Source organism: Eubalaena glacialis, chromosome 10, assembly GCF_028564815.1.
Source record: "Eubalaena glacialis isolate mEubGla1 chromosome 10, mEubGla1.1.hap2.+ XY, whole genome shotgun sequence".
Taxonomy (NCBI): Eukaryota; Metazoa; Chordata; class Mammalia; order Artiodactyla; family Balaenidae; genus Eubalaena; species Eubalaena glacialis.
Window position 1 is genome coordinate 113,586,539 of NC_083725.1, and position 69,792 is coordinate 113,656,330.

The 69,792-nt window shown below is 49.7% G+C and overlaps 2 protein-coding genes across 4 annotated transcripts; both read right to left on the minus strand.

Moving 5' to 3' along the window:
• Positions 1-395: 395 nt before the first annotated feature.
• Positions 396-8,054, minus strand: LOC133099710 (solute carrier family 22 member 6). Its single transcript, XM_061203524.1, has 10 exons — positions 7,412-8,054; positions 6,970-7,073; positions 6,560-6,714; positions 5,156-5,324; positions 4,610-4,733; positions 4,352-4,467; positions 3,087-3,301; positions 2,868-2,976; positions 987-1,190; positions 396-676 (listed from the first exon to the last, which is right to left on the minus strand). Exons 1-10 carry the CDS (start codon positions 7,778-7,780, stop codon positions 589-591), a joined length of 1,653 nt encoding a protein of 550 aa, XP_061059507.1. The 5' UTR covers positions 7,781-8,054; the 3' UTR covers positions 396-588.
• A 7,383-nt stretch (positions 8,055-15,437) lies between these two features.
• On the minus strand, positions 15,438-35,432 carry SLC22A8 (solute carrier family 22 member 8). Of its 3 annotated transcripts, none has more exons than XM_061203527.1 (11): positions 35,305-35,432; positions 34,248-34,335; positions 22,274-22,377; positions 21,575-21,729; positions 20,914-21,082; positions 18,654-18,777; positions 18,327-18,442; positions 17,155-17,369; positions 16,335-16,443; positions 15,991-16,194; positions 15,438-15,912 (listed from the first exon to the last, which is right to left on the minus strand). In XM_061203527.1, the coding sequence occupies exons 3-11, from the start codon at positions 22,339-22,341 to the stop codon at positions 15,813-15,815; spliced, it is 1,260 nt and encodes a 419-aa protein (XP_061059510.1). In that variant the 5' UTR covers positions 22,342-22,377; positions 34,248-34,335; positions 35,305-35,432; the 3' UTR covers positions 15,438-15,812. The 3 variants fall into 3 exon arrangements, with proteins under 3 accessions (XP_061059510.1, XP_061059508.1, XP_061059509.1); XM_061203525.1 differs by having other exon boundaries at positions 34,248-34,607; positions 35,305-35,383; XM_061203526.1 differs by having other exon boundaries at positions 34,248-34,469; positions 35,305-35,378.
• Between the last annotated feature and the right edge of the window lie 34,360 nt (positions 35,433-69,792).

Consider the following 69,792-nt stretch of genomic DNA (forward strand, 5'->3'; position numbering starts at 1 on the left):
CTGACGTCACAGCTGCTCTCTTTTTTCTCCTCCTTTGCTGCCAGAAGTTCCCGGGAGCTTTCACAGAGAGGGAGGATCCTGAAACAAAGCCTCTGATTGGCTGCTTTCATTTTAGGCCCTTGTCAGTTTCCAGCCTGATAGGGAAGGGGTGGAGTGTAAGGGATTTAAAACTCAGAAATAGCAGTATTTAGATAGGTTAGAGAAGGAAGGAGAGAAGAGGGAGGAAAGCAGGGACAGGGGAGGGGGCCGAGGTAAGAGGTTCTCCTCCAGCTGCCTGGGATGGTTTGTAAAGTCCTGGGGATTGAGGGCGGGGACTGGATTGTACGCTCTTTTGGCCTGGAAGCTGGCTGAAGCGGAGTGGCTGTTACTTTTGAGACAGGAGAGACAAAGGGAGATGCTGCGCACAAACCTTTTAATATGCGGTCTTCGTGGCGTCTATTCAGAGAGGGGGGGCCCCTGGGGAGTGCTCCCTGAACCATAGCCCCGACACTTGGGCCACCATTCCCCCTTCCCCCTTCTCCTGTGAGCGACCCAGGACCTGTAGGACCCTGTCTTCCTTCAGGGCTCCGTAAGGCTCCTTTTCAGCCCTCAGAGTCCGTCCTTCGCTTGTGCTGAGGCCTGGAGCGGGACCATCTGCTTTTGCTCCTGTCGCTGCTGCCTCCTCTTCCCTCTCCTCCTGTGGCAGGTCGGGGTGGGTGGGTGGGCAGGAGAGTGGTGCCCTCGGTATGCAGCCTCCAGGCCAGCCTGGGGCTCCCAGCGGGCTCTCCATTCAGCTGTGCCCAGCTACCAGCTCTCTGCCCCAAACATCTACCACTCCCTGGAGCCGCGAGCCCCAGGAAGGACTCCAGGAGACTCTCAGCCAACTGGGGACACAGGGACAAAGAGCCCTGGCCTAGAAGAGGAGGCCTGGGTTTGAGTCTTAATGCCGCCCCAGCCTGGATGTGTGACCCGGGGAGAGTCCCTGCTGTCTCTGGGTGGAGGCCCACCTGTTTTCCACGTCCTGCACCGTGTCTGGCAGTGGCTGGCCCAGGGTCTCCGGCAGGAGGGCAGTGGCAGCGCTGGCAGCCACGGGGACAGCGCCATAGATAAAGAGAGGCACGGAGGGGTAGATCTCGGCGGTCATGCTCACCAGTGGGCTCACAATGCTGCCCACTCGGGCCAGAGTGCTGCCCATTCCCAAGCCTGTCTGCCTGCGGGACGCAGGGGGGTGGGTGCCGGTTAGTGTTCTGGCATGAATGCTGAGGTTCTGGCTGAATTTGGGGCCAGGGCAGCTCGGGCCCAGCCCCAGGAGACCCCCTGGTGCCTGCTCTGTTCCCCATTTGATTAGCTAACCAATTTGGCATTTATTTTGGAGATTAAAAAAAAAACCAAAACAGGTTGGGAAAGGCTCTGGGCAGAGAATCAGGAGATTGAATTTTGCCTCTGCCTTTAACTTGCTATGTGACCTTGGGCAAGTCTCTTGCCCTCTCTGGACAGTTTCCTGTAACTGTTAAGTTAGCTTAGTTCGGCCAGTTGTTCAGATCACCTGAGGGATTTGATTTACAGTTGCCCCAGCTCCACACAGACCTGTTGGATTAGAATCCCCAGGGGAAGGGACCTGGACTCTGCATGTTAAGAATATGTTAAGAACATTCTCTATGAGAGCAGAGGTTAAAAACTTTGACTAGGGAGATAAACTGCTTGGGTTCAAATCTAAGCTTCCTGACTTATAAGCTGTGTGACCTTGGGCAAGGCACTTAACCTCTCTGTGGCTCAGTTTTCTCATTTGGAAAATGGGAATTATCATAGTACCTACCTCATAAGCTTGTTATGAGGACCAAAAGGGTTGATATTTGTAAACAGTTTGACAGCGCCTGGCACATAGTGCTACTTTATACTATTGTTCTTTCAGCTGAAATCCTTTGAAGGTACAGGGTAGTAACCATGACCCCTTGGGGTTCTCATTCCAAGTAGCCTAGGGAAGCCTGGCATTTCTTTGACATCTCATATGAATTTTGCACCCCATTCTATTTTTTGTTGTTGTTGTTGCTTTGCATCCCATTCGTAAAATAGATATGTGTTTCTGGTGGCTTAATGCAAAAATCCCCCCTCCTTGCAACCTTGGCACTCAAAAAAGCAGTGCTGTATTTATCCATACAACTCCCAGAACCACCGTTATTAAGTGGTTGCTCTGTGACAAAAAATTACTTTCATGTTTGTGGTCTTTGGTTTCAGACATACTACTTGGTTAAAGATGGAATTTAGGGCTTCCCTGGTGGCGCAGTGGTTGAGAATCTGCCTGTCAATGCAGGGGACACGGGTTCGAGCCCTGGTCCGGGAGGATCCCACATGCCGCGGAGCAACTGGGCCCGTGAGCCACAACTACTGAGCCTGCGCGTCTGGAGCCTGTGCTCCGCAACAGGAGAGGCCGCGACAGTGAGAGGCCCGCGCACCGCGATGAAGAGTGGCCCCTGCTGACCGCAACTGGAGAAAGCCCTCGCACAGAAACGAAGACCCAACACAGCCAAAAATAAATAAATAAATAAATAAATAAATTTATAAAAAAAAAAAAAAAGATGGAATTTAGATTTTGTGGCAGCTTCTAACTTGTGCTTTGGAGATCAAGGGGGGACTTCAATTAACTGCCTCTGAGATGTGTCTTCTTGGCTTCCAACCCTGTCCCAGTTGGTGGCTCAAATCTTCCCCTCAGGTCAGGTAAGAGCTTAGTGGGCAGCCTAAGCGTGTACTGAGCGGCTGATATAGACCTTTCACTGTTAGGTGCTGGGAGGGGGGCCTTGGGCTGGGGCATACTGGCCTGTGCTCTGGGTCTGACCTGTGTGCGGGGGAATGTCTTGCCCCAAAGCCCCTCCCATTAAGCTCCCACTCACCGGATCACTGTGGGGTACAGCTCCCCAGTGTACAGGAAGATGCAGTTGAAGGAGGTAGCCAGGCAGCCCTTCCCCAGCACAGCCAGGGAGGTTCGGACAATGGACTGATCTAGAGAGAAGAGAGGGGGTCAGCAGATCTCGGGAGTGCGGGCTGAGAAGTTGGGTCATGTCTGGGGGTGTGGCCAAGGATGAGGGACCAAGATGTGCATGGGTGCTCACCCTGGGGTACCACCCCATTGATCAGGATGCAGATGCCTGCCAGCAGCAGTGAGGCCATCTGGGCAGGCCGGCGGCCCATAGAGTTGATGACAAGGAAGCCCACAAGCTTGGCAGGCAGGTCCACAGCACCAAAGATCACCTGGATTAGGTAGATGCTGACCCCAAAACCCTGCAGGTCCATGACCAGCCCATAGTAGGCAAAGCTAGTGGCAAACCTAGTGGGGAGGGATGAGGGGTATGGAGTTTGTTAGGAAGATTAAAGGGGGGGTAGATGCTCATCCAAAACAGAGGTGAGCTGCACAGGTTACCCTGCTTAAGAATCTGGAATCTACCTCGCCTGATATTTCTTCTGTCATTTAGTGCGCACTTCACGTATTGGGATAGTCCTCCTATGCCCCTGAGTCTTCTGATAGTGTCCCCAGTGTATTAGGGAATTTTCACTTAGTTGCCATGTAGGATTTACACAGTTTTAGTCTTTATTTTATCTATTGATACTGGACTGAGGGAGGACAAGTGGATATCCAAAGCCGTATCTTTAGGGCCAAGGTGTTGGGAGAGGTCAGAGTTTTCCTGGACCTGTCCGTGGTCCTGGGATGGGTGTTGTGCTTCTTAAGATGTCAAGAGCCCAGAATATAAAGCTCAGGTTGCTGGGCAGAACGCACAACCTGGAGTAAATCCCAAATTGGAAGCAAAGAATTCATTGGCAGGATTGTTCCTTCCGACCATGTTTCTCTTAACTGTCATGGGATTGCTATGATGATGGGGTTGGGAGGCTGGCACGTAAGAGGGGTAATGGGTAATGTTGCAGTGGGAAAGGAAGATTTTTGGCTGGTCTCAACCCTGGCCAGAGTGTACTTTCAGAGATGAGTTTTGCCTGTGCCTGTGTTTCTGGCAGGCACCACAAGGCCAGTAATGTCTCTCAATGCTTTGCAAGCCAGCCTTGTCTCTGCCTTTGTGATGTAATTCTGTTGACTCTGCGGGCCATCAGTACCGATGAAGTGTTTCCATATTGGAACAGAGCTGATAAAAGGAGAAGAATATGGAGAGATTGATGCCCAGTTTGGGGATTGGAGGCAAACTGAGGCTGGAGGTCATCTGGTTCTTTAAGACTCTCTCTGGTGGGGGATTCCTGCCCCTCATAGCTGGTCTGCTGACTTCCTCCCTCTTGTCTCCCTTCTTCCATCCCCTGCGTCCACTCTTTCCCCAACCAGTCTTTTGTCTCTTGGTCTGTCTGTCTGTCCATCAGTCTGTCTGTCTGGGCCTACCACAGCATGGAGAGGCAGAGGAAGAGGCGGCGAAGGGCAGGACAGCGCAGCAGCTCCATGGCCGAGGCCTGGCCCTTGCCCAGGGTCAGCTCCTTCTGCAGACTGGCCCGGAGCACCTGCTGGGATGGACGGGGCTCAGGGCTTGGACTTCCATAGGAGCTCCTCCCAGCCTAGCTCCTCACTCAGAGAAGCCCTGTGAGTCCTGGGTTTAGGGATGGAGCCCTGGTGGGATGTCATGGGAGGTCTCAGGGGTCTCACCTCCATACTTAGACTGGCCCCCTCTTCCCGCTTCCCATTGATCCAGGCCACTCTTTGCAGGGCCTTCAGGGTGAGGTCCAGCCTCCCAGAGGAGGAGTACCAGCGGGCCGACTCGATGAAGAACCTGGGAGCAGGGGTGAGCGTGGGTGTTGGCGTGGCTTCAGTTCCAGTCACTGGGGCTGGAGGTAGGGCGTGGGCTTTCCAGAGGTCTGCAGTGGGATTTTATGTAAGATTGGGAACCCAGGACTTTGCCACATCCCAATCTCTAGGACCATAAGGCAGTGCCCAGCTTGGTGATGACTTATTCCCCAACACGGGAGCTCAGCCCTTGGGTGCTGGGTAAAGGGAGCAGGGCAGGCAGGCTGGAGACCTGGGGGGAGCTGGGGAAGCCAGAGAACCGGACACCCTGGGGCAAGTCCTTCCGCCCAGAGCTTCAGTTTCCCCATTGGTCACACTGAGTCACTGGCCTGGGTTTGACCTTCTCTGATCCTGTGGGCGAGATCTGGGGGAAGTCTTGTCCCTCGCATCCCTCTGGGCCCCACGCACCAGGAGTAGATGAAGAAGGCAAAAAAGGGCACGGAGACCAGCAGCTGCAGGTAGCGCCAGTGGGGCACAGCATAGGCCACACCAGCCAGGAGAAACTGGCCCAGGCTGTAGACATAGCCAATCAGGGTGCCCACGCAGGCCCGCGTGTGGATGGGCATCCACTCCACATCTGAAAAGAGGGTTAGAACAGAGTGGTGGAACTTACTGGGTGCGAGGTGGGTGGAGACCCGTGGAGCCCACCAAGACCCCTCTCTCTTTTCAAACCTTAGTCTGTCCCAAGGCTCAGTGGAAGATACATCAAACGAGGTTGGGGGCCATGGGAGGGGGAGTGGGGGACTTGTGATGGAGGTGGGGATGGGGAGGTAGGTTTGGAATCCCCAGGAGTTGTCCCCTCCACTCCCCTGCTGTGTGTTTTTGCTCCTCTCCAACCTACTGTCCTGGCCAGGGTCCTCTTTCCCTTCAGAGCATCTCTGACCACTCATTCCATCCTCAACAGCACCCGCCCCTCTGGTCCTTCTCAGTCTGGGCTGGATTTCAGCCTCAGTGGCCAGAGCAGCTCAGAGGAGGCAGTAGCTTTCCTCCACTCTGGAGAGTTCAGGTGGGTGTGGGACCACCTCTCTGCTTCTGTCTGAAGAAGTCCAGTTTCGTTCCTTGTGGGCTCCTGATTTGGCAGCTGGGGCAGTGGCTTGAAGACTTAGATTGGCCTTTGGGACTGGATTCTCTAGGTGTCCTGCCCCAGCCCTAGCCTTGTCCTGGTTAATTCTTTTAGTCTGGAGAATCCCAAATCCTTAGATTCCCTTCTGGGCTTGAGGAATGAGCTTGGGTAAATCCTTTCCCTTCTCCCCAGGCTCAGGTTCCTCATCTGAGAAACAGGGAGAAGGGAGGTGACTTATCCAAGGATGCACACTGATGACTCATGGACAGGCCATGCTCAGTCCATAAATGTGTTTGGTCTATATGATGCTGGCTTGCCCTATGTTAAAAATATGAGAATTAATTGCAAATGTTAAAAAAAATTGGCATATTTTACACTGATAAAAAAGGGTGGGGGAAGATCTGACAGCCCTGAGACTTCTTGGCTGGAGCAGCTGAGTGGCTGCGGCCCCTCTGGACGGATGTGACTGTCTTTCAGAGACAGTCCTCACCACTGCCTAATGCCTGTTGTCTGCCTCAGTCATTTATGGGAATTACTTGGCCCTAACAATGGAGTTTGCAATCACATGTCTAAATGAGAGGTCAGGATGGTGTGAGCCCCGGGAAAAAGGCTGTTATGTTGGCTGGAAGGTCAGGACAGGCTGAGTGCAGGAGGGGTGGGCTGGGAGAGGAGGCTGGAAAGGGGCTGCAGGGCTGGGTGGTCGGAGGGGAGTGGGTAGGGGCCTGCCCTGCCCTTCCGGCCTCCCTCACTCAGTGTCATGCAGTTGAGGGAAATGCCAGCCAGCGACATGCCCGAGAGGAGCCGGAAGGCACAGTAGACGGGGAAGTTGGGAGCAAAGGCGGCGCAGGTTCCTGACACAGCCGTCTGCAGGTAGTTCAAGATCAGCACCTTCCGGCGGCCCAGCCTGTCGGGGGAAGGAAGACCTGCAACAAGGGTCCTGAGGACCAGCAGGGGCCAGGCTAAACTGGGAGAGGGGCGCTTGCCCTGGGTGAGTCCCTGGGGTGGGGGTCTTCGCAGGACCCGTGACTTATCATGAGGCTGTGCTATAGGTCCTCAAACGAGCCCCAGCTGGTGATGCCAACCTCCCACCTAGGCCCCCCAAGCCCAGCTGAGGAGCCCCCAGTCCCAGCCCGTCTCCTTGGCCCTGCCCAGGACTGACCTGTCTGCCAGGTGCCCGAATATCATGGCTCCGAGAAGCACCCCTACCATGTACAAGGACTGAGCCAGCTGGCGTAAGGCCCTACGAGAACACACGAGGTCCCACTGTGGGGAGAGGGGGCAAGGGTCAGGCCAAGGTGAGCCTGGGCTGCAGGGCAGCCCCTTGCCCTCGTTCCGGCTGGCCCTCTGAGGCCTGTGTCACCCTCTTCCTCCGACTCTTCTCTTTGGCCCCAGGAGCTGAGAGACTTTTCTTGACCCCTACAACTCCCACCTCCCCCCTTCCTACAAAGACCCCCATCTTGAACCCCTTTCTCCATTTTCCCATCTTGGCCTCTGGAGAATTTGAGACAGTCTGTGTGTGTGTGTGTGTGTGTGTGTGTGTGTGTGTCTCAGAGGGGAAAGCACACTCTGGATGGTGCACAGAGGGGCCCAGGTCTCCTCACCTCCATCACGATGGTGGAAGGGAAGGTGCTATTGTCATAGATCCAGCCGTGGGTGCAGGGCTCTGTGGCCCCCGTGCCATTGGTCTCTGTGCCATTGGGAAAGGGCGGCCCCCGCTGGGGGGAGGTGAAGCGGAGGCAGGACTCGGGCCGCCCCTGCCCGTCCCGGGGCAGCCAGGCGTCCAGCTCCCCGTCCTTGCTGAGGTTGGTGTCGGCAGGCGGGCGGCAGTGGTGGGTGGGGACAGCGGCGGTGAAGTTCTGCAGGGTGTTGTGGGAGGCCATCAGGAGCAGGGGGAGGACCACCAGAGTGACCTGGATCTGCTGGAAGCGGCCGGCGCCCCCCACCTGCAGCAGGAGGTCATTGAAGGCCATGGGGCCGGGCTTGGCCAAGAGGCTGGGGGCTGAGGACTTCCAGTCCCAGGCCCTCTGTCTGTGTGCCGGTCCGCCTGCTGCCCTTCCCTGGAGGAGAGGGACTGCCGTTGCTTCCGCAGCCAAGCTGCTCCTGGAACTGAATCTGAGCTGGCTCTGTAGGGGGGACAGCAGCCCGGCCAGGCGGCCCCTCCTTTCTTCTCTCTCCTTGTTCCGTCCCTCCCTTTCCTTGGCAGCCTCTCCTCACTTGGTGTGAGTGTGTGGGGTGTTTCTCAGCTTTCAGGGTCTGCTGTAGCCCTGACCCCTACAGGGGCAGTATTTAATCCTTGGCCTGGAGGGAATGAGTTAAAGTGTGACTTGGTATCAGAAGGATTAACCCTCCAAGTATCCTTGTATCAGTGGAATTTCTCCACGTGGGTATAAAGGGCAGGAGAGGGTGGACTGAAGTGGGGGTGATGGGAGCAGATTGTACTGGGCATCTGGGGGCAGGAGGGGCATATCTGGGGGAAGGAGGGGACAGGGTGGGACCTTTTTGTCTTCCTTTTAGTGAGGGGATTGGGCTCTGGGAAGTGTGCTGGCCTCTTGTGGGGCTTCTGTCCCTTTTAGTGGGCAGGATCCAAAGGGACCGTCTTGGGGAGGGGTTGCCAGAGAAAATACAGGTCGCCCAGTTAATTTGAATTTCAGATCATCAAAGAAATTTTTTTCTTTAGTGTTAAGAATGTCCCTAATATTTACATGGGACACGCTTCTACTAAAAAAGTATTCACTGATCTGAAATTCAAATTTAACTGGGTTTCCTGTATTCTTTTTTTTTTTTAACATCTTTATTGGAGTATAATTGCTTTACATTGTTGTGTTAGTTTCTGCTGTATCACAAAGTGAATTAGCTATATGTATACATATATCCCCATAAACCCTCTCCCTTGCGTCTCCCTCCCACCCTCCCTATCCCACCCCTCTAGGTGGTCACAAAGCACCGAGCTGATCTCCCTGTGCTATGCGGCTGCTTCCCACTATCCTGTACTATTTGCTAAAATTGGCAACCCCGGTCTTTGGTCTTCTGGGGACAGTTTACATCTTATAGGACCACGGCTTTGTTCAATTGGAAGACACAATAGAGGTCAGGGGCTGCTTTTGAAGCAGTGGGACCTAAGACCAACATCTTATGTGATGTAGATTGAGTCTTCCAATATCTCAGCTTTTACTTTCTTGCTCGTCCTGATTCCAAATTTCCCTTTGTCTTGTCTTCTGTCTATATCTTCTCCTCCTCCTCCTTCTCCTCCCCTTCTCCTCCTCCCCCTTCTCCTCCTTCTTCTTTTCCTTCTTCTCCTCCTCTTCCTCCTCCCCTCCCCCTCCCTTTCCCTTCCCCTCCTCCTCCTCCCCACCCCTCCTCCCCCTCCCCCTCCTCCTTTTTCTTCTTCTTCTTCTCCTCCTTCTCCTTCTTCTTCACAATGGCGTGAACTTATTTTACTTTTAGCCACAACTCTAAGACATTCACTTGATTTCCCCAACGGTTTGGTTCCTGCGTCCAGGTCACTCCTGCTCAGGGCAGTACCAAGCTCTGATTGGATGGGTTTCTATGGGATCCGATTGGTTGGATCATGGGTTGGGCATGTCAAGAGAGTGGGTTACAGCTTCTTGCTTTTACTTTCCATAGTGTATATTATATAAACCGTGGACTCAGTTTACTTGGATCCAAATCCTCACTCCACACTTGCTGGCCATGGGCAAGTTGCTAAACTTTCTGTATCTCAGGGTCCTTGTTTGCAAGATGGGGATAATGGTTGTGTATGCCTCATTGGGTTGTTGGAGGGTTAAATGAGCAATTACAGGTAAAGATCTTAAGGTGGTCCCTGCCCTGTGGCTCAGTGATCATGAGCTGTTCTTATTATTTGTTTCTGGTAAAAAGGTGACACTATCACACTGATTTTAGAGAGAAAATGTGCCTAGGCACATCTTACCCTCAGAACAGTGATTCCCGATTGGGGGAGATTTTTCCCCAGGGGACATCTGGAGACATTTTTGGTTGTCACCACTGGGGGTGGTGGTACTACTGGCATCTAGTGGGTAGAGTCCCAGGAATGCCACTCAACGTCCTACAGTGCACAGGACAGGTCTCCATAACCAATAATTTTCTGGAGCTATAATGTCAATAGTGCTAAGAAACCCTACCCTAGAAGATGTCCTCAAACTTCTTTTGTATAGTGATCAATCCCATACCTGCCTGGCAAAGGACAGTGCAGTCAGATGGATGACTCCTACCAACATATTTCTAAGAATCCCCACATGCTTATTTGAATGGGCAAATGTTTGCAAGGTGAACATGAGAACTCCTCTGCCTCCCCAGAATAACAGCAGACTTGCAGGCTCCAAAGTGCTGCAAGTCTTCCCCTAGCTGCGCCTACCCAGCCAGTTTTGCCACTGGAGTGGCTGAATCAAGACCCTGGTCTCCCTGTGTCCAGGCCAACACCCTTTCCCACCATGTTCTAACTCAATCGCTGGGCTTGGGTTACCATATTAGACGTTTTTTTGCCCTTCGTGGTGTGTTTCCATTTGAGGTCTCTGGCTGTCCCTCTCTGTAATCTGCCACCTATTGACTGCTCCTCTAGCCCACTTCAGAGATTTTGGCATATGTCTGAACACAATGGATTATTAGGGTTCCATAGTTTTACAGGAGGTATGCCAGGCCCTGTACAAATTAGCTGATGCAAAGGGCCATGAAGGGAAGGGGCATTTCTCAATTCTTCTGGGCACAAATCTCCAAGTCTTACTGAGGGGAAGCAGTTTGACTTCCGACTTCTCTTGTAAGGAGTCAAGATGCTCTGTTAATATCGCACAGTTTACACAAACTACACTTTTGTGTATGAAGTTGGGGGAGTATTTATTGTCTATCGAAGTCCTGGGTACATAAAATCTTACGCTAGTTCAAACCTATTCTAACTTCAAAGCCAACCAATTTCTTAACTGGTACTCTGGAGGTGTGGACTGCCCAGCTAAAGAGCTCTTGGTGACCATCTGACCTCATATGTACAGAAGAGAATAGGGGAGGCCCAGAGAGGTATGAGACTCAACCCAGCTTCCCTCCTCCCACCCTGTGTTGGTTCTGGGCTGGGACCCCATGGGTGTCCAGATGCCTGACAACATTTTCCAGGCCAAGGTATATAAGAACCTTGTGGCCTGGGGATGTGAGGACAGCTGGACAAACAGCTTGGGGGTTCTGGCGCCAGTCTCCTGCCAGGACTTGGTGCCCTCATGGGGGAGTGGGTGGAGTGCCAAGTGCAGTGGGGGAGATTGTGGGCCCCTACAAGCACCCTTCTTCTCTGAGCCTGTGTCCAATCCTGCCTGGGAGAAGAGCTCCCTCCCTAGTGTCTGACCAGCTCCAAACCAGCCTAAGTCTGGAAAAGGCTCAACTGGAAACTCTAGGGACTGAACTGTGGTTGGCTCCTGGAATTATCTGGTTAGTGAGGGGATTCCCCACCAGCCTCTCAGCTCATGGAGAGTTTTTGGATGGAATTGCTCCTGTGGCAAATGATTTGTAGAGTCAGGAACTATCCTTTAGGGACATTCTGGGTCATTAAACACCCAGAGTTGGACTCCCCTGTGCTCACTGGAATGTGGACTTAAGTTCTGGCCTTGCTCACCGAGAAGGGGTCAAATCTGAGGACTTCCGACTGGCCAAGAGCCACAGAACCACGTGCCATTAGCGATGAACACCATCCCACAGGTGAAAACTTCCATTGTGTAGATGAGGAGACCAAGGCTCAGAGTAGGCAAGGGATTTGTCTAGGATCACACAGCAAGCAAATCTAGAACTCAGCCCTCTTGATTCCACTGCTTTTTCTACTATGTTAGCAGCCATCACATATCCCAGATTTTCTGAGACATCCAGATTTTGTATAATTTTATTCCATTAAATAAATGGGATTTAAGGTGTGTGACTACCTGTGATTTTGATGTTGATCATTTTGTGAGACTTTTCAAATAAAATAATTTACAGATAAAGAAAACGCTCTTGTTCAGATCACATGGCCTAAGTGTGAGTTTGAAATGATTGACCTGGAGAGAAGTCTGGCAGACTCCAAGTGCCTGCCAGGTCTCCAACAACATTCGGAGCAAGGAGCCAAATTGTGAGCTTTATGCCTTGTGGCCTGGCTACTCTGGCCAATGGATAGTATATAAGTTAGAAATTAATCCAAAGACTGCCATTTAAAGGCTGGATATGAGTCTAGTAACCAATGAAGTGGCTCAATGTGAGGACGCCCCCCAAGTGAGGTGCTCCACATTGGGTGGCAATTCACTGAGCCAGTTCAGAGACAGAGAGAAGCGAATAGGGAAAGCGGGAGGAGCTGGAGTTGTCGAGGAACAAGCAGACATGGAGAGAGGGTGGAATCCAGATGGGGAGTTGGGAATGGCCAGAGGAATGGCGTATATGGGGGGGGCGGTCAGTACATCCTGACACCAGCATCCTAGGTCACTAGGAGTCCTGAACATGTGACTAGGAGCTGCTTTCCTGGGCATCTTCCCTACCTTCCTGTGTGTCTTTGCAGTAAACCCCCAGATATAGCACAGGAACAGCTAGGACATCCTGGGAGCCACCCTGAATTCTGGACAACTGAAAGATGGGGATGGGGTGAGAGAGCCAGTGTTCTTCACTGAGCCCAATTCTTCTCCCTGCAGGTTGAGACCCACTCAAGCCAAGGGGAGACATTGGTGGTCCCATTGTCAGCTGACCCTAAGTCAAATGTTGTGGAGGTGGGATGGTGAGAAGTCAGGTGCCAGGCAGGGATGAAGGGCAGGCATAATAGGAGCTGTTGCAGTCTAGGAACCGAAAGAAGTGAAACGCGGCTAGATTTCAGGGTGCAAGGTAGAGGGTGTGAAAAACTGAAGCCATTGGGGCAGGTTGGGGCCTGATCATGATGGACCTTGTAACAGAGTTTAGACTTCATCCTGATGGGACGTTACCAAAGAATTGAAACGTGGGGGCAATATGATTTAGTTCACGTTTATTAAGCACTCTCTCACAAATATCTAAATACAGACTTGAGAGTAATTAGCTCCGTGGCTGATAATTGAAGCCCTGCTGTGTGTCTGAGTTGTCCAGTATGGTAGCCACTAGCTACTACTGGGCGCCTGAATTGAGCTAATCCTAGTGGAGATATGCTGTTAGGGTAAAATACATATGGATTTTGAAGACTCGGTATGAATTAAAGGCTATAAAATATCTCATTGATAACTTTTCTATTGATTACATGTTGAAATGGTAATATATGGATATATTGGGTTAAATAAAAATATTATTATAGTATTAAAATTAATTTCATCTTTTTAATAGTTACTAGGAATTTTTAAATTACACAAGTGGCTTGCATTACATTTTCACTGGACAGTGCTGGTAAAGAATCCTAGAGGAAGAGGTCCTAGGAAGGGTTTTGAGAGATGATCATTAAGAGCTGATAAAGGAATTGCTTTTGGAATTGTTTGGTTATAAGGAACAGAAACACTTGAGTTTATCTTTGAAAAAAAGGAGTTTATTCAGAGAATTCATAATAGTTGATAGAACCCAGGGGCAGAAAGTGCATCCAGGGCTGAGAGGGAATTGGGACCTGGAATCCATTAAGAATCAACACAGGGACTTCCCTGGGCGCAGTGGTTAAGAATCTGCCTGCCAATGCAGGGGACATGGGTTCGAGCCCTGGTCAGGGAAGATCCCACAGGCTGCAGAGCAACTCAGCCCGTGCGCCACAACTACTGAGCCTGCGCTCGAGAGCCCGCGAACCACAACTACTGAGCCCGCGTGCTGCAACTACTGAAGCCCGCATGCCTAGAGCCCATGCTCCACAACAAGAGAAGCTACCGCAATGGGAAGCCCGCGCATCGCAATGAAGAGTATTCCCTGCTCGCCACAACTAGAGAAAGCCCGCACGCAGCAACAAAGACCCAACGCAGCCAAAAATAAATTAAAAAAAAAAAAGAATAAATGCAAATGGTCTCACCATTTGTTTATCTGTTTATCTGAGCCCATGTCTTTTTTTTTTTTTTCCGCTCTGTGCACCTGCTTCATTCTTTCTCTGCAACTGATTTTCTCTGCTCTACTTTTATCTGGGCCAGCCCACCTTCATGCTAACTTGCCTTCTCAGGACAAGAAACAAGAGATGGACTAGAACCTCCATGACCCAGATTCCAGCCTGGAGGGAACATGTGATTAACGAGATTTGGATCTGAAGTGCCCTCTGGTCCAGTCAATCATGACCAGAGGTGCAGGGTCATGTTAACTGTTCAGTTAGCAGGTTCTGGGGAATGTAGACCCTTGAGGAAGGTGTGGGTGCAGGACAAAGTGACCACTGTAGCATTTACAGGAAACCCCAAAGGAGACTGAGAAGGAACAGCCAGAGTGTGGGAGGGAGCTGTAAGCACGTGGCATCTCAGAAACCAAGGAAGGAGGCCATGACCGATAGAACGAAATCTGCTGTGAGGTCAAGTAATACAAGGGATGACAAGTGACCTATGGATTTGGCACAGGGGCTGATGAGTGTTGTTGGTGAAAATAATTTCAGAGAAGGGTGGGAGCCAGTGCGCAGTTTGGATGATGTTAGAGAGTGGAGGCAGGGGAGGCAGACAGGAGCTTTGTGAAGTTTGGCTGTGAAGTGGAGAAAGAGACAGTGTGGCCCTGGAGGGAGACGTGGCCTCCAAGGAAGGTTGGTTGGTTGGTTTGTGTTAAGATAGGAGAGCCTTGGGTTTATTTAACTGGTGATGGGAAGGAGCCAGGAGAGAGGGAAAGGGCAGAGACCCAAGGAGACGGCAGATGGCTGCTAGTGGGAGAGGCTGGATGCAGAGCCCCAGTGGGAGGACTGGACTTTCTGTTGTGATTGGGGGAAACTTGGGAAACATGGTGGCAGACGTCGACAATGTTCAGTTACGGTTGCAGTTTTCTCAGTTAAATAGGAGACAAAGCTGCCTGGTGGGCGCAGGGTTGGGACATGGATCAGAGACTTGGGGTGAGCAGGGAGAAGGGGGTTGGGATTGGAGGAGCCCTGGCTTCCGTCTGCAGCCACTCTGGGCTTATCTAGTCAAGTGCTCACACGCATGATGGGACATGTAGATACACACGTGGTATTTCCAAGGACAGGACTTGCTATAGACTGCTTTGTGACCCCCAATGTGATGGTACTAGGAGGTGGGGCCTTTGGGAGGTAATTAGAGTTAGATGAGGTCGTGAGGGTGGGGCCCTCATGATGGGATTAGTGCCCTTAAAAGAAGAGAAACCAGAAAGCTCGATTCATCTCTCTCCGGCCATGTGAGACACAGTGAGAAGGTATCTGACCATCTGCAAGCCAGGAAGGGGGCCCCCACCAGGAAGTGAGTCTGCCAGCACCTTGATCTTGGACTTCTCAGCCTCCCAAACTGTGAGGAAGAAATTGTTTAAGTGATTCTGTCTGTGGCATGTTGTTACAGCAGTCCGAGTCGACTAATACAGGCTTGGCGTATACACACGTCAGTGTGCTCACACTGGACACACGTGTTCACATTAGCCCAGCTTGCATGTACCTGTGTGCCCATACCTGTATGTACATGCCAGTGTGTATGGGCAGGTGCGCATGCTCACATGTCCATACCAGGCCCTGCCCCCTTTCCCACCCCTGTTCCTGAGCAGCATGGCTTGAGTTCTTCACTGCTGTTTATTGAAACCTCCCATTGAAGAAAGGGGTGGGAGCAAGAAGGGGAAGGGAGTGGGAACAAGGGGGGAAGTGGTCAGTGGGGAAGGGCTGGACAGAAGAATGGCAGGGCCTGGGCTGCAGGGAGGGTGAAGGCAAGGTGGGGTGTGCGAAGGCCCGTGGCCAAACTTCTGAACTGGCCAGGGCTGGGTTGGGGAGCTCCAGTGGTGGTGGAGATACCTCCACCAAGCTCTCAGAAGACTGTGTCCTAGGAGCATAGATCCACCCAGGGCCCTCCCCAAGGTGTCTGAGGAGCCCAGAGACAGGCAAGGACCTGGCTGGGATTAGTCTCTGGAGGGCAGGGAAAGGAGGGTCTGTTGCCTTCAGTTGGGGCCCAGGCCCAGTTCACGAGGCTGCAGAGGGATCCTCTGGGATGCGTTTTCCGCTTCTGGCTCCTGCTTTGGCTCCTTTGCCTGCAGGGACCTAGGGAAAAAGAGCTCAGGAAAAGCCCTGGGCTTCCCCAAGGAGGAGGACTGGTGGGGCCAGAAACAGGGGACTGACCAGTTTTCTAAGTCTTCAACGGTCTCCGGCAAGGGCCGATTGAGCGTCTCAGGCAGGAAGAGGGCTGCACTGCCTCCCAGGAGGGCGATGGTCCCAAAGATGACATTGGGGATGAAGGGCTTCAGCTCCGCGGTGATTTTCACCAGTGGGGCCGTCATGCTTCCCACGCGGGTCCACAGGTTATTTATGCCCATACCTGTTTGCCTGGGAGAGTTCAGAGCAGAGATTGGCAGCCTGTGTGTGGGTTCTCAAAGAACAGCTCTGGGACCCCTGGACAGGGGCCACAATCCCACCTGCCCCTGTATCCTTTGGCTGGGCCGCTTCCAGGCCCAGCACCTACCTACCGGATGACTGTGGGGTATAGCTCGCTCGTGTAGAGGAAGAGGCAGCTGAAGGAGCTGGACAAGCATCCCTTCCCAAACACAGCCAGTACTGTCCTCAGGGTCAACAAGTCTGCAGAGGAAAGAAAACGCAGTAGACCTTGGGGCTCAGGAGCCCCTGAGTGTTCTCACTCCTCAGAGACCTTGTCTCCCTTTTTGCTTTGGCTGCCGGACAGCTCAGATCCAAAGTTAAAGCTGAGTAATAGCCCCTCTGCTATTCCCAGTGCTTCGCAGGCTTGTGTCCTGCTGCATTTGGGTTTTTCCCTGGCTCTGATTCCCTATTCTCATATTTCGTTGTATCTGTTTTTGTCCTAAAATATCTCCAGTTCCTTTGGAAGGATATAGGTGTATCAACACCCAAACATCTATATAAAGTAAAAGTGGCTTTTCCAAGGTCATGGTGGAGTAGGTTGTGGGGTGTTCCTTGATCACTGGGCTCTGATGTTTCCCCATCCAAGCTTGTCTTCTGCAGCCATGTCACCCAGGCCACACCCAAATCCCGAGCAATTCCTCTCACTGTGTAGATGCCACCATACTTTGCCCTGAGTCAGATCTGAAAAAGGATCTTTGATATCATCTAGCCCACCTGTGTTATTTTCTAGACGAGAAACCTGAGCCCCAGAGAGTACAGGGAGCTGCTCAAGGTAACACAGTGAATTAGAGGCAGACTCAGCAGATCGGGAGTGCCTGGAACCCCACTTCCCAGCCTGTGAGGCCCACAGACACATTGGCCTCACGGGTCAGCCTCTTTCGGAGGGTTCTGGGGGTAGCCCCAGCTTCTCACCCGAAGGCACAAAGATGAGAGACAGGATGCATCCTCCTGCCAGGAGTAGAACAACGGCCTCTGTGGTGTGCCGGCCCAGATAGCTTATGGAGACCATAGTGATGAACTTGGCTGGGACGTCAACCCCACCAAAGATGAGCTGGAGAACATAGAGGTTGACGCCAAATTCCTCCACACCCATAGCCAAACTATAGTAGGCAAAACCGGTGGAAAACCTGAGGGTCAGAGAGTGATTGATTAGGACCCACAGCCAGGCGGGGGCCTCTCCCCATACTGCTCATTGGGTCACCAGGATGATGAATAGTTTCATTTCTTGTCCCAACTGCAACAGATTGATAGGGGCTGCTTCAGTGCTGTTTTGAGGCCTCTGAGATTGTGTCTGGGCTCAGTGAGAGACTGCGGGGATTGATTGGTTATGTCTGACATGGACATGGTCTAGGGTATGGTGACAAAGTGCCATATAATTGATTCCAGAGAATATCGGTCCTGGAGGGACTCTTGGAGACCAAAGGAGGCAGTAAACAATCTCTCTTTGTTGGGTAATGGTTTAACATTCAGATGGGGGAGGTGAAAGTCCCCAGGGCTGCACACACATGGGTCAGATGCCTCCCCTCCCCCTCTCAGAATTGTGGGATCCCTTTGGAAGAGTTCCTGGATATACTGAATCCTTTTCACATGGGGATGGCCAGGATGAGAAGGGCGTCAGAAACAGGTCACGGAAAGGGCTTTGAAGGAGATGTGGGATGTCGGGCAAAAGAGAAGACTTAGAAGAATCACAATTTCTGTCGTTAAATCTTGAAGCCCTGAGGGCCAGGCTTGTTCTGCGGGGTCCCAGAGGGCAGAGCTGGACCAGTGGGGGGCAGGGACAGAGAGGCACAGCTCACATGGTAGGGATGTGAGCTGGTGAAGGTGTTTGGAGCATTTGCCCTGTGGGTGAGGTGGGTGTGACCCCAGAAGGAAGCAGACCCTTATGGCTGGACCCGGGTGTGGGGCAGGGATGCCAGAGATTTCTGGGGTTGGGGCTGGACTGGGGCAGCCCTGAGGAGGGGATCCCTTGACTCCTCTTGCAGGTATTTTAGGCCTTGCCTTTAGGTGAGCCTGCCAGAAGCATTGTTCATGACCCCTGCTTGGCAGGGGTGCTAGGGTGTGGGCAGGGAGGGCTGGTGGGTTACCAGGCCAGGGAAAGACAGAAGGTCACACGGCGCAGGATGGGTGTCCGGAACAGGTCAGCTATGCTGTGCTTGGCCTTGGCCAGGGTGATCTCCTTCTGCAGGTTGAGTTTGATCTCCTTGGGGCAGAGGAAGGGGAGGGGTCCATTAGCGACCAGCTGGTGGGCAGAGGAAGAAGAGAGGGAGGTGCAGGCCTGGTGCCTTTAGATAAGCTTGCTTAGGGCATCAGATGTAGGCTTGTGAGCAGGGGAAACAGAGGCAAGAGGAGGGGACAGTCCAAGAGCAGAGCCCAGGTTCGTGCCCCAGACTACAGTCCCTCTGGGTCTCTACCTCCAGGCTGAGTTTTTCTCCTTCCTCCTTCTTGCCATTGAAGGCCGCCACCTGCCGGAATGTCTTCAGGGCCTTGGAGGACCTTCCAGACAGGATCATCCAACGTATGGACTCTGGCAGCCACCTGGGGGCCAGAATCAAGTCACAGTGACTCCCAACCCCCCACCTCCCAACACCAGAAGTTCTGCTGAGAGGCTGGAAAAAGATCAAGAGCCAGGGCCAAAGGCTAGGAGGACCAGAAACCCGAGCTGCCTTATTGCAGGTTTCATGGAATTTAAACTTGGTCAAGCTCTGCACCTGGGCTGCCTGCAGCCGGCACAAATTCCAGAGATCTCTTCTTCCCTTTCCAGAAGAGCCTTTCCCCTGCCCCTGACCCTGGGCAGCTTGTTATCCTTGGGTGTTGTTCTTAGCTAGGAGCTTCGGGCCCTAGGCCAAGGCAGGTGGGGCCTGGGGAAGGGTTGGCATGCTCGAGGCTGGACAGCTGGAGGGTCCTGCACGTCCACGTCCCCAGCCATCCTTGGGCCGAATTCCAGGTGCTGGGTGAAGGGGGGGCAGGGCTGCAGTCCCAGGGCAGCTTAGGAAGGGGGCTAAGTTTAGGGTTGTGGTCTAGGGAATGGGTCCGAGGACCCTTTGATTCTCCCTGCAAAAAGCCAACTCTGCTGGGTCGGGGGACGGTTTGCAAGTGCAACATGGGGCGTTGGGGTTGACAAGTGTGTGGCCAACCTCACTCTCCCCCACCCTTGGGCTGTGCTTTTGGGGTTGGTTCACCCCTGAGCAAACCTTGAGGGTCACAAAGTGAAGGGAAATGGAGGAGGCAGAGGTGTGGGGAGAAAGGAGGGATGCTTGGAAAAGTCTGGTCCCAGGTGGGGTCCGTTCCGGCTGTGGACCCCACAGGCACCCAGGACCTGGCTCCAGTGAGACCCTCAGGGGAGTGGACACGGGTCACCTGGCCTCAGACCTTTGGTCTTGCTGGTAGTGGCAGCTTTCTGGGCCCATTGCTACCTGCCCTTCTGGCCTTGCGGTCTTATTTCTGCCCTGACAGTCTTCTCAGCCTGTGCCTACCAAGATGATGGGTGACTTCCTCCCAAATCCCACAGCCAGGGCCTGGATTCCATCCTCCTCTCCCTGAGAATAATGACAACAGTGGCTTCCAATTAGTGAGCCTTCCTGTGGACCAGGCACATGTAACTCTGGGAGACAGGCACCGGTATCTCCATTTTGCCTAGAAAAATCTTGAGGCTCAGAGTGTGTGAAGCTTGTCCCAAGTCACACAATGAAGGGATCTGCTGACCATCTGCCCTTATTTTGCCTCCCAACTCTCGGCTCCCATCCTAGGCTGTGGACATGCCAAACTCCACTCTGGACTCTCTGACCATCTCTCTCACTGCAAGATTGCCCGTCCCCTTGGGAGCTTATTCTCATTTTCAAATGGAGGCCCCATTCCAGTCCTGCGTCTTTTTGTGTAACCTTGGAGGATTGCTTCACCTCTCTCATCCTCGGTTTCCTCATCTGTAAAATGGGAATACTAATGTCCCCTTCACACAGAGATGCCGTGAGCGTTGGTATGATGTGGGTTGATGCCCAGAACAGGGCCTTGCACATAGTAAGTGCTGGATAAAGGATCCTCCAGGACTTCATTTCTGCTCCTGAGCTTCTTCATTATTTCCTGTTCTTTGGGCCCAGCTATCAACGACCACCTACAGATTGGTTTCCTGTCTTCCACATGTCCTCACTCGGGGTCTCTGCCCCAGACCCCTTGATTGTCCCAGGTTCTCAGGTTGGAGCTTTCCTTTCCTTTATACCTCAAATCCAGAAGTCCCCACACTCTGAGGATTTCTCCTTCAAAATGCCCCTCAGACGCATCCCCTAGGCTCCTCCTGCCCGCACGGTCACTTCCCTTTGTCTCTCGTCCCCACCCACTTGGGTTTGTCCTTCTGTGTGATTATGTCACGAACGGAAGTTTGGTCAGGCCTCTCAGCACCCCGGGCACCTTCAGAGGCGTTCTCTGTCCCTCCACGTGAAACCGAGGCCTCTCTGGCTTTCTGTGCTCTTCACAGCCTGACCCTAACCCCCTCACTGCCCCCCCAAGCCGAGCACGGCATGCCCCGGTGTGTGGTTCCTCCTCCCTGGAATGCCCTTCCTGACTCTGGGATGGGGTGTCTCGGGACAGACAGAGTCAGCCAGCCTGGTCAGGCATGGGCTCCTCCTGTTTGATCCCGGTGGCTCTAAGGAGGGGGCTGAAGAAGAGAGGGTCACTTACCAGGACAACAGGAAGAAGGCAAAGAAGGGGATGGACACAGTTAACTGGAGCCAGCGCCACTGGGGGATGGCGTAGGCCAGGCCAGGCAGAATGAACTGGCCACTGGTGTAGAAGTAACCGAGTGAAATCGACTTGATGGCCCGCATCCTGGTGGACACCCACTCGACACCTGCAGGAGGAACCCAAGGACCAGATTAAGACCCTACTGGGCGGTGGGCACCTCCTGAGAAGGGGCACCAGCTCCTGCCCCTCCGTTGGCTACTTGATCTGATCCTGCTCCTAAGGTTTCATCGTCCCCATTTTAGAGATGCGGTGACTGAGGCTCAAGAAGGTAGGACTCAAACGTCGGTCTGACTGACTCCCAAGCCTGCAGTCTTGACTGCCTCTCCAGTGGCAGGTGACTTCCCTTGTTTTACCTACTTGTGTCTATGGGCTGAACGAGATCATGTACCTGGCAGATGCCAGGCCCGGGGTAGGTCCTCAGTATTGAAGCTGCTGCTATTATGCTTGTTGTTATGTTCAGAGGGGGCCTCTGGGGTCCTGAGAGGGGCAGCGCCTTGCTTGACCAAGGTCGCCCGGTGCCTGTGGCTGAGCCACACTCTTGGCTTCAGGCTGGTGCTCCCCAAACTCCTGGTCCCTGTCCCCTCCCCCTGTGGCTCACTCAAGATCGTGGTGCTCAGGGTGATGCCTGAGATGCCGCAGCCACACAGGAAGCGGAAGACTGTGTAGATGGGGAGGGTGGGGCTGAAAGCTGCGCCTGAGCCGCTGGCTGCCAGCAGCAGGTAGCTGCAGGTCAGGATGGGCTTGCGGCCAAACCTGCAGCTCGAAAAAGAAGAAGAGGGTCGTTAGCTGCTGTGAGCCAGCCGAGGAGAGTGACTCTGCAGGCCTCGGGGCAAAGGGCTGGACCCTCCACCTCCCAAAGGGCCAGGCAGGGTGTGTAACTCCCTCCCCAGACAGAGCCTTGCTGGTAATTGCTTTTTTTTGTTGACAAGTTTGCAGTTAGACGTTTGAGTTAATGAGTGATCTCCTCCACCCCCAGCTTAGCTACCTGAGCAGGGGTCAAAGGACCACTCCTCTCCAAGCCGTTCATCACCCACCTCCACGGCCATGCAGCCACTACTGTGTCTGAAAACCTTGAGGCCGTTGCCCCAGGTCTGGGGAGGCTGGAAGACTCAAGCTGTAGGGGTTTGGGGGTTACAGGGAGAAGGCTGTGGCCCCGAAAGGGGCTGGCCACACAGCAAGGACCATCTCTCCCCCCTCCCCCAGCTCTTTGCCTCTTTGGGGGTGCATGGGCGGAATGGAGAGGGTCGGGGGGGTCTCCATGGGTTGTGCCTCCCCTGGCGAGGCCCCCGCGTCTCACCTGTCAGACAGGTCTCCCAGCACGAGCCCCCCAATCAGTATGCCCGCCATGAAGATAGACTGGGCCATCTCCTTCAGCTTGTTGGAGTTGCACACCAGGTCCCACTGCGCAGGAGAGAGGGAGAGCCACCCGGCCACCCGGCCACCCGGCCACCCGGCTCAGTCCAGCCCAGCCTCTCAGCCGCGCTCAGCCTGTGCCCCCATGTGTGTACTCCCTCTCCCAGGACCCGCGCTTGGCTTCCCTGAGCCTGGCCCCTACTCCCGGTGCCGTTTCCCCCTTCAGGCTGGCCTGGGGCTCCTTGGGTCCCTGCCCTGTGGTTCTGTAATGACAACATCCCTTCAGCACATGTGGCCTGCCATATGGCTTCCGAAGTCTGCTCAGCTGTCACAGCCAGGTCTGTCTTCAAGCTCCTCCAGGCTCACCTGCGTCCTGAGGTTACCTGTGTGTCTGTTCCCCAACTTCACTTGTGCAAGGCTGGTCCCTCTGCTTGCACCCTCTCTCCTCCAGGGGACATTCCTGCTGCCACCTTCCTCCATCCCACACCTTCAGTCTCTCTCCTGACTCCTCCCCATCATCATTTGCTTGTGTTCCAGTCTCTCCATTTAAAGCCTCTTTCCCTTCCACATTTGCTTCATTTCTCTCTTCTCTTCAAATCCAGATCTCTTGAACAAGGAACCATCCTGGTTGTCACCCCATCCTCGTGTCCCACTCATTTCCCGAGTCTGCCCCCACCTCTCCACTGAAACTCTGCTCCCCAAACCCAATGGAACCTTCTGTTTCCTGACCTGACTTCCCTTCAGCAGCCCGTGACCCCGCTGACCTCTCCCTCCTCTGGTCTTCCTCCTTTCCCTCCCTCTGTGGCCTTCTTTCTCTCTATCCCTTAGAAGTTCCCCAGGCCTCTTCTTGGATCTTCCTCTTTTTATTCACTTTCCCCAGGAAATGCCACCTGCTCCTATGGCTTTAATGACTATTTTATGGTGAAGACTCCAAATCCCTCTCTTTAGCCCAACCTTTCTTCTGGCCTTGAGACCCATCGATTCAGCAGCCTACTTGAAATCTCCCCCTGGAGGGTGTCTTTTGGGCATCTCAGAGTCAACGAGACTTGCCACCCCCTCCCTGTAAGGTCTGAATCACAGTGACTGGCGGCCCTTTTTTGACTCCTTCCTCTCCCATGTTACAATCACTTCATCCTCCAGTTTCTAACTTTTTAATATTTCTTTCTTTCTTTTTTTTTCTGGCCGCTGCTAGCGGCATGTGGGATCTTACTTCCCCAACCAGGGATTGAACCCATGCCCCTGCAGTGGAAGCATGGAGTCTTAACCACTGGACCACTAGGGAAGTCCTTTAATATTTCTTGAATCTGGATTCTTCTATTTCCACTATTGCTATCTTAGTGCAGGCCTCATCCTCTTATGCTTGGATTAAGAATAACAGCCAATATTCAGTAGAAATAAAAGCAATGGGACCTAATGAAACTTACAGCAAAGGAAACCATAAACAAAATGAAAAGACAACCTATGGACTGGGAGAAAATATTTGCAAATGATGAGACCGACAAGGGCTTAATTTCCAAAATTTACAAACAGCTCATGCAACTCAAAAACAAAAAACAAACAACCCAATCGAAAAATGGGCAGAGACCTAAACAGACATTTCTCTGAAGAAGAAATACGGATGGCCAACAGGCATATGAAAAGATGCTCAATGTCACAAATTATTAGAGAAATGCAAATCAAAACTACAATGAGGTATCACCCCACATCGGTCAGAATGGCCATCATTAAAAAGTCTACAAATAACAAATGCTGGAAAGGGTGTGGAGAAATGGGAACCCTCCTACACTGTTGGTGGTAATGTGAATTCATGCAGTCACTATGGAAAACAGTATGAAGGGTCCTCAAAAAACTAAAAATAGAGTTGCCATATGATCCAACAATCCCATTCCTGGGCATATATCTGGACAAAACTATAATTAAGAAAGATCCATGCACCCCTATGTTCATAGCAGCACTGTTCACAATAGCCAAGACATGGAAACAACCTAAATGTCCATTGACGCATGAATGGATAAAGAAAATGTGGTACATATATACAGTGGAATAGTACTCAGCCATAAAAAAGAATGAAATAATGCCATTTGCAGCAACATGGATGGACCTAGAGATTATCATAGTAAGTGAAGTAAGTCAGAAAGAGAAAGACAAAATACCATATGATATCACTTATATGTGGGATCTAAAATATGACACAAATGAACTTATCTACGAAACAGAAACAGACTCACAGACATAGAGAACAGACTTGTGGTTGCCAAGCGGGAGGGGAGCAGGGGAGGGATGGATTGAGAGTTTGGGATTAGCAGATGCAAACTAGTATATATAGCATGGATAAAAAAACAAGGTCCTACTGTATAGCACAGGGAACTATATTCAATATCCTGTGATAAACCATAATGGAAAAAAATATGAAAAGAGTGTATATATGGGTAACTGAGTCACTTTGCTGTATAGCAGAAATTAACACAACATTGTAAATCTGCTATATGTCAATAAAATAAATTAAAAAACAAAGAATAACAGCCGATATTTATTGAGGGCTTACTCTGCACCAGCACTGTTCTACGTAAGCACTTTCCATGCCTTAATTTTTTCAATCATCATAGCAACCTTATGATGTAGAGCTGCTGTCATCCTCATTTTACAGTTGAGGAAATTGAGCCCAGAGAGGATTATCGCAACAATCCTCTGACAGGTCTCCCAACCTCAGTCCTTCCTATCCATTCTTTCCCTGATAACCTGAGTGGCTTTTCTGAAGCACCTCTCACATCAGCTTGCTGCCTTGCCTAAGGCACCCCCTGGCTTCCTCTTGCCCTCTGGGTAAAGACAAAGCTCTGTTAACACAGATTTATAAAGCCCTCAGGCTCTGGCCCCTGCCCACCTGTCTGGCCTAATCTCCTGCTAATCTCCAACACGCACCCTTTGTCCAGTTGTCCTGAATTACTTGTGTAATGAAGTGAAGAATCTCATTCACTGGAAATGCCTTACAAGAATGTTTTGGAAGCAAAACAGTGCGGGGAAAGAACCACACAGCCCAGGGAGCTCTTTCTGCTTTCCTCCCGGGAAGCAAGGGGGATTGGGCAAGGGGGAAGCCTCCAGGTCCTCCAGCTTACTCACAGTGGCCCAGAGTGGCCAGCAAACCCAGGGCTCTTCTGGCTGGAAAGGGAGCCTGCATGGTACGTGTGTGGGGATGGCGGAGGGAAAAGAGTAAAGGAGGAAGTGAGGTGGTGTGAAAGGAGTAGGCCAGTGGGTGTCTAGAGAGACTTCCTGTACTGTGTGGCATGCGCTGTAAAGGGACAGGCCATCCGGGAGCGAGATGGGGCCATGCAATTCTTGACAATGACGTGTGAGTGGAAGAAACGGATGCTGCTTCCACTTCATTCAAGTAAGAGGGAATCCCTGGCCTGGACTTGTGTGCTTTCTCCCTTCCCATTGGTTAGGAATGGTGATAACTAGAGCAACTCCGGAAGCCACGTGTTGAAGATGGCGGAGCTGCTGGGTGTCTCAGTCCCCGGATGACCTAGGAAGGGGGCTGGGAACACAGGAGCATGGCAAAGAGCATGGGACCAGGTGTAGAGAGAACTGGAGAGATTTTTAAAGGCATCCTGGAATTTTGGGGGGGAAGGGAAGACATTTTGAGGGATTTTTGGCATGCTTTCCATGTTAAGAAAACCTGTAGCTGAAGTCTCCATTCTTCAAGGTGTCGAGAGAGTGATTTATGTTTCCTTTGACTCTGACTCCATGCATAGGCCTGGCCACGTGGGGTCCATGGTTGTAATCGGGTTACACTAGAGATCCTACAAAAGCTTCAGGCTATTGTGTTCCTCTTTGCTTTTGTACTTGATATCTTCCCCTACTCTAGCAAGGTTGTCAGTCCTTCAAAAGACACGTCAAGATCGCTTACTCTGAGTGCCAGAAACATCTTTTCTGGCTGCCTGGCACAAGCAGCTAGTCAGTAAATGTTCGTGAAATGGATAAATGGCTGAGAAGCACATCCAGACTCCCAGTGTAATTCCTCATTTCTCCTTCCACCCTCAGCATCCTGTTCTTACCTCTAAGAGGACACAGATTACATAGCGTGCTACCTGCCTATTTGCTTGTCTATCTCTCCTGTATTCCGTAACCTCACCGAGGGCGGAGACAGCTCATTTGACTCTTTATCCCTAGCAGCTAGCAGAGTAGTTGGTGCACAGTAAATGTTAAATGTTTGTCCAATGAATAATTAATGGGGTTGCTATACATATTTTACTGATGAGACCCAGAGAGGAAGAGGTAACCAGCTGACTGGAGGGAACCGGTCACTCAACTTCTATCTAGCCCATGGCATGGCCTGGGCTGACCTCTTGTCTATCAGCTTTTGGCAGCTCCACATACAGTTCTTGCTCCAAATATCCTATCCAACGTTCTTGGCCTTCTTTTTCCTTTCTTGGAATGTTTACTCCTTAGGGAGCTGGGCTCAGGAAGGGAAGCACAGGAAGCACACTGCCATGTCTTCCTGAGTGATGATATACCAGGAAGGTGGTGGGGGAGAAAGAGAGGGCTTACTATGCTCAGGAGCAAGCTTTGCAAATGATGCCATAATAATCCTATGAAGTGGGTACTATTATTATCTCCATTTTACAGACAAAGAACCTGAGGCTCAGAGGGTAAATAACTTGCCCAAGCACAGCTTGGTTCATTTCAAGGCAGAGACTCAAACTCAGGTCTTCTGGACCCCCAACTAGTGCTCTTGACCATGGCTCCCTGATGTGTGCTTTGCTCTGAGTCCTGAGCTGCCAGAGGGAAGGCTCAGTCCACGGGAGCTGTAGCCATGCGTCACTATAAGACACAAGCGCAGGATGGGCTGGAGTCATGGTCAAGGAGGCAGCCAAGGCCAGAGCCAAGTGGGCTGATCTGATGTCAGGCCCAAAGGGTGAGGGACAGGCTCAGGAGCTGTAGTAGCAGCAAAATCATAGGCCAGGAGGCCCCTCAGAGGGCAGAGAAGAAGGCGTGACATAAAAGGTCAGGGTAAACCATGTGTGATCAAGGATGCGGACCCTGCTCTGTGTGTGTGTATGTGTGTGTGTGTGTGTGTGTGTGTGTGTGTGTGTGTGTGTGTGTAGGCTGACTCTGCCAGGGGACCCCACACATGGTCCATACTCTCTCCAGAGCAAGGACAAGGGAAACAGACTTCCCTAGATTTGGGGCCTTTTAGATCCAGTTTAGAACTTGGGGAGAATTGCTATGCCTCTGTCTACTCTTGGACCTCTGATGGAACCCAGGCTGGGGCACAATGGCCAGAGAGCCAGGTACCTGGGAAGACTCAAAAGGGCATGAGTCTCTAGCTCCGCCACTTAGTAGCTGTGAGTTCCTGGGCCAGATACTTAACCTCTCTGTGGCTCAGTCTCTTTATCTGTAGAATGGGGGTAATACTAATACCTGCTTCTCAAGATTGTAAATAAAATAAGGAATGAAGAGCACCCAGCACTATACCTGGCAAACAGTCGGCACTCTATGTGATAGCTGTTTTATTATTATTGTCACATGTCATTGTAAGGCCTGTGCTCACAGGGACATGTGATGCAGTAGAAGGGGCATGGATTCTGGAGTCAGGACCCCCATCCCTCTTCCTACAAACACTTGATTTCACCATCACGGCTGAGAGAGCCGCCTTCTGGATCTGAACCCAGTGTATTCCTCTGTAAAAAGGGGCAACATTCACAGTGGCCATAAAAGAAGATTCGCAGGGTGGTGAAAGGAGGAATGCAAAGCACCAGCCCAGGGCCCTGCACACAGTAGATGTTCACTCTGACCCTGGAGAGCCCAAGGGATGGCCCCGGGCTCCTCCTGCCCGGGATCACAGCTTCCTAGGTGAGGGCTGCCACGGGGTGGAGGGGGGTGGTCAGGCTGGCCCAGACACGTGGCTGAGCTGGGGCCCCATGGTCATTACGCAGGAGTCAGATTGGAGGCTAGGAAAGGGGAGATGATAGGAGGGGTGCCCAGGGCAGGGTCCAGGGTGAGCAAATAAGGGTGATGCAGGAGCTCAGCTGGAGACAAGAGGTGGACAGATGGTCTGGGAGGTGGGCAGCCTGGGGATTTGGGGGTGAGCATGGAGGGAGACCAGACACTCGGCAGGGGAAACTTCCAGGGTGGAGACCCACTTCTGGGAGGACCACTGAGTGGGTTCTCTGCTTCTCCAGCGGCTGACTTGGGGCCTCCAGGGACCTGTGTGGGGAGACGGGATTTCTGTGGCCCTGGAGACGGGATGGGAAGGCTCAAGGCCCAGAGAGGACTCACAGGGGCCTCAGAGGGGAGGGCCTGCTCATCCAAGGCTAGGCCCGGGCCTTCGAGGGCTGCAGCGTTGGGTTTCCGGAGCCCCCAGACTGAGCTGGGCCCCCACAGGGCTGTGCTCTGTGGTGTGGAAGCTGTGGGCTCCTCTCCAGGGAATCCAGAGTCCACAGTCCTCACTCCTCACACTTTCCAGACTTAAAAGAAAGGCCTTTGTTTCCTCTTAATGTCTTGGTAAAGCTCCTTCTGAAAAATTCCTACCTTGTCTCTGCTGAACCCAGAGAAAGGAATGTGTGGTCACCTCTGCCAGCAAAGCTTATGGGATCAGAAGGGGGAGGGAAACTCCCCGTGCTCCTGGCTGGACCCAGCACAGTCCTCCCACCCTCGCCTCCTCTGCAGGGAAGGTCCTTATTATCCCATTCTACAGATGAGGGGACTGAGGTGGGGAGGGAGATGACTCACCAGGTCCCCGGCTGTGGGGGTGGGGGTGGAGCTGGGCCCTGCGTGCTGGCCTGTGCTGGGTTGGGGGGTGGAGTGAGACAAAGCCCTGTGGCCTGGGAGAGCTGGGAAGAGCTGTGACAGCTGATTCTCTTACTGGGAGTCCCCCTACTCTTCTGGGGGGACTAACCCCCTACTTCTCAGGACATCTCTATTAATCATGACCACCATAACAGCAACAGTGGCAGCAAACATTAGTTGAACACCTTGTAGGTGCCAGGCCCTGTGCTAATGCTGGCCTTGCATTATCTCTTTTAATGGTCACACTTGTTCTCTTACCCCATTCTACAGATGAGGAAACTGAGACTTCTGGGGTTGTAACATCCCCAGTAAACGGCAGAGTCAGAATGTGAACTCTGCTGCTTGGCCCTGGCTCATGGTGGCACGCTGTCCACCTGGGAGATGGCTCCTTGCCTACTAACCAGGGTCACCTGGACTGAGCTGGTTGCCAGGCGCTGTCTTCCTCATTACCACCCTTCCCCCCAGGGCCGGCACACCCAGGTCCCTGCCTCCACGCCAGAGACACACCCCTAGGTGAGCCAGCCACTGTCTTACCTCCACCCCCTGAGGGACCGGAACCCCACCCCACCCCAAGTGATGGAGCATGGATTTGCCACGGCTTGAACCACAAACAGAAAAGTCAGAGGGGGTTTGACCTTGCTGTGCTGCTAAGAGCACCTGGCTGGGTCTGGCCACTGACATTTCCCTGACTGGGTGAAGACCCTGATCAGGGGTTCTCATGGCTGAGAGTCCTCAGGCAGCCTGGGCCTGACCAGGACCAGACCTGGAGAAGGGGGCAGACCCCGAGGCCTGGTGAAACCCTGTGTTTATTTGGGATGTAGATTCACATGGCCCCAACTGCTGGAATGGTGACTGGGTGCTCAGCTGGCACAGATGTGAGCTGATGCCTGACGGGGTACAAGACCTGCAAGCTGGGCTTCCCTGGTGGTGCAGTGGTTAAGAATCCACCTGCCAATGCAGGGGACACGGGTTCGAGCCTTGGTTCGGGAAGATCCCACATGCCACGGAGCAACTAAGTCCGTGCACCACAACTACTGAGCCTGCACTCCAGAGCCTGTGAGCCACAACTACTGAGCCCATGTGCCACAAGTACTGAAGCCCATGCACCTAGAGCCTGTGCTCCGCAACAAGAGAAGCCACCGCCATGAGAAGCCTGCACACCGCAACGAAGAGTAGCACCTGCTTGCGGCAACTAGAGAGAGCCCACGCGCAGCAACGAAGACCCAACGCAGCCAAAAAAAAAAAGACCTGCAAGCTCTGCTCTTGGCCAGGCTCCCTGGAGCTCAAGGTGCACCCTGGAGGGGAAGACACTTCCCAGCAGTCAGCCCTGTCTGAGTCCCTCCTGCCGGGCTCTGAGGGCATATGGCCTACATCCAGCATTAACTGAGCGCTTCCTAGCACCTAGGCCAGGGTGCAGTGGTCGGGGGATGCAGTCCCAAGGAACACGGGGTGGGGAAGTGGGGGAGGTGGCTCTGGAGCCCTGCTGCCTGGGTTTGACTCCCAGCTCCAGCATTTATAAGATGTGGTGCCTTGGGCCACTAACCTGTACCTTGGTTTCCTCATCTGCAAAAATGACATAATATAGGTACTAACCTCAGAGAGTTGTTGTGAGGATTAAATGAGTTCATATGAGCAAACTGATTAGGGCCGTCTGGCAAGGGGTTAGCACGTGGTAAAGGGTAGCGATGGTTATTATTTCATTGCTCCCTGTAGGATTTTTGTTTCCTCGTCTAGGTTCTGTATTCTGGAGGACATGGATGGTGGCTTTACCCCTTCTCTCTGTCTTCCAGGGACCAGATGTACAGCAAGTTGCCCACACACCTGGAAACTTATTTACAGATATTGGGGCATTTCCATTCCCCCCACCCCCCACCCTGTTCCTCGCCCCTACATCCATTTGGTTCCCGAGTACCAGAGATTCTGACTCCCCAACCTCTCTGGTATTTATTCCGACTGCCCCTGCGGTCTGTCATCTTGGTCCTGGGTCCCTGTGGCAACCTGCTAACTGGTCTCCCAGCTGCTGGACCAAAATGCTCCACAAGCTACTCTCCGCCCTGCAGTTGAGGCAGGAGATAGATGGGCCCCAGGCTGAGCAGCTGGAATTCGTCCCCTGTGGACAGATCCTCCAAAATAGCAGGAGGGAGGAGAGCTAAGCCCTGTCCAGATAAGAGATAAAAGACTGCATATGCCTCATTCTTGAAGTCAAGGAGACCTTCCCAACTATACGTGCTCAGAAAGGCTCCTTGAAGGTCAACAATGGAGGGGGCGCCACTCCATAGTAAGTGACATCAACCTACCCACAGGCCTCTTTGCTAGAATCCATCCTGGCTAAGAGATGCGCACGCACACATGGGAGGACCCTGAGATAAACAAAATATGGACTCAGAACCAGGCAAAGCAAGATGATTGGCCAAAGGAAACCCGGAAGAAATGCCCCATGTAAGTGATTCAAACTACCACAAGGGTGCAACTCTCTCTCTGAGTCCGCCCACGTGTCTATCCACACGTACCCTTTTACCTCCTAATAAATACTTTACTTGTTTCACTACTTTCTGTCTTTGTGGGAATTCATTTCTACAAAGCCGAAGGGCCAGGGCCTTGTCACTGGCCACTGGTCTAGTGGCTAGGATTCAGCGCTCTCACTGCTGCGGCCTGACTTCAACCTCTGGCTGGGAATCGAAATCCTGCTTCAAGCTGCCGTAGGCCGAGGCCACCCGAGACCACGGTCAGAGTGCAGATCCTTAGAAGGTAATCTGAGTACGTCACACTCCTGCTTAACACCATGCAATGGCTCCCTGTCACCTTCGAGACAGAGGCCAGTCCTTCGCCCCGGCATCCACGCCAGGCCCTCCTGCTGGCCCTCCTCCTCCCTATGTCCCTGGCCTCTGCACCCCGCTGCCCGCCTCTCCAGCCTTCCTCAGTCTCTTGCAGTCCTTACTGCTTTGCTCTCTTTATGCTTCTGTGACTGTGCATCTGACTCCAGGCACACTGTTCCTTTTGCCTGGGGTGCACTTGCCCGCGTCAGCCTGCTCCCTAACCCTGATCCCCTCCTTCACACTCAGCTCAGGCTTTGCTGACTCCAGTGAGCCCTCCCGGTTTCCCCCTCCAGGCAGATTCCATGCCCCTCCTCTGGGCTCCCAGAGCACCCTGAGTTTATAAAGCTCGTATCCATTCATTACACAAATATTTATTTCACAGAGCGCCTCCTCTGTGCCAGGCACTGTTCCAGCTGCTGGGGATATAGCAAAGCAGCTGAAAACCCCTGCCCTGGGAAGCCTGCATACCCCACCACACTGCTGGTGAGTTTCCTCACTAGAGGTGAGAACCTGGAGGACAGGCAGGGCTCATGAGTTCTTGGACTCTGTGTCCGCAGGATTATGCGCGTAGCTGTCAATAAATGTTGGATGCTGGATGTATTTCAGGCACTGGGCTGGGTGCTGGGGAGAAAAAGTACATAGGACAGGGATGGAGTATCCGGGGCTATGAGAGTCAGCAGATGTGATGGTTAGGAGCACGGCTCTGGGGCCAGGTGCCTGTGTTCAGATCCTGAATCTGCCTCTTACTAGTGGCGAGACCTTGAACAAGCTCCTTATCCTCTCTGCGCTTCAGTTTCCCCATCACAACAATGGGCTTATCATACTAACTATCTTATAATGTTGTCAGGAAGGTTAAAAGGGTTAATATTTATTAAGCACTTAGGACAGTGCCTTGCGCATAGTCAGTGCTTTATACAGAAATAAATATTCACTAGACAAATGAATAGCAATCATAGATTCTGAACATAGATAGTCCTGGATTCAAATCATTTCTCTGCCAGGTCCTAATCATATGTACTCCTGGGAAAGTCATTGAACCAGGCTGAGCCTCGGTTTCCTCATCTGAAGGTACTAACAATACTTCCCTCACTGAGATGCCATCTCCAGGGATTCCAGGAGCCCCCGCTCATAGTGTGCCCAGCACAGGACTGGCACCACGTAAAGACTTTGAAATGCATCTCTTCTAAGGCGGCAAAAGCAAGATCCTGCCCTCGAGGGGCTCATGGTCCCCAAAGGGAGAATGAAAACATTGGCCTCTGCTCACTGCTCACATATCACCCCCTCCAGGAAGGCTCCCTAGAATCCCGTGGTCCCCCCACTCTTTTGTACTGCCATGAATGCTTGTCCCCCTGTGCCTAGTATGGACTTTTGCTTTAAATTCCAGCTCCGAAACTGACCAGCTGTGTGGCACTGGACCTTCACTTCCCTCCTCTGAGTCTTATTTTTCTTTTTTTTTTTTTGAATGAAAAAGGAGATAAAATCACCTTCAACAGAATATCATTGTGGGAATCAAAGTGTGGGAGACAATGTCTGCCAGACACCAAGACGTGCCTGGCTATTTGTGGATCCTCAATAAATGCCAATTCCCATTTCGCTCTCTTCATCTGACCATGGTCTCCAGGTCATTCGAGAGCCTGATTTAACTCTGTAACTCCTGGAGATGGTGGGTAAGAGAATCAGTGAATAAATGAGGGTGTGAATGAATGGGAGATGAACACAGAAGTGACTGCAGGAGCGGATGAGGTGTTTTCTGGGTCTGCTCAGGCACGTTCCAACCCTCAGCTCCGTCCATCCCCTCCTCCACACACTGTCCCACCTTGAGACCTTTGCACAAGATGGAATTTTCCTCCTTTTCCCCATTGCCCAGCTAACTCTCGCTGGACTCCCTTATCTCCGCCCAGGGTCACTTTTTTAAGGAAGCTTCCCCTGGCCCCTGCCCCCAGCCCAGGGGTAGGCTGTAGTCTAAGGTCACAACCTTAAGTACTTTGAAGTTGTAATTTGACATTTCTTTGTGTGGTCCTCTCATTAATTGATGTTACCCCTGCTAGGCGGTGGACCCCGTGGGAACAGGGACAGTGCATTTTTGTATCCCCAGAGTTTGGCACTGCGCCTGGCATAGAAAGGGCTGTTTGCACTCTGAATGTGAAGAGACGGAACCTTTTGGTTGGTGTGTCTCTGCGCCCAGGTCCTTCCTCTCTGCCTGTCCAGTGCCCTGTCCCTGGGTCCTTAGGGAGACTGGGCCCCAGCCTGCTCCCCTGTCCACGAGTGTGGGGTTCCTGCTGTAATTGGAGGGAGAGGGCTGGCCTCTGGGCATACCTCAGTCACAATGGAGTCCCTGGTGCTGACGTCGTAGGTCCAGCCATCCAGGCAGGGCTCGGTGGCCCCCTGGGTGTCATTGGGCAGGCTGGCGTTGGGTGGATATACAAAACGGAGGCACGGCTCAGGCTTCTCATTCAGGCCCATGGGGAGCACCCAGGGCCCCGCGGAGGCGTTGGGTGGCGGGCGACAGTGGTGGGCGGGGGTGGCCGCTGTGAAGATCTGCAGCAGGTTGTGGTTGGCCATGCTGAGGATCGGGAGGCCGAGCAGGACCGTGTGCAGGAACTGGAAGGGCCCTTTGCTGGCCACGCGGTCCACGAGCTCGGCGAAGGTCATGGCACCGGGCAAGATGAGCCAGAGCTACGGGTGGGGCACCAGGCCGGGGAGAGGGATGTGTGCATGGGGGTGAGGGGGAGCAGGTGGATGGGTGTGGAAGCACAAGCGGGAAGGTGTGCCCAGGTGTATGTGTAAGCCTGTGTATGTATAAGTGTGTGAGGATGTGGGGCTCAGCCATGCGTACCCACAGATTTGCGTGTGGATGAGGATGTACCCAACTGCGCATACAGACGTGGGGTCACAGGTGTGGTGTGCGTTCACAGCAGTGTCTGCTGGGACGTGCACATTTAGGCTGGAGTGTAAGGGCACAGCTGTGTGAGCGCGGGTGTGTCGCTGTATGCGTGTGGGGACTTGTGGGTGTGAGTATGCGTTCAGCCAGGCTGGGCACACGCGCTGCAGGCGTGGGGCAGTGCAGGCAGGCCGCTGGGACCAAGGGGCCCCGTCTTGGACATTGTCCCCACAGGATGGATGTCAGGAGTAAGTGGGAGAGGTCCCTGGTTGCCTTGAGCAGACACACAGGACTGGCAGGGCTCAGGGGGCCTGCTGGGAAGGTCTCCCCAAGCCCAGCGCCTCCTGGTTTTGGCTGTCCCCTGGGGCTGGGTGCACCATACCAGGGCAGCAGAAAGGGGCCAAGCAGATCCCAGAGGGCATAAGGGACTTGGTCAGTTGCAGGGAGGAAGCAAGGCCCGGCCTTGGGGGCTTCCCAGGGGTCCCTCCTCACCTGGTAGCTGGGCCTGGCTCCTCCCTCCGGTGGGGTTGGTGGTCGATGTGTCTGAAACCCTTGCTCTGCCCCAGGGTCCGGCCGCTGCTGTAGTTTGGCAGCTCAGCTCCAGCAAGCCGTGTTTGTGCCTTCCCCAGGGGGGCTTATATAAGGCATAAGCTGTTTCCCAGGCTAATGTTTGACTTTCTTTTGGGGATTAATGACAAAGGCAGGGCCAGGGCTGTGGACCCACTAAGCCCAGCTTTCCTCAAAGGGCTGCCTCAGCAAAGGCTGGTGTGGTGGCGTGACTGAGCCTAGTGGGGCTGCTGGGGGGACAGAAGCCTAGGTGGTCTGGGCAGGGGGAGTCTGGGGAGGGGGTGGGGGGCTGACTTGAGTCCTGAGGGCCCAGGGTCCTCTCTGAGCTGACGGTCTGAAGACTCGGAGCTGAGAAGAGCCAATCAGAGAAGTGCTGCTGCCCGTGAGTGGACAATACTCTCCAGGGCACCGACTTCCCCTGCCTGGTGCCTCTTGGTAGGGCACAGGAAATAGTAGGGCACGTCCAGGCCGAAAATGTCCCCTATGTCTGTCCCTGAGGGCTCCGGGCTGTCACCCCCTGGGCCCCTGGGGCAGCCAGGGCTCCCCTGTCTGAGTCTCAGACCCAGGGGAACACCCACGCCCCCTTCCATCCCCATGCGCAATGGATGGGCTCCTCTTCTGATCAACTGGTTCCCTTTAAAGACAACTTGCAGTCCCTATGGTTCTGTTTTTTCCTCTGAATATTATTTTAATTATATAATCAACTGTTTCTCGCATAAAGTACAGGAAATACAAACAAGCCAAACAAAACAAAACGCCCCGTCTCACCTGACAGCCAGCCCTGTGAGTGATCTGATGTATGTGCTTCCAGCCCTTTCCTCATGAGACCGCGATCTAAGCCCCCACTTTCTTTTTTTTTTTTTTTTAATAAATTTATTCATTTTATTTATTTATTTTTGGCTGCGTTGGGTCTTTGTTGCTGTGCGCAGGCTTCCTCTAGTTGTGGCGAGCGGAGGCTACTCTTCCTTGCGTGGGCTTCTCATTGCCGTGGCTTCTCTTGTTGCGGAGCACAGGCTCTAGGCGTGCAGGCTTCAGTAGTTGTGGCACGCGGGCTCAGTAGTTGTGGCGCACGGGCTTAGTTGCTCCGTGGCATGTGGGATCTTCCGGGACCAGGGCTTGAACCCGTGTCCCCTGCATTGGCAGGCAGATTCTTAACCACTGCGCCACCAGGGAAGCCCCCTAAGCCCCCACTTTCTAGCAGCCAACGTGAGTCTCGTTTAACCCTCACAGCAGCCTTGTTATTACTATTCTAGCATTATCCTAGGAAATTGAGGTACAGAGAGGTTAAGTAACTTGCTCCTGGTTCCCCAGCCAGGAAGTGGCAGGGCAGGGGCAGTGTGGCTCTAAGTCCACTTCTGTCTCTTGGAGCCAACATTTCTGCAAAGGCCGTGGGGCACTGTGCTGCCTCTCCCTTAGCAAGGTCGCCTAGCTTGGCCTTCAGCATCACTCCTGCCTGCCTTTAGCTCTCAGGTTCTTCCTCCAGGGACCCTAGGAGCTGCCCCTCCTGCCTGCTCTGGGGGCTAAGAAGGAGCCCACCTAGGGCTCCCCTTCTCGGTTGGGGAGGGGGCTCCCCATTCTCTTCCTTGGCCCCCTTCTCCACCAAGGCAGCATCCAGCTCCCTGGGCTCAGGCTGGGCTCCTCCCCCTGAAGTCTCCTGCAGCTCTTCCTCCCCTACCGGCCTCCCCAAGGGCAGGGTCAGCTGTAACCCGGGTCCAGCCCCTCCTCTCCGCTCCCCACCTGGGCCCAGCAGTAATTGATGTTCTTAAAGTGGCCCGAGGCAGGGCAAGATCCGGAGTCATCAAAGGAAGATTAAATTATGCTCCGAGGCAGCCAAGGGGTTGTTTTAGGAAGGTTTTCGACTGTGAAGCTTGCAGAGAGCTGGGCCCCCGCCCTGAGCCCCCCTGTTCTGGGCATTCGCCCTCTGTGAGATTTTCCGGTTCCTAATTGGGCCAGGGTTATCTGATTGTTCCTGTCCTAGTGGAATGTTGTTTAAAGGAGCCTGGTGACTTCCCACTGCGGCTGCTGGAGCTGAGCCCGAGTATAGCCCAGTCAGGGGCAGTGCCCCCGACCCCCATGGAAGTGCTTGGATTCCTGAATCTGAACTGAAGGAATGTGTTGATGCACTTGCTGTACGACCTTGGGCAAATCACCTCCCTCTGGGCCTCTTGTTTCTCTTTATTAGTTAAGTGGCTTAAAACACACACACACACACACAGAAACCTTTTATTCAAACAATAATATAGTGGGTTCCTAAGGTCAACATATAAGTCAGATCCTAAAGGAGGTGGTCTGCTTAAGTGGTGAAGGGGGTGGAGAGAAGCCCCCTCCACACCCCCAGCCTCCAAGCCCATCCTTCCCTTTGGCACCTTTTGCCCCAGGCCATCCCAGCCTGAGGCAGCTCCATTATATTAGAGGATCCATCTCTTCTTACATGCTGTGATCCTAAATTCAATATGTTGAAATTAACATTTTTTTTTTAAAGAAATGATGCATTTGGGAAATCTTACATACTAGATGCATTTTTTAAAAATGCATTTTTAGGGCTTCCCTGGTGGTGCAGTGGTTGAGAATCTGCCTGCCAATGCAGGGGACACGGGTTTGAGCCCTGGTCTGGGAAGATCCCACATGCCGCGGAGCAACTGGGCCCGTGAGCCACAATTACTGAGCCTGCGCGTCTGGAGCCTGTGCTCCGCAACAAGAGAGGCTGCGATAGTGAGAGGCCCGCGCACCACGACGAAGAGTGGCCCCTGCTTGCCACAACTAGAGAAAGCCCTCGCACAGAAACGAAGACCCAACACAGCCATAAATAAGTAAATAAATAAATTTAAAAACAGGAAGGATGAAGATTAAAAAAAAAAATGCATTTTTAATTTGGGGCATGGGAATCGATTTTCTTCCTTCTTTCCTCCCTTCCTTCCTTTCCCCTTCTTTCTTTCTCTTTCTTCCTTTCATTTTTGCCTAAACTCTTCTAGAGCCTCTAAGCTGAACTAGGTTCAATCAGTTGCCCTGTTCTTTGCTGGGTCCCATCACTGACATGTGTTTTGCTCTGGAAAGGCCCAAAGAATCATCTAGTCCAATGTCCTCATCTTATATAAGGGAGACTGAGGTCCAGTGAGGGAAGGAACACAGATCTGACTCCCCGCGTCCCTTTGCAGTTCCACACAGTACAGTCTCTAAATCTTCAGTTCACTGAGGCAGGGGAGGGGCTGTGATAAGTGAAACAGGGAAATCTCATTCCCTTGGAGGGGGAGTTCTGGCCAATTACGGAGGCCATACTGAATCTCTGTGGGCCATCCACTCTCCTACCCACTCATTTGTTCATCTGTTTATCTGGTCATCTCCCCATCCTTCCTTCCTTCCTTCCTTCCTTCCTTCCTTCCTCCCTCCTTCCCTCCCTCCCTCCCTCCCTCTCTCCCCCCTCCCTCCCTCCCTCCTTCCCTCCCTCCCTCCTTCCTTCCCTCCCTCCCTCCTTCCCTCCCTCCCTCCTTCCCTCCCTCCCTCCTTCCTTCCCTCCCTCCCTCCCTCTCTCCCCCCTCCCTCCCTCCCTCCTTCCCTCCCTCCTTCCCTCCCTCCTTCCTTCCTTCCCTCCCTCCCTCCCTCCCTCCTTCCCTCCCTCCCTCCTTCCTTCCCTCCCTCCTTCCTTCCTTCCCTCCTTCCTTCCTTCCCTCCTTCCTTCATTCCCTCCTTCCTTCCTTCCCTTCTTCCCTCCTTCCTTCCTTCCTTCCCTCCTTTCTTCCCTCCCTCCTTCCTTCCCTCCTTCCTTCCCTCCCTCTTTCCCTCCCTCCTTCTTTCCTTCCTTTCTTCCTTCCCTTCTTCCCTCCTTCCTTCCTTCCCTCCTTCCTTCCTTCCCTCCTTCCTTCCTTCCTTCCTTCCCTCCTTCCTTCCTTCCTTCCTTCCCTCCTTCCTTCCTTCCTTCCCTCCTTCCTTCCCTCCCTCCCTCCTTCCTTCCTTCCTTCCCTCCTTCCTTCCCTCCTTCCTTCCCTCCCTCCCTCCCTCCTTCCTTCCTTCCCTCCTTCCTTCCTCCCTCCCTCCCTCCTTCCTTCCTTCCTTCCCTCCTTCCTTCCTTCCTTCCCTTCTTCCTTCCTTCCTTCCCTCCTTCCTTCCTTCCCTCCTTCCCTCCCTCCCTCCTTCCCTCCCTCCCTCCCTCCTTCCCTCCCTCCCTCCTTCCTTCCCTCCCTCCCTCCCTCCTTCCCTCCCTCCCTCCTTCCTTCCCTCCCTCCTTCCTTCCTTCCCTCCTTCCTTCCTTCCTTCCCTCCTTCCTTCATTCCCTCCTTCCTTCCTTCCTTCCCTTCTTCCCTCCTTCCTTCCTTCCTTCCCTCCTTTCTTCCCTCCTTCCTTCCTTCCTTCCCTCCTTCCTTCCCTCCCTCTTTCCCTCCCTCCTTCCTTCCTTCCTTTCTTCCTTCCCTTCTTCCCTCCTTCCTTCCTTCCCTCCTTCCTTCCTTCCCTCCTTCCTTCCTTCCCTCCTTCCTTCCTTCCTTCCTTCCCTCCTTCCTTCCCTCCTTCCTTCCCTCCCTCCCTCCCTCCTTCCTTCCTTCCTTCCCTCCTTCCTTCCCTCCCTCCCTCCCTCCTTCCTTCCTTCCCTCCTTCCTTCCTCCCTCCCTCCCTCCTTCCTTCCTTCCTTCCCTCCTTCCTTCCTTCCTTCCCTTCTTCCTTCCTTCCTTCCCTCCTTCCTTCCTTCCCTTCTTCCCTCCTTCCCTCCTTCCTTCCTTCCCTCCTTCCTTCCATCCTTCCCTCCTTCCTTCCCTCCCTCCTTCCTTCCTTCCTTCCTTCCTTCCCTCCCTCCCTCCCTCCTTCCTTCCCTCCTTCCATCCATCCCATGTGTCTCACACTCTGTGTGCATGAGGCCCCGCGCTAGGAGATAGGGTGCCTGCTGAAACTTTCAGTCCACTTGTCAGAGAAGACAGTGTTCCAGAAACAATTACAGCATAAAGGAGACTGACCTCAGTGCCACAGGAGACGTCCACACAGTTTCAGTGGTCTCAGGAGAGGGGGAAAATGACCAGATCTGAGGGATCAGATCAGGGTGGGCTGCCCATAGAAGGAGGCATTTACGCCGGCAGAAATGGGGAGGGACTTGCAGACCCAGCGGTGTGAGTGCAGGGCATGGTGGGAAAATGGGAGGTAAACTGGGTGAAACAGCACGGACAGAACCTCTCTTCCTACCCAGGGTGGTGGCCTTGGTCACATCGCTGTGATAGTCTCAGAGGGGCTGACGATCCCTGGGCTTCTCTGTCTCCCTGTAGGTGGGAGGGGGGAGCTCCTGAGGTTGTGGCTCATGCGCTGACTGAGGCATGCTCAGCGGTGCTTAAGCTCACCTTGTGCAGACTCTGGGTCTCTTGCCCCTCATCTAGGTCCCCTCCAGCCGAGTTGGCCATTTGAACTGTCCAGGTGTCTCTGTGCCTGGCGCTGTCTGCTCACCACCCCTCATGGGTTCAAGGCAGAAGCTGTAGCATGTATGGGACCCTGTCCCGCTGCTCAGACTAGAGCCCCAGGTGGGGACCGTGAGGCATTCAGTAAATCCCCAAGGGCCAGGAGCTATTCCTCCCTGGTGGCCATGCTGAAGCCCTGAGCCTTCATCGCTGGTTTAGGGGCCCCAGATTCTGCCCCTGTTCTTGGGCGGCTCCAACAGGATAGGTGGCCTGTGTGGGGTGGTTTCAGGCTGGACCTGGGCAAGGGATTGTCCTCTGCCCTCAAACCCCAACCAACCCCTCCTCCTCCCCGGGCTGATTCTAAAATTTCCTTCATGGGAACAAAGCAGTCCAGGGAAGAGGGGTTCCACAGGCCTGGATTTGAATCATGACTCCACCACTCGCTAATTGGTTGGCCCTGGGCCCGTGATGTCTCCTGTTTAAGCCTCAGTTTCCCCACTGGTAAAACGGGGATTAACACCTACCTTATAGGATTGTTGGGATTTTAAAGTGCTAAGCACATAGTACTTAATTTGAGGGTCAGCTCTGAGGGACCAGCAAGGCTGAGCAGTCCCAGAAGAACAGGAGGAAGAGAAGGTTGCTGGGAGAAGGGAGGGCAGAAGGGGTGCCCTTCGGCCCCTGGGTCACAGGCTGGAAGGGCTTCAAGGTGGGTTGTGGACCTCTTGAGGCTGTCCTCGGGCACCTGGAGTATGTCCTGGCCCAGCTAATCACCGCTGAGCCCATCATGTTGCCAGACAGGCTGGGCCTCAGCTGTCACCCCAAGTGAGAAAATGCAGGGACACAGGATCATTCCGAGACCCGGGATGACTGAGGGACTGTTTTCCAGCAGCTGGAGCCCTGGCTGCACCGTCAAGGCCGGGAGTGGCGCCCCCCACCCCCACCCCTACCGCCCTACCGCCCTGCAGCTCTGAGGACGCAGTAGGGAGAGACGCCCCCTGCTGTTGCACATCGGGAACTGCATCTCTCGCCTCGACTGAACGGCCGAAGTTTTAGAGCCCTCCCGGCACCCGAACCCAGAACACAGCACAGCGAACCGATTTAAGTGGACCTGGAAACCTCCGCACACTGGACAACTGCCGTAAGAACCTGAGGGAGGGGACCTCAGTCTGACTCTCCTTAGATGCAGGCTGACACGACAGATGCCATGGTCCCCGTGCCCCCTGCACGACTTTCTGCTCATCAGATCTCTTAAACCGGGGTTGTCCGATGCAGATGCCCACGGGGCCAGTGATGTGAACGAGTGGGGTGGGTTAAGTGTCTGCAGCAGTGAGCCGCCTGTCCGCGGCGAAGTGCAGAACGCATGTCCAGTCACCAGGGCCGCTCAGCACCAGCTGGCGTTGCCATGGGGATATGCAGGCTCCGGGTTGCCAGATCTTCAAATATTTTAAAAATAGCTTGAAATCTGGACTTCTGTGCGAAAATTTCCAATTGTGTAGGCGACCCCTCCTCCCACCTTCTGGAATCCCTTTGTCTTTTCTGCTTCTACCACCGACAGGAGCCACAAACTCCATCAAGTGATTCCTTGTAGAAGAAGGTAGGATTTCCTTGGGTTTGTCCTCACACTTCCTCCTTGCTGGCCCTCGGGATTTGGTGAGCAGGGCCTTCTGGAGGTTGTTCATTCGGCAAAGTTTATCTAGAGCCTGCTTTGGGCTGGGCCTTGTGCAGAAAGGTGTAGAAGATGGGAGGAAACGAAGATGACACAGAGCATCACAGACCCACATTCCGGGCGGGGACTCACAGACCCCTGGAGGGAGAGTGGAGGCATCCATGGAGCCCGTGCCAGGACTCAGGCATCCTGAGGACACCGGCCCACATGCTTCCCCACTGAGGCCTCACATCAGAGCCATGTGGTTTCCTCTCTGTAATCATCCATGGTGGGGGTGGGTGGATTTGGTACCACACTGCACTCATTCTCTTTCAGCATCTTTACACTTGCTGTCCCCAAGGCCAGCTCCTTCTTGGCTCCTCAAATGTCACCTCGTCAGAGAGGCCTTCCAGGACAATGCTGGCTGGAGTAGCATCCTTAACTCTAGTGACACCTACTGACATAAAGCTCTCCCTGGCTTTATGCTCTTCGTAGCATTTATCACTGCCTGAAATTATGGGCTGGCTTTATTATCTATCTCCCCTGCCCCCGAACGTGAGGCCATAAGGGCAGGGTCTGACTCTGACATATTTGCTACTTACTGGGCTTATGGTAGGAGCTCGCTCGGTTCTTGTTCAGCAGATGCATTCTGTCCACAAGTCCCTGATCTCTTTTCAGGAAGCAGTCTTAGCAGAGGTAGTGTCCAGGCCTGGATCCCACTTGCTGCACCTTAGTCTCCTTGCCTGCAAAATGGGCACAATGATAATATTTCCAATCTTCTGGGGCTGTGAGGAGGGTGGGTGCCTGTGGTCCTGTGAGGTGGCAAGCTCAAACCCTGTCATGGGGTACGGTGTCCCCGGGTCTGGCCGGGAGCTCGGAGCCCATCTCAAACCTCGTCTCCCCCGCGGAGCAGCGCTTTATTCTGCTCACCTCCTTTCCTGCCCCCAGCCCTGGCACAGGCCTGCTCTGCAGTTGGTCTCCCTCAGCTTGGCGGAAGAGCTGAGCGAAAAAGATGTGCTGAGCCTCTGGGAGCAGACGGTGTGGTAGAGCAGAAGCCTCAGATGCAAGAGGGGATGCTCAGAGCTGAGAAATCCCAGCTCAACTGCCCTCTCCTGGCCTTGGGCTTCAAGTCTCCCTCTTGGGGAGGGACATTGGCAAATGGAGCTTTACCATGATTCAGGCAAGGGCCAGGCACAGCTGGGCTCCTGCATGTAGAGGACTTGGCAGCGGGGGCTGGTTTTTTGGCAAAGACGCCAACAACCAGATACATAGCTCCTTGGACGGGGAGCGAGCCCGGGGCCTGGGGTGGAGGGAGGAGAAGGGTCAGGGGGCTTCCAGTCGAGTGCATTTGTATCTGCTGAGCCCACAGGGTGCAGAGTCATAGATGGCTGTCCCTCTGGGGTAGAGGGGCATGGGTGGCTCACCCCAGGTCTCTGACCCCATCTTAGTTTCATCAGTGCTGTTGATGAAATTCAGACAGGTGAAGTTTATCAGGTTTGCAGAGAACCCAAAGCTGGGAGAGAGGGTATCTATGTAGGACAGAGCCAGAATCTAAAGCGACTGAAGGGTTGAATGCTGAGCCTGTTACTTTCCAGGTATGCCACTTCAGACAAGGCACAAAAACTTTTTGAACCTTGATTTCCCCATTTGCAAAATGGGAGCAATGCCACCTATACTGCAATGCTTTGAGGGTCAATGAGACAAGCTACATGCAGCCCCCAGCACAGTGCCTGGCACACAGCAAGCCCTTGATAACTATGGTGGCTGCTGTGATTAATGACAGTGTGAGCTCCTCAAGGACAGGGGATCTGTCTTTCTGTGCTGCCAGTTCTTGGTATGGCGTGGGCACCGAACAAATGTTTGTCAGATGAATGAACAAGATGAAATCTGACGGGGATAAATGTCAGTTCCTGGACTCAGATCCAAAGACCCAGCTGCACATGGACGCAGTGGGGGGAAGAAAAGGCTTAGCAACAAACAGCACACAGGAGAAAAGTTGAGGGATTTAAGCTGATGGAAATTTTGGTCAACATGAGGTGGCTGCCAAGACCAGCCAGGACAGACTTGGGTGGCATTATTAGAGGCCTAATGCTCAGAAGGAGGGAGAGCACGGTGGTCAGAGCAGCTTCAAGAGCCGCACCCCATTCTGCGCTTCCCCTGCAGAGAGGCTGGCCAACAAGATCAAGTGGGGAATGAGGCCTAAAACACTGGGGTATGGTTGAAGAAATCAGGGCACTGAGCCTGGAGAGAAGTTCACAAGGCCCACCTGGCGGCAGGTGTTCGGACCTTGCCTCCTCCGCTTGCTCTGGACAAGCGGTCAATGGCTCCGAGCTTCAGTTTCCTCATCTGTGAAACGTGCAAGCCTTAGGCTGGAGCTCACCGGCCGCTGGAGGCGAGCAGGACCGGGAGCCCGAGGCTCCCTGGACACAGTGCCCCGCCTGCTTCACTCAGCTCCTCAGCCGGAAGCTAGGGGTGCCCGGCGTTTGTTTCCTTTGCGGGTTGGACCAGGATTGCAGGGGCGACACTTCCCACCCCGACCTCCTCCCTTTCCTCCCTTTGAGGCCAATTCTATAGTTGGGTCTCTTTCCCCGCAGCCAGCTTCCCTGTCATCTGCATGTTCCTTGGTGTGGGATGTGCGTGCAAGAGGCTGAGCTCTGGCTTCCTCTTCCTCCCACAAACCGCCAAGTGCCCGCAGCGCGCCCGCCTGGGTGGGTGGGGAGGGGGTAGGGGTGGGAGTGGTCTCTGGGCGCCCTCTGGTGGCCGCTGGGGGCACTGCGCTGGACTCAGCGCCAATCAGACATCTTGGTAAAAATCCTGGCCCTCCAACAACAGATGAATGGTTAAACACAATGTGATATACACACAATGGAATATTATTCAGCCTTAGAAAGGAAGGAAATTCTGATACATGTTACAATATGGATGAACTTTGAAAATATTATACTGGGAATTCCCTGGTGGTCCAGTGGATAGGACTCCTCACTTTCACTGCGGAGGGCGTGGGTTCCATCCCTGGTCTGGGAAATAAAATCCTGCAGGACACTCCACGTGGCCAAAAAAAAAAAAAAAAAAAAAAAAAAGCCAAAACAAAAAAAATGTTATACTCAGTGAAATAAGCCAGACACAAAAGGACAAATATTATACGATTCCACTTACAGGAGGTACCTAGAGGAGAACATTCATAGAGCCAGAAAGTAGACCTCTATTATGGGCTACCAGGGACTGGGGTAGGGGGACAGGGGAACTATTGGTGAATGGGTACAGTTTCTGTTTGAGATGATGAAAAAGTTCTGGAAAAGGATAGTGGTGATGGTGGCACAACATTGTGAATGTACTTAATGCCACTGAATTGCACACTTAAAAATGGGTAAGATGGTAAGTTTTATGTTATGTATATTTTACCACAATTAAAAAGAGTACCCTCCCTCCCCCTCCAAAAAATAATCCTGGCCCTGCCACTTAAAGGAAGCATGATCTTGGTCAAGTCACTTAACTTCTCTGAGCCTCAGTTTCCTCATCTTTAAAGTGGGGGCAATAATGCCTACCTCAGGATACCACTCTGATCCAAGCCACCAACCTCCCTGGCCTGGAGGATTGCAAACAGCCTCCTTGGTGGTTTCTGGGCTTCACTCTTGGGTCTCCCCCCAGGTCTTTTTCACCTGAGCAGCCAGAGTATCTAAAACCGTAAGTCCAATCAAGTTACTCTCCTGCTTAAAATTCTCTCCAAATTCCTCCCCTTGGCTGAGAGAGCGGGGTCCCCATCACTTCTCCTCTCTCTGTACTTTCCATACTCCTTCTCCGCAAGCTGTCACTCCCTGCTCCTTTGTGTCTCCGGGCCCTTGGCCTTGCTCTTGACTCTGCCTTGAACACCGTTCTCCAGACTGTCTGGCGTTGCTGACTTGAGGTCTCAGCTCAAAAGTCACTTTTTCTTCCTGAGGGGTTGACTCCTTACCACCCCCATGTTGTCTCGCCTCCTGGTCTTACCCTCATCACCTCTACCCTGTTTTACTTTTTTATAGCACCTGCCATTACCTGAAATGGTCTTATCTCCTTCATGTAACTGTTTTTTTCAACTGGCTGGACTTTGTAGGGTGCAAGCTGGAAACAGCTTAATTTGTCTCCCACCACCATCCTAGCATTTGCTCTGTTGCTTCTCTAATCCCTCTCCTTGAAAGTACTTCAACTAAATAGAGTTTTACCAATTCCTTTCAGGTATTAGATCAATTTCAATTTCAGGCTTTAAAAAGTGATTCTTTAGGAGATTTACATTGAATGATCCAAGAGTGAAGTGTTGTGATGTCTGAGGCTCACTTTCAAATGGTTCAGCCAAACCAGGTCACACACACACACACACACACACACACACACGCACCCCACAATGTCAAAAATTTTTGAATCTAAGTGGTGAGTATATGGCTTTATTGCATTATTCTTCTGACTTTTCTGTGAGTTTGAAAATTCTTATCAAAAGTTGGCTAAAAAAGAAACTGTTTTTGCCAAGTTAAAAAATAAGCCCAGTCCCATCGAAGTAAGAATATTCACCTCCCATCCAACATGTGTCTCCTATTCCAGCTGACCCAGTTTCACGTGGTGGGAAAGGCAGGCGGCGGCAGGTGGGTGGTCTTGGAGGGTGTCTTGACTCTGTTTGATTCACCTCCTTGCCCACTGCTAGCCGCTGCTTTCCGGCTCCTTCGGTCCGAGAGGGAAGGAGGGATGAAAAGAAACGGTTAAGGGCTCCTTGATGATGGGACTGTCACGCACGTGGGGTGTGCAGGTGAGTTAGCCCCTCCACAAACTCTGCCTGCACCCTTTCCTGACACAGGTCACACCTGCTCCGGCTGCCCTCTCACACCCTGCCCCGTCCTCCCGCAAAGCCGCTTTCTGTGGGGTCGCCTCGTGCCCGCAGGCAGCCCCCCGGGTGAGGTCCTGTCGAGATTGCTCTAGCTCAGCTCTCTTGCTGAATGTCCACTTTGGCCATGGGAATTTGGCTCCTGCCCTGCCAGTGGTGGCACGCGGGTCACCGCCCCTGCAGCCCTCTGTCCTTCATCCTGCCAGTCTTGACACTGTTCCAGGTTTCTGGTCCCCTGCTCTCCCCTTGCCCTGCCCTGGTAGCAGCAGTCGCAGGCCCCTGAATGTCAGCGGCTCAGCAGTGAGGGTGGGGACGAGGTGCCAGGGTCCCCTCTGGCGACCCCCTGTCCTCCAAGCAGCGGTCCTGAGTCCCCCTCACCTGGCTTGAGGAGTGTTTTTTTGGGGGTGTGTGTGTGTGTGTAAGCCCTTCTCCCTCCTGGGCTGACAACTCTCTAGGAAGAAATTCTCATTTGGAACAGTCTTTTTTGAATTTCTCAGCCTCTTTCACATGAACTGGGCTGAGGTAAAGGGCTAGGCTTTGTTTCCTCACAGTAAGTCCAGCACAGAGCCCTGAGGGCAGGAAAGGTCCAGTTCGAGGTCCCGTCCCCTCTATTTACTTGTTACAGTCTCTGCAGAAGGCCAGCACAGACCAGGGAACAGTTTTATTATGGTCTATCAGTTGAAGGTGAAGCCAACAGCAGCCAGGGTTCGGTAGGGCAGGGGTGTGGATACACGAATCAAGAGTTCACAGCAAAGAAGCCAGATGGGCCCAGGTTCCTGGTCCCGCCCAGACTCAGCCTCGCCCCTGCTCCTCCCACCCCGGCAGAACTGGCTAGACCTAGTCTTAACTTTTGCTGAGTTGAGTCAGCTCAACCTGGAGGGTTAACCTGGAAAGGAAAATAGTCCAGAAAGCAAAGGCTAAGCAGAGAGTGGGTGAGCACGTGTGCACGCATGCTTGTGCACACGTGTGAGTCAGTGTGTGCATGTGTGTGCATGTCCTGCACTCGCGCGTGTGGTGGCTAGCTTGCAGGGTCTGTGGTGGGGCCGGCAGAGGAGGTGGATTTGAGAGGTAGTGAACGTTTGCCGTGGGTGTGTAAGGGCAGATACAAATTAAAAATAAGAAAGAAAAGAGTTTAATTCTCCCTGTAGAAAAAAAGGGAAGAGACTTCTCTTCCCTTTTCAGTTTAGAAACCTTATAGTTGTAAGCTTTGCCTCTTTGAAATGTATGTAAATCTTTTCAAATGCTAAATAAGCCTCTTGCCAGTTTACCATCCCAGGAATGTTTCCTCAAGGACGCGCAGCTCTCTCTCTGAAATGGATCATCCAGAAACTCATCTCCCACTTTCTGTGGGAAAGCAGGAGCCTAACTTGAGCTGGTGCCGGGCCCCAGGTTGCAAACCTACCTCTGGAGGTAGGTATTTTTCCTCGGCATAAAGGCAATTAGCAAACACAGGTGGCCACTGTAATTGCCAGGCAAATGTAGCATATACGTGACAGTGGTGCTGTCCAGTCCTTTTGCTGGAGGACTAGCTGTGGTTGATCTTGAGATGTGTATGACGTGTCGTTATCTGCCTGGCTATATGAAAAGGTGAGAGCTCTTTGTAACCTCGTAGCGGATAGCCTGTGACGTGCCGCACATTCTGGTCGAATGCTAATTCAATATAAAAAGGTTCTTTCCCTCTTAATTTTTCGGAGAGGTTTTCTGGGTTGGCAGGAGATTTTGTCTCTAGTTTGTATTTCCCCAGCAGGTGTCTGGGCGCCCTCCATTTTTTTTGGTCCATGCGTGTGCATCTTTACCAGACAGAGAGGTGGCAGCAAGTCTCCCGGCCTGGGTCTCCTGGACCACTGGGGCTTCCTTGGGCCAGCCATCCTGGAGGCATCTCTCTCAGAAGGGGGTGAGGCGCTCGTCGCCCAGGGAAAGGGGACGCACTCTGAGGATTCACAGCGATGGCTGCTGACCCTCGGCAGGCCTGGGGCCCTGGACAGCAGCCGCGTGTGGAATCTCAGAGTCCTCGGGGGCCCACGGTGCGGCGCTGGGGTGGGCGCTCTGCCCAAGCCGGGGCTCCGAGCCCCGCGGCCCCGCCCGCATCCGGACCCGCGCCGGGCTGGCTCAACAGCGACGCCGTGTGGCCGAGAGAGGCAATGGTGGCTGGCCTGCTGCTTCTCTCTACCCAGCGCCAGGAAGCCAGACTGACCGCCGCCCTCCTGACAGCATCAACCTCTGGGAGAAAAGAACGATAGTAAGGCAAGCGGGGGCTTGATCAACTGATTGGGAAAAAAAATAGGAGCTATCATCTAATATTTCCCGAACACCAACGAGTTATAATGCAACAGGCATCCCCGAGCCCTGCTTCATCCCTGATCTACGCCTGGGTAGGGGTCAGGGGTAAGGAGGGTCTTAGATTTGGTATCAGGGTGTCTGTTTCCCACATTACTTAATAATAAAGACGTTGACTGTTTAGTGGCTTGTCTCTTAGGCCGTGTCAGAATGTCCCTGAGACAAAATGGCAGCATCAGAGCAGCTGCAGTGAAGCATCTCACACCCAGTGGCTGCATCACAAGTTCAGGAGCTCCCGGGTGGCTCATCCTCACCCCCATTTCCCCTCCGTAATATCTGGTTCTTTCTCTGTCGTTTCCCAGGAAGCACCTTTCACACAGAGAGTCAGGGAAGTGGTGCCCCTGATTGTGTAATGTGGTGGACCCTGGGAACATGGGCAAGTGAGGGCTGGACCCACCCAAGGGAGAGGGTTCCACTGATGTGTCCAAAGGTTCCAGCTCTAGAGGGCAGGTGTTCATGACACAGGGATGGTACATGGGTAATTCCTTGGGTACCAATTCCTGTCAATTAGCACACGTTGGGAAGGATTCCATCACGATGCCTGGGTTCAGTGGGTAAGTGTGGCTGATTGATTACTGTAGGTTTCCTATTGTTGCTGCAGCAAATTACCACAAACTTAGTGGCTTAAAGCAACACAGATGTATTATCTTCCAGTTCTGGAGGTCAGAAGTCCAAAATGGGTTTCACTGGGCTTAAATCAAGGTGTCAGCAGGGCTGCATTCCTTCGGAGGCCCTAGGGGAAAATCTGTTTTCTTGCCTTTTCCAGCTTCTAGAAGCCGGCTGGCTTGTGGCCCCTTTCCATCAATTGCATTGCTCTCACCTCTGTTTCCATGATAACATCTTCTCTGACTCAAATGCCTCCTTCTTATAAGGACTCTTGTGATTACACTGAGGTGACACAGATCATTCTGGATAATCTCCCCATCTCAAGATTGGCAAAATCCCCTTTTTCCATGTAAGGTAATGAAATGGAGCAGGACCCTATCGTCCTTCCCCACCCCCCCCCACCCCGCCCCCATGTCCTCCGCCTGCCTTTTGTCTGTGGAAAAACTTTAGCCAAAGAATAAGTTTAATCAGAGAAGTGGGAAAATGCAGAAACAAAGGAAAACAGTCCAACAAGACTAAATAGGAATAGTTTAGTCAAGGATCTTCAGTTCCCTCTCAAGGGCTATAGGTAATATTCTGAGCCGTATCCTGGGAGCTGTCTTGTTGTAGGTACTGAAAACACTCCCAGGTGGAAGAAGTTATCTATGTGATGACCAGACTGTACCCATGACGTAAGCTGCCACAATTCCAAGAATTGTCCTCAAAGAACTGGGAACAAATTGACCCTGGAACTGAAGATTAACTGTACTTGAAACAATCAAGATGACACTGGTCAGACCACTGATAACCAATTTCAAGATGACTGTCAGAGCTGACTGTTCTGTTTCTGCATGTAGCCCCCTCCCTCTGCCTATAAAAGCTCTTGCCCACTGGTTGTGTGTGTGTGGGAGGTGGGGTCTGCCCCTCCCTTCCGCCCCGGTTGCCGACATCCAAAATAAAGCAAACTTTCCTTTCCACCAACTTTGCCTCTTTATTGGCTTTTGAGAGGTAAGCAGCCAAACCCCACTTTCAGTCACAGTAACATATTCACAGGTTCTGGGGATTAGGATGTGGACACCATGGGGGGAACATTATTCTGCCTAGCACAGTTACCGTAGTCTGTATCTTGGTTTGGGTTCCCCCGTAAGCACGCTGATCCTGAGACGAAGGTCTGAGTGCAAGTGGTTTATTAGGAGGTGATCCCAGGACACCCAGTAGAGCAGTGGGGAAGTGGCATAGGGAAGGGAAGGGGTTGATAAAGGGTGTGTCATCGAGCCAGATGTCCCTGTGGACCACTGGAGCTGGACCTCGCTGGGGAACTGAGGGAGACAGCATGGAACACATGCCTGAGTCACCCCTGCACCCCGGCTGGGGGAGCTGGGGCATTTTTCCCTGAACTCTGGTCAACCATGGGTCGAGGGCTATTGTACAGTAGTTAATTCCCCTGCACTCCAGTCTGCCATACTTGGGCAGAGCAGGATCTGGTGGCCAGGAAACCCGTTGGCAAAGAGTTGCAGGTTCTCGGCAACAGGAAGTCAGGCTGTCAATTACTAAAATGGTAAAGGCCAATGGGATGTGCTCTGGGATTTGATGGTCTCTGCTGGCCCGTCACAGGTATAGGGGGAGGGTGTGGTGGCAGCATAGCAGGTCCCTGTCCATCTCTATATTGACAGGACTCCTGGAGGGGCATGTGGCCAGGGCCATCGGGCAGTCAATCCACCTGCTTTGCTCAACAGGTGGGAGGATAGGCAAGGGCAGGCAGCCATCCCCTCCCTCAGCCTGTTCACAGCCACATTCTCCTCGGACCTCCTGTGAAATAGAGAGCCCTGATATGACTTTTTCTCACTTGCAAGTCAGGGTGAAAAAGTTTCCCTTCCAGGACCCAGGGGAGAAGGGAGGGAGTTGGGGCGGGGGGGATATTGCAGAGAGAAGTGTGAAGAGGTTGTATTGCCGGTGTATGAATGGCATTTACTGAGAGCCTACTAAGCTCTCTCTGTCTGCATGTATCTAATTTCCACAGCAACTCTTCTTCTTCATCTTCTCCTTCCCCACCTCCTTCTTCTCCACTTTATTTTTAGAACTGCCCTTTCATCCACTTTAGAATTAAAACTCACACGGATGCATATACAAACACCGTCATGATTTACTTGCACCATCATTTACTAAACCGTTTCTTATGGAAATATTCAAACATATACGAAGATCACCCAGCTTCAGCAGCTATTAACATTTTGCAAATTTTGTTTCACCTATATCCTCTCCCACCCAATACCTTATCATTTCTTAAAGGACAACTTAAAAACATTACAAACATAAGAAGGATATGATCTGAAAATAAAGAACAGTCCTTTAAATGGAAGAATTCTAGATTAAATAGGAACTTTAAAATGTCTTATTCTTTCTTATTTTAATGCATCCAGTTGTGAACTTTGTCTTGAATCAGCGTTTGAGAACCACCTGTTAAATCCATTGTCTTAATTGTACAGATGAGGGAACCAAGACCCAGAGAGAGAGGGGGTTGGCCAAGATCATCCAGAGAGGAACGGCAGGGCAGACCAAAGGTCCTCCTTGGCACATAGGTCCATCTGAAGCAAGACTATGAAAATCTATTTTTTCCCTGGAAAAGAGAAAAAAATCAGGAAATGGCCCATGATAGTATCAGAGCTTTACCCCCTGTGGATGTAAACATTTATCACGGAATTGAGGTGACCTTAGGAACTGTATCAGTTATCTACTGCTGGGTAACAAACAACTCCAAAACGTGGTGGTTTAAAACAACAGCCATTTATTTGACTCCTGAGCTTGTGGTTCTTCCTGATCTGATCTCTGCCTGGCTTGCTCAAGTGGATGTGGTCAGCTGGTGGGTCAGTTGGCAGGCTGGTTGGTCTAACAGGAGGTCCCTCAGGTGGTTTGGCTCACCTCTGCTCTGGTGGTCTCTCATTCTTATAGGAAGCAAGTGAGCCTGGGCTGCCAAAGAGCAGCAAGAGGGAAACCCTATGAGCAAGTACCTTTCAAGCTTCTGCTTGTGTCGTGATTGGTAATATCTCCTTGACCAAAGCAAGTCACAGCCAAGGGGTGGAGAAATAGATTACACTTCTCAATGGGAAGACCATGTCACATTACAAGAATATAGATGCAAAGGGGATGGGGCAAGGGCTTGTGGCCATTTTCAGTGTACTATGATGTCTTAGCCTGTGTGGACTGCGGTAACAAAATGCCATGGACTGGGTCGTTTAAACAACAGAAATTTGTTTCTCACAGTTCTGGAGGCTGGGAAGTCCAAGATCAAGGTGCCAACAGATTTGGTGCCTGGTGAGAACTTGTTCTTGGCTTGTCAACAGCTGCCTTCTCCCTGTGGGCTCACTTGGCTTTTCCTCTGTGTGTGCACATAGAGAGGGAGATCGCTCTGTCTTCTCCTTCTCAAAAGGGCACTAATCCTGTCATTAGGGTCCCACCCTCATGACCTAATCTAAACCTCATTATCTCCCAACGGCCCCACATCCAAATGCCATCACAGTGGGGGTCAGCACTTCAACGTATGAATTTTGGAAGGACACAAACATTCAGCCCACAACACACGGGAACCATAGAGGATGTCTGTACATGGAAATAGACTGGTGTATTAGTTTCCTGAGGCTGCTGAAACAAATTGTGGTAAACTATGTGGCTTAAAACAACAAACATTTATTTTTTTATTTTTGTTTTGTTATTGAAGTATAGTTGATTTGCAATGTTGTGTTCATTTCTGGTGTACAGCAAAATGATTCAGTTATACATATATGTATATTCTTTTTCATATTCTTTTCCATTATGGTTTTTTTTTTTTTTTTTTACAGCTCCTATTTATTTATTTATTTATTTATAAAATTTATTTTATTTATGGCTGTGTTGGGTCTTCGTTTCTGTGCGAGGGCTTTCTCCAGTTGCGGCAAGTGGGGGCCACTCTTCATCGCGGTGCGTGGACCTCTCACCATCATGGCCTCTCTTGTTGCGGAGCACAGGCTCCAGACGCGCAGGCTCAGCAATTGTGGCTCACGGGCCTAGTCGCTCCGCGGCATGTGGGATCCTCCCAGACCAGGGCTCGAACCCGTGTCCCCTGCATTGGCAGGCAGGTTCTCAACCACTGCGCCACCAGGGAAGCCCTCCATTATGGTTTAATCACAGGATATTGAATATGGTTCCCTGTGCTATACAGTAGGACCTTGTTTATCTATCTTATATATAATAGTTTGCACCTGCTAATCCCGAACTCCCAATCCAACCCTTCCCCACTCCCCTCCCCCTTGGCAACCACAAGTCTGTTCTCTATGCCTGTGAGTCTGTTTTTGTTTCGCAGGCAAGTTCATTTGTGTCGTATTTTTGATTCCACATATAAGTGATATCATGTGGTGTTTGTCTTTCTCTTTCTGACTTAACTTCACTTAGTATGATCATCTCTAGGTCCATCCATAGAAATTTATTCTCTTACAGTTTTGAAGGCCAGAAGTATGAAATCAAAGTGTCGGCAAGGCCACACTGCCTCTGGAGTGTGTAGGGGAAAACCAGTTCTTTGCCTCTACCAGCTTCTGGTGCCTCCTGGCATTCTTCGACTTGAGGCTGTATCATTCCAATCTCTGTCTCCTCCTCTTCTGTCAGTGGAATCTTCCTCCTTCTCACTCTTTTAAGGACACTTGTCCCCCTGGACAACCCAGATATGCCCTTCCTCTCAAAATCCTTAATCACATTTTTAGTCATATAAGGTAATATTTACTCTTTTATCATATAAGATAATTTTGACAGGCTTTGAGGATCAGGATGTAGACACATCTTTTTGGAGCTACTATTCAGTCGAAGATGATTTTGGAAAACTGGATTTACCTAGCTCAGTTTAGTAAGAATGGAAGTAGAGGGTACAGGTGAGTACGTGAGCAGGTGCTAGGAAAGTTCAAGAGGGAGTAGATTCGTCATGAACCTGCTGATGGCTGTTAAGAATGTGAGTCAGGAACTTTCTTTAATGGAGGAAAGCACACAGACTCAAAAATGCATGCTTCATCACTTCGCTGCCTCGTCCATCCCCTTAATTTCCACAGCATCAGAGGGAACTCCAAACTTCAGCCTCCAAAGTACACATTTCAGATCCTTCCACAGACCCAGATTCCTGTGGAACATACTCTATTAGCTATTTATTACCTTGTAACAAATCACCCTCCAACTTAGTGGCTTAAAACACATGTTTAGTAGTTCACAGTTTCTGTGGGTCAGGATTCTGGACCTGGCTTAGCTGGGTGCCTCTGGCTCAAGGTGTCTTATGAAGTTGCAATCAAGCTGCCGGCTAGGACTGGGGTCTTATCTGAAGGCTCTACTCAGGGCAAGGCATCTGATTCTATGTGCTTGTTGTGAGGGAGCCTTTCCACATGGTCACCTCACAACATGGCAGGTGGCTTCCTCCACAATGAGTGAGAGAGAGAGAGAGAGAGAGAGAGAGGGAGAGAGAGAGAGAGAGGGATTAAACGGACATCAAGTGCCTCAGCAGGGATTTGAGTTAGATGGCATTATCCCCTCCTCCCTTTGTTTTTCTAGATGAAATAGGGCTTGGAGAAGTTAAAAACGTTTCTTAAGTAAACACAGACAGTAAGCCAGCATTCAAACCCGGGTCTACACAGTTCCACCTCCTAGATGTGCCCTTTCCATTGGGCCATGATGATTCTTGAGGGGAGAGAAGATTGTATGAGGGACCCTCAGCTTCTTCTCCACTCAGTTGACTCCTGTGTTAGTTTCCCAGGACCACTGTAACAAAGTATCACAAACTGTGTGGTTTAAAACAACAGAAATTGTCTCACAGTTTTGGAGGCTAGAAGTCCAAAATCAAGGTGTCAGCAGGGTTGGTTCCTTCTGAAAGTTCTTAGGGAAGTTCTGTTCTCTCTCCTAGCTCCTGGTAGCCCCAGCCATTCCTTGGCTTGTAGATGGATCACTCCCATCCTCCGTCTTCACGTGACATTCTCCCTGTGTGTCTGTGTCTTCTTATAAGAACACTAGTCATATAGGGTTGGGGGCCCACCTTACTCCAGTAGGACCTCATGTTAACTAAATACATCTGCAATGACCCTTTTTCCAAGTAAGGTCACATTCTGCAGTACTGGGGATAAGACTTCAGCCTATCTTTTTTTGGGAGGACATAATTCAACATAATGGACTCCCAGTGAATGCAAAAGAGTAGCATTTAGGACCCCTGGGCTCAGGTTAGTTAGAAGAACGACTTGTGTTTTACCAAATAAAGGAGGAATTTGAAGTTGTTGATTCAGCTTGACATTTTTAAAAACTTGTGACTCCAGGGTTTGCCCGACAGGTTAAAGTCTCTCCCAGTTTTAGCCATAGGAGGGATTTAATTGGGCTGCCACACTTGGCAATCATTCCACCTGGGCCCTTCTTGGCCCTTGAAGCTGGAGGGGCAATTCCTTTAGTAGTTGTTCCTGTGACAAAATACTGAGCTGTTGCCTGGGCATCACTGGGAGGAGGGTATGTCCCTAGGACTCCTGGGGATGACTTATTCCAAGGTGACTCTAAAGCCTCTTGGGTAGTGGCCTTTTGGGATGAGGGACTGATGGCACCTACATGCCTGGAGGGTGCTGGAACGCTGTGGACACTTTCTCTTCCCTCTCTACCCTCCCTCCAGCCCTGGCAGTGCTTTGACGCAACGATTATGTCAAGTACCAGATCATTCCACTAGAGGGCCGTAGAGCACAGTGTTAGGCGTTTGGGATGGAAGGCAGTTCTTTAAGTTTGTCTCTTCCCTTCCAGGTGAGTAGAATGCAGACAGGAGAGTGAATCATTTTGGATCATGATGATGAAGACAACATCCTAGGGATAGCGGAGGAGCAAGTTGGGACCAGTAGCAATATAACACATATAACACGATGGTTAAGAACAGGTTTTTAGACTCAGAGAGAACAGACTTATGGTTGCCAGGCGTGGAGGGGAGGTGGGGGAGGGATGGATTGGGAGTTTGGGATTAGCAGATGCAAACTATTGTGTACAGAATGGATAAACAACAAGGTCCTACTATATAGCACAGGGAACTATATTCAGTATCCTGTGATAAACCATAATGAAAAGAATATGAAAAAGGATGTACATATATGTATAACTGACTCACTTTGCTGTACAGCAGAAACTAACACAACAATGTAAATCAACTATACTTCAATAAAATAAATAAAAAAAAAGAACTTCGATTTTTGTTTGTTTTTGGAGGTAGGCTGCCTGGGTTCAAAAGCGGAGGGAAAGGACACATCTCTTCCCTTTAAAGACAACCTAGAGGTTGTGCACATTACTCCTGCTCACATCCCACTGTCCAGAAAACACTGCTGCTAAGGATTCATATGGCCAGACTCTTCTGCAAGAGAGCCCGTGAGATGTAGCCTTTCCTCTGAGTGGCCAAAATTCTGTATTATGGAAGAAGGAAAAAATGGATATTGGCAGTTAATTAGCAGTTTCGACCACAAATCCTCAAACCAGCTTAGGTTAATTAATCTGGATTATAAATGGACTGATTTTTGGTTAGAGAAGGAGACTTCCAAGGTGACTGAGATCCAAGCTTCTGGCTTAGCTTCCTTCTTTTGTTTGTATTTTAACTTAATTTGTTACATCAAGAAGATTTTTGGATATTACAACCTGGATCCAACCCCAATGTTGTTCTTTTAGAATCCTCTTTGGCTGGTGTCCTGTCACTACGGATTATGCTGAACTGGTCTCTTAGCATTATTAAAGACTTTTGTTTGCCCTATTAAACAAGTCTTTCTTAACACTCAACTTTTTTCAAACGACCATCTTTCCCCTTTATTCTTTCCATCTGCTTCTTCCTTCTCCTCGTCCTCCTTATGCATCTTCTTGAGGCTAAATGATTTCAACACTGCAAAAGGGAGCCCCTATAAAATGGCCTGTAGGCTTTTTAAGCATTGCTCTAGTATTTTGACAGCATCTTAGTTTCATAAATCTTTTCTATTGTTTTTTCTTGTGTCTGTATAATTTTTTTCTGCTCTAATTTGCTGTAATTTCCATGTCTGTATAATTGTTATTTCCTTCCCTCTGCTAACTTTGGTCTTAGTTTGTTCTTCTTTTTCTAGTTCTTTGATGTGTAAAGTTAGGTTGTTTATTTGAGAATTTTCTTTTTTCCTAATGTAAACATTTATTGATATAAACTTCCCTCTTTGAATTGCTTTTGCTCAGTCCCATAGGTTGTTATGTTGTGTTTCCATTTTTATTTGTTTCAAGATCTATTTTGATTTCTTCTTTGACCCACTGGTTGTTTAGGAGTATGTTGTGTAATTTCCACATATTTGTGAGTATTCCAGATTTCTTCTTATTATTGATTTCTAGTTTCATGCCACTGTTGTTGGAAAAGTTTCTTAGTATGAGTTCAATCTTTTAAACTTTACTAAGACTTGATTGTGACTTATCATATGATTTATCCTGGATAACGTTCCATGTATGCTTGAGAAGAAAGCATATTCTAGTGCTGTTGGATGGAATGTTCCATATATGTCTATTTGGTCCATTTTGTCTCATAGTTCAAGTCTAATATTTCCTTATTGATTTTCTGTCTGGATAATCTATCCATTATTGACCTTGTGATAGTGAAGTCCCCTACTATTATGGCATTATTGTCTATTTCTCTCTTTAGATCTCTTCAAATCTGTTATATGTTTAGGTGCTCTGATACTGGGTGCATATATATTTATGACTCATATCTTCTTGATGACATGACCCCTTTATCATTATATTTTGATCTTCTTTGTCTGTTGTTACTGTTTTGGCTTAAAGCTTATTTTGTCTATTATAAGTATAGATATCCCTGTTCTCTTATGATTTCCACTTGCATGGAGTATCTTTTTCTATGCCTTTGCTTTGAGCCTATGTGTGTTCTTAAAGCTGAAGTGAGTCTCCTGTAGGCATCAGATATTTGGGTCTTGGTTTTTTTGTTTTGTTTTGTTTTAATCCAGTCAGCCACTCTATGCCTTTTGATTGGAGAATAAATCTATTTACATATAGAGTAATTATTCATAGTTGAAGACTTACTAATGCCATCCTATTAATTGTTTTCTGGCTTTCTGTAGTCTCTGATTCCTTTCTTCCTCTTTTTCTGCTTTCTTTAGTGAATTGATGATTTTTCATAGTGGCAAGCTTTGGTATCCTTCTCTTTATCTTTTGTGAATCTGTTGTAGCTTTTGCTTTATGCTACCATGGGGCTTATATTAAACTACTTATAGATACAACAGTCTATTTCATGCTGATAAAAACTTAGCTTTGCATACAAAAACTATCCTTTTACTCCCCATTTTATGTGCTTGATGTCACAATTTACCGTTTTTTATATTGTGTAATCATGAACCAATGATTGTAGCTATTTCTATTTTTAATACTCTTGTCCTTTGCCTTTAAATCTGAATTAAGTAGTTAACACACCACCATATTACAGTATTAGAGTATTTGGAGTTTGACTATATACTCATCTTTGCCAATGTGTTGAATATTTTCATATATGTCCATGTTACTAGTTAGTGGCCTTTCATTTCGGCTTGAAGAACTCCTTTCAGCATTTCTTGTAAGTCAGGTTTGTGGGGATGAACTCTCTCAGCTTTATTTCATCTGGGATAGTCTTTATTTCTTTGGGTAACTGTGCCAGATAGAATATTCTTTGTTGGTAGCATTTTTCTTTCAGGGCTCTGAATATATCATCCCTCTCACTACTGGCCTCTAAGGTGTCTGTTGAGATATTCACTGATCACCTCATGGGGGTTTCCCTTGTAATTTACAAACTTCTTTTCTGTTGCTGCTTTTAGGATTCACTCTGTTTTTAACTTCTGACAGTTTTATTATAATGTGTTTTATAGAGGATCTCTTTAAATTGAGTTTAAATGTTTAGTGATCTATGAGCTTCATGAACTTGGATATCCAAATGTCTCCCCAGATTTGGGAAGTTCTCAACTATTATTTCATTAAATAAGTCTTCTGCCCCCTTCCTCCTCTTTTCTCCTTCTGGAACATCAATAATTGGCAAATTGTTCCTTTTGATGGTAGCCCACAGATCATGTAGGCTTTCTTTACTCTTTTTTATTCTTTTTTCTTTGTTCTCCTCTGATTAGATAATTTCAAAGTTATTGTCTTTTAGCCCACAGATTCTTTTTTCTGCGAGATCCATTCTGCCGTTGATGCTCTCTATTGCAATTTTCATTCCATGCACTGTATTCCTCATTTCTAGAATCTGTGTGGTACTTTCTTTGTGATTTTCATCTCTCTCTCTCTCTTCTTTTTTTGGCTGTGCTACACAGCTTGTGGGATCCTAGTTCCCTGACCACGGATCAAACCCGAGCCCCTGGCAGTGAAAGTGCAGAGTCCTAACCCCTGGATGCCCAGTGAATTCCTGATTTCCATCTCATTTTTATTTATTTATTTATTTATTTTTTATTATTTCTATTTTTTTACCATCTTTTTTTTTTAAGGCTATGACATAAATTAATGCTTTTTAAAAAAACATCTTTATTGGAGTATAATTGCTTTACAATGGTGTGTTAGTTTCTGCTTTATAACAAAGTGAATCAGCTATACATATGCATATATTCCCATATCTCTTCCCTCTTGCATCTCCCTCCCTCCCACCTTCCCTATCCCACCTCTCTAGGTGGTCACAAAGCACTGAGCTGATCTCCCTGTGCTATGCAGCTGCTTCCCACTAGTTATCTGTTTTACATTTGGTAGTGTATATATGTCCATGCCACTCTATCACTTTGTCCCAGCTTACCCTTCCCCTTCCCCATGTCCTCAAGTCTATTCTCTAGTAGGTCTGTGTCTCTAATCACATCCTGTCCTTAGGTTCTTCATGACCTTTTTTTTTGCTAACATGTGTTAGCATATGGTATTTGTTTTTCTCTTTCTAACTTACTTCACTCTGTATGACAGACTCTAGGTCCATCCACCACACTACAAATAACTCAATTTTGTTTCTTTTTATAGCTGAGTAATATTCCATTGTATATATGTGCCACATCTTCTTTATCCATTCATCTGTCGATGGACACTTAGTTTGCTTCCATGTCCTAGCTATTGTAAATAGTGGTGCAGTGAACATTGTGGTACATGACTCTTTTTGAATTATGGTTTTCTCAGGGTATATGCCCAGTAGTGGGATTGCTGGGTCATATGGTAGTTCTATATTTAGTATTTTAAGGAACCTCCATACTGTTCTCCATATGGCTGTATCAATTTACATTCCCACCAACAGTGCAAGAGGGTTCCCTTTTCTCCACACCTTCTCCAGCATTTATTGTTTGTAGATTTTTTGATGATGTCCATACCAACCGGTGTGAGGGGACACCTCATTGTAGTTTTGATTTGCATTTCTCTAATGATTAGTGATGTTGAGCATCCTTTCATGTGTTTGTTGGGCATCTGTATATCTTCTTTGGAGAAATGTCTATTTAGGTCTTCTGCCCATTTTTGGATTGGGTTGTTTGTTTTTTTGATATTGAGCTGCATGAGCTGCTTGTGAATTTTGGAGATTAATCCTTTGTCTGTTGCTTCATTTGCAAATATTTTCTTGTTTATGGTTTCCTTTGCTGTGCAAAAGCTTTTAACTTTCATTAGGTCCCATTTGTTTATCTTTGTTTTTATTTCAATTTCTCTAGGAGGTGGGTCAAAAACGATCTTGCTGTGATTTATGTCATAGAGTGTTCTTCCTATGTTTTCCTCTAAGAGTTTTATAGTGTCTGGCCTTACATTTAGGTCTTTAATCCATTTTGAATTTTTTTTTGTGTATGGTGTGAGGGAGTGTTCTAATTTCATTCTTTTACATGTAGCTGTCCAGTTTTCCCAGCACCACTTATTGAACAGGCTGTCTTTTCTCCGCTGTATATTCTTGCCTCCTTTATCAAAGATAAGGTGACCATATGTGCGTGGCTTTATCTCTGGGCTTTCTATCCTGTTCCATTGGTCTATATTTCTGTTTTTGTGCCAGTACCACACTGTCTTGATTACTGTAGCTTTGTAGTATAGTCTGAAGTCAGGGAGCCTGATTCCTCCAGCTCCATTTTTCTTTCTCAAGATTGCTTTGGCTATTCGGGGTCTTTTGTGTTTCCATACAAATTGTGAAATTTTTTGTTCTAGTCCTGTGAAAAATGCCATTGGTAGTTTGACAGGGATTGCATTGAATCAGTAGATTGCTTTGGATAGTATAGTCATTTTCACAACGTTGATTATTCCAATCCAGGAACATGGTATATCTCTCCATCTGTTTGTATTGTCTTTAATTTCTTTCATCAGTGTCATAGTTTTCTGCATACAGGTCTTTTGTCTCCATAGGTAGGTTTGTTCCTAGGTATTTTATGCTTTTTGTTGCAGTGGTGAATGGGATTGTTTCCTTAATTTCTCTTTCAGATTTTTCGTCATTAGTGTATAGGAATGAAAGAGATTTCTGTGCATTAATTTTGTATCCTGTTACTTTACCAAATTCATTGATTAGCTCTAGTAGTTTTCTGGTAGCATCTTAGGATTCTCTATGTATAGAATCATGTCATCTGCAAGCAGTGACAGTTTTACTTCTTCTTTTCCAATTTGGATTCCTTTTATTTCTTTTTCTTCTCTGATTGCTGTGGCTAAAACTTCCAAAACTATGTTGAATAATAGTGGTGAGAGTGGACAACCTTGTCTTGTTCCTGATCTTAGAGGAAATGGTTTCAGTCTTTCACCATAGAGAACGATGTTGGCTGTGGTTTGTCATATATGGCCTTTATTGTGTTGAGGTAGGTTCCCTCTATAACTACTTTCTAGTGAGTTCTTATCATAAATGGGTGTTGAATTTTGTTTAAAGCTTTTTCTGTATCTATTGAGATTTTCAAATGTTTTTTATCTTCCATTTGTTAATATGGTGTATCACATTGATTGATTTGTGCATGTTGAAGATACTTGCATTCCTGGGATAAACCCCAGTTGATCATGGTGTATGATCCTTTTAATGTGCTGTTGGATTCTGTTTGCTAGTATTTTGTTGAGGATTTTTGCATCTCTGTTCATCAGTGATATTGGCCTGTAGTTTTCTTTCTTTGTGACATCTTTGTCTGGTTTTGGTATCAGGGTGATGGTGGCCTCGTAGAATGAGCTTGGGAGTGTTCCTCCCTCTGCTATATATTGGACGAGTTTGAGAAGGATCGGTGTTAGCTGTTCTGTAAATGTTTGATAGAATTTGCCTGTCAAGCTGTCTGGTCCTGGGCTTTTGTTTGTTGGAAGTTTTTTTTTTTTTAAATACACTTATTTAATTAATTAATTAATTAATTAATTTATTGGCTGCATTGGGTCTTCGTTGCTGTGCGCAGGCTTTCTCTAGTTGCAGGGAGTGGGGGCTACTCTTCGTTGCAGTGTGCGCAGTCTTCTCATTGTGGTGGCTTCGTTTGTTGCAGAGCATGGGCTCTAGGCACGCGGGCTTCAGTAGTTGTGGTGCACGGGCTTAGTAGTGTTGGCTCACGGGCTCTAGAGCACAGGCTCAGTAGTTGTGGTTCACGGGCTTAGTTGCTCCGCGGCATGTGGGATCTTCCCGGACCAGGGCTTGAACCCATGTCCCCTGCATTGGCAGGCGGATTCTTAACCACTGCGCCATCAGGGAAGCCCTGTTGGAAGGTTTTTAATCACAGTTTCAATTTCAGTGCTTGTGATTTGTCTGTTTAAATTTTCTATTTCATCCTGGTTCTGTCTTGGAAGGTTGTGCTTTTCTACGAATTTGTCCATTTCTTCCAGGATGTCCATTTTATTGGCATATAGTTGCTTTTAGTAATCTCTCATGATCCTTTGTATTTCTGCAGTGTCAGTTGTTACGTCTCCTTTTTCATTTCTAATTCTGTTGACTTGAGTCTTCTCCCTTTTTTTCTTGATGAGTCTGGCTTAATGGTTTATCAATTTTGTTTATCTTCTCAAAGAACCAGCATTTAGTTTTATTGATCTTTGCTATTGTTTCCTTCATTTCTTTTTCATTTATTTCTTTTTTTTTTTTTTTTTTTGGCTGTATTGGGTCTTCGTTTCCGTGTGAGGGCTTTCTCTAGTTGTGGCAAGCGGGGGCCACTCTTCATTGCAGTGCGCAGGCCTCTCATTATCACGGCCTCTCTTGTTGCGGAGCACAGGCTCCAGACGCGCAGGCTCAGTAATTGTGGCTCACGGGCCTAGTTGCTCCGCGGCATGTGGGATCTTCCCAGACCAGGGCTCGAACCCGTGTCCCCTGCATTGGCAGGCAGATTCTCAACCACTGCGCCACCAGGGAAGCCCTTCATTTATTTCTGATCTGATCTTTATGATATCTTTCCTTCTGCTAACTTTGGGTTCTTTTGTTCTTCTTTCTCTAATTGCTTTAGGTGTAAGGTTATGTTGTTTATTTGAGATTTTTCTTGTTTCTTGAGGTAGGCTTGTATTGCTATAAACTTCCCTCTTAGAATAGCTTTTGCTGCAACCCATAGGTTTTGGGTGGTAGTGTTTTCATTGTCATTTATTTGTAGGTATTTTTTTGATTTCTTCAGTGATCTCTTGGTTATTTAGTAGCATATTGTTTTGCCTCCATGTGTTTGTATTTTTTATAGTTTTTTTCCTGTAATTGATAGTCTCATAGCATTGTGGTCGGAAAAGATACTTGATATGATTTCAGTTTTCTTATATTTACCAAGGCTTGATTTGTGATCCAAGATATGATCTATCCTGGAGAATGTTCCATGAGCAATTGAGAAGAAAGTGTATTCTGTTGTTTTTGGATAGAATGTCCTATAAATAGCAATTAAGTCCATCTTGTCTAATGTGTCATTTAAGGCTTGTGTTTCCTTATTTATTTTCACTTTGGATGATCTGTCCATTGGTGAAAATGGGGTGTTAAAGTCCCCTACTATGATTGTGTTACTGTCAATTTCCCCTTTTATGGCTGTTAGCATTTGCCTTGTGTATTGAGGTGCTCCTATATTGGGTGCATAAATATTTACAATTGTTATATCTTCTTATTTATTTATTTATTGATTTTTCACACACACACACACACATACACACACACACTGTATTTTATTTTTACAAGAGATAAATAAACTGACACCAAGCATTATAAATGGATGACCACAACAAAAGCAACAACGATTGCAATTACCAAACACGGAACACACTCATACTATGTCATAATATTGACATTCAGTCCAGTAATCCTCCACTGTAACAGCTCCTTTACTTTGCAGTGAAAATTCATTTGTATATTTTTTGCCTCTGAGTCCTTGTGGGATTTTTTTTTTAATTCAAACAGAAAGTCACAAAGATTATAATCATCCTCATCAGTTCACTCAGTCCCATGTAATTAATTTTTTTTTCATCTTGATCTTTTGTTAGCACTTTTATGAATTCAACAGTTTTCTATTTGAGTTCTGAAAATGCTTATTCATTCAGTTCAGCAGTATAGTCAGTTACCAGAAACCTGTACTTGTCAGTCTTTTCCATGAATTCCTTGAAGATGAAACCCTTTTATAGGAACATTTTTGCAAAAGTATCAGAGTACACCCAGAACCGTCTGTAAATGAGAAAAGTCTTAAAAATGACCACGGTTAAAGATTGATGAAAGTTCATAATAATGCAATTGACAAGGAAATTTAGTTATTTCTGAGATATACATTTTAAAGTAATAACTAGAATTATGACTTATAACATTATACCAGAACATATAAGATTTTTAGAAATTTCATGTAATGTCTGAAACATTTATATTAACATATTTCCATACAAATAACCCAAAGAAAGTTTAGTATTAGTTGTTTTTTTTGTTTTTTTTTATACTGTAGGTTCTTATTAGTCATCAATTTTATACACATTGGTGTATACATGTCAATCCCAATCGCCCAATTCAGCACACCACCACTCCCACCCCACCACGGTTTCCCCCCCTTTGTGTCCATACGTTTGTTCTCTACATCTGTGTCTCAACTTCTGCCCTGCAAACCGGTTCATCTGTATGTGTCTCTAGGTATTTTTTGATTTCCTCTTTGATTTCTTCAGTGATCTCTTGGTTATTTAGTAACGTATTGTTTAGCCTCCATCTGTTTGTGTTTTTTAACGCAAAAAACACAATTCATTTCTAATCTCATAGCGTTGTGGTCAGAAAAGGTTCTTGATATGATTTCATTTTTCTTAAATTTACTGTGGCTTGATTTGTGACCCAAGATGTGATCTATCCTGGAGAATGTTCCGTGCGCACTTGAGAAGAAAGTGTAATCTGCTGTTTTTGGATGGAATGTCCTATAAATATCAATTAAATCTATCTCGTCTATTGTGTCATTTAAAGCTTCTGTTTCCTTATTTATTTTCATTTTGGATGATCTGTCCATTGGTGTAAGTGAGGTGTTAAAGTCCCCCACTATTATTGTGTTACTGTCGATTTCCTCTTTTATAGCTGTTAGCAGTTGCCTTATGTATTTAGGTGCTCCTATGTTGGGTGCATATATATTTATAATTGTTATATCTTCTTCTTGGATTGATCCCTTTATCATTATGTAGTGTCCTTCCTTGTCTCTTGTAACATTCCTTATTTTAAAGTCTATTTTATCTGATATGAGTCTTGCTACTCCAGCTTTCTTTTGATTTCCATTTGCATGGAATATCTTTTTCCATCCCCTCACTTTCAGTCTGAATGTGTCACTAGGTCGGAAGTGGGTCTCTTGTAGGCAGCATATAGATGGGTCTTGTTTTTGTATCCATTCAGCAAGCCTGTGTCTTTTGGTTGGAGCATTTAATCCATTCACGTTTAAGGTAATTATCGATATGTATGTTCCTATGACCATTTTCTTAATTGTTTTGGGTTTGCTTTTGTAGGTCCTTTTCTTCTCTTGTGTTTCCCACTTAGAGAAGTTCCTTTAGCATTTGTTGTAGAGCTGGTTTGGTGGTGCTGAATTCTCTTAGCTTTTGCTTGTCTGTAAAGCTTTTGATTTCTCCATCGGATCTGAATGGGATCCTTGCTGGGTAGAGTTATCTTGGTCGTAGGTTCTTCCCTTTCATCACTTTAAATATACCATGCCATTCCCTTCTGGCTTGTGGAATTTCTGCTGAGAAATCAGCTGTTAACATTATGGGAGTTCCCTTGTATGTTATTTGTCATTTTCCCCTTGCTGCTTTCAATAATTTTTCTTTGTCTTTAATTTTTGCCAGTTTGATTACTATGTGTCTCGGCATGTTTCTCCTTGGGTTTATCTTGTATGGGACTCTCTGTGCTTCCTGGACTTGGGTGGCTATTTCCTTTCCCATGTTAGGGAAGTTTTCGACTATAATCTCTTCAAATATTTTCTCGGGTCCTTTCTCTCTCTCTTGTCCTTCTGGGACCCCTATATTGCGAATGTTGTTGTGTTTAATGTTGTCCCAGAGGTCTCTTAGGCTCTCTTCATTTCTTTTCATTCTTTTTTCTTTATTCTGTTCCACAGCAGTGAATTCCATCATTCTGTCTTCCAGGTCACTTATCCGTTTTTCTGCCTCAGTTATTCTGCTATTGATTCCTTCTAGTGTACTTTTCATTTCAGTTATTGTATTGTTCATCTCTGTTTCTTTGTTCTTTAATTCTTCTAGATCTTTGTTAAACATTTTTTGCATCTTCTCGATCTTTGCCTCCATTCTTTTTCCAAGGTTCTGGATCATCTTCACTATCATTATTCTGAATTCTTTTTCTGGAAGGTTGCCTATCTCCACTTCATTTAGTTGTTTTTCTGGGGTTTTATCTTTTTCCTTCATCTGGTACATAGCTCTCTGCCTTTGTATCTTGTCTCTCTTTCTGTGAATGTGGTTTTTGTTCCACAGGCTGCAGAATTGTAGTTCTTCTTGCTTCTGCTGTCTGCCCTCTGGTGGATGAGGCTTTCTAAGAGGCTTGTGCAACTTTCCTGATGGAGGGACTGGTGGTGGGTAGAGCTGGCTGTTGCTCTGGTGAGCAGAGCTCAGTAAAACCTTAATCCACTTGTCTGCTGATGGGTGGGGCTGGGTTCCCTCCCTGTTGGTTGTTTGGCCTGAGGTGACCCAACACTGGAGCCTACCAGAGCTCTTTGTTGGGGCTAATGGCAGACTCTGGGAGGGCTCACGCCAAGGAGTATTTCCCAGAACTTCTGCTGTCAGTGTCCTTGTCCTCACGGTGAGACACAACCACCACTTGCCTCTGCAGGAGACCCTCCAACACTAGCAGGTAGGTCTGGTTCAGTCTCCTATGGGGTCACTGCTCCTTCCCCTGGGCCCCAATGCACACACTACTTTGTGTGTGCCCTCCAAGAGTGGAGTCTCTGTTTCCCCCAGTTCTGTCGAAGTCCTGCAATCAAATCCCACTAGCCTTCAAAGTCTGATTCTCTAGGAATTCCTCCTCCCGTTGCTGGACCCCCAGGTTTGGAAGCCTGATGTGGGACTCAGAACCTTCACTCCAGTGGGTGGACTTCTGTGGTATAAGTGTTCTCCAGTTTGTGTGTCAGCCATCCAGCGGTTATGGGATTTGATTTTATTGTGTTTGCGCCCCTCCTACCGTCTCACTGTGGCTTCTCCTTTGTCTTTGGATGTGGGGTATGTTTTTTGGTGAGTTCCAGTGTCTTCCTGTTAATGATTGTTCAGCAGTTAGTTGTGATTCCAGTGTTCTCGAAAGAGGGAGTGAGAGCACGTCCTTCTACTCCACCATCTTGAACCAATCTCTCAATGCAAATGTATTTTCATGGGGTGGTAATATACTTTGATCCTTTTCTCTTTACCTTTTTAAATCTACTGTCATCTTTTCCCTTCTGGTTACCATAATGCTTGCATAAAATTTTTATGATTTTAACAGTCTTTTTGAAGCTGTTAACAACACATTTCAAACACATTCAAAAACTACAATTTTACTTCCACACATACACAGTATATGTTATTGGTGTCAGAATTTACTTTTTTTTTTTTTTTTTTGGCTGTGTTGGGTCTTCATTGCTGAGCACAGTCTTTCTCTAGCTGCAGTGAGTGGGGGCTACTCTTCCTTGAGGTTCGTGGGATTCTCATTGCAGTGGCTTCTCTTGCTGTGGAGCACAGGCTCTAGGCTCACAGGCTTCAGTAGTTGTGGCTTGTGGGCTCAGTAGTTGTGGCTCGTGGGCTCTAGAGCACAGGCTCAGTAGTTGTGGTGCATGGGCTTAGTTGCTCCGTGGCATGTGGGATCTTCCCAGACCAGGGCTTGAACCCATGTCCCCTGCATTGGCAGGCGGATTCTTAACCTCTGCACCACCAGGGAAGCCCCTACATCTTATTGTGTACGTATAAAACAAATTTTTATGGTCATAATTACTAATATTTTTGTATTTAGTTTCTATGTCAGGACTGAAAGGTGATCTACGTACCACCATCATAGTATTTCATTATTATTTGTCCATATATTTCCCTTTACCCCCCCCCCCCCCCCCCCCCCCCCCCCCCCCCCCCCCCCCCCCCCCCCCCCCTTACGAGATTTGCACTTTCTTATGCTTTCATGTTGCTCCTTAGTATCATTTCATTGCAACTTAAAGAACTCCCTGAACTTCTCTGAAAGGATTTGAATTCTTTGTCAGGCAGTTCATAAATATAATTTCTTTAGGGTCAATTATTGGAGCTGCATTCTGCTTTCTTGGTTGTATCAT

Coding starts and splice junctions, on each gene's coding strand:
- LOC133099710 (XM_061203524.1), bottom strand. CDS start 7,780: ATGGCCTTCAATGACCTCCTGCTGCAGGTGGGGGGCGCCGGCCGCTTC. Junction 5,325..6,559: donor CCTCAACTGCATGACACTGA/GTGAGGGAGGCC, acceptor CCCTCTTTTCAG/ATGTGGAGTGGATGCCCATC. Junction 677..986: donor GTGCAGGACGTGGAAAACAG/GTGGGCCTCCAC, acceptor GACCTGCCACAG/GAGGAGAGGGAAGAGGAGGC.
- SLC22A8 (XM_061203525.1), bottom strand. CDS start 34,583: ATGACCTTCGCCGAGCTCGTGGACCGCGTGGCCAGCAAAGGGCCCTTC. Junction 16,195..16,334: donor CTATACCCCACAGTCATCCG/GTAGGTAGGTGC, acceptor GAACTCTCCCAG/GCAAACAGGTATGGGCATAA. Junction 15,913..15,990: donor GTTGAAGACTTAGAAAACTG/GTCAGTCCCCTG, acceptor CTTTTTCCCTAG/GTCCCTGCAGGCAAAGGAGC.